The sequence below is a fragment of the Eucalyptus grandis genome, chromosome 2 (assembly GCF_016545825.1).
Source record: "Eucalyptus grandis isolate ANBG69807.140 chromosome 2, ASM1654582v1, whole genome shotgun sequence".
NCBI classification, from domain to species: domain Eukaryota; kingdom Viridiplantae; phylum Streptophyta; class Magnoliopsida; order Myrtales; family Myrtaceae; genus Eucalyptus; species Eucalyptus grandis.
In genome coordinates this window covers 9,520,256-9,592,344 of record NC_052613.1, presented here as the reverse complement: position 1 = coordinate 9,592,344, position 72,089 = coordinate 9,520,256, and the positions used below count along the sequence as shown (strand labels likewise).

Below are 72,089 nucleotides of genomic sequence, written 5' to 3'. Positions count from 1 at the left end.
ATGACTGACTTTCATTTGAAAGCTCCTTGAGATTGGTTGCCAAACACCCTTATTTTGGCTAAAGGGACTTTGGGGGCTGAATGGGCTTTATAAATGCCCATCCAAACGCACCCTTTCTTCTACAATAACTACACCTCCTCACCGCCGCCAGATTTTACATATCTAGTAGACTGTGCTAGCAACTCCACCCACCACTCTTTTGCTTATTTTCCTGATGAAGTATTGCAGGAAATATATTTGTATTCTGCCGTCAGCACCTACGACTCTGCAGTTTGTGTACCTATTTATGTTAATGCAAATATCGATAGTTTGGCAACTATGAATTACAATGAGATTATGGAGATGGGGTTGCTTTTGAAATAGACTGCATTTAATTGCAATGACTGCGATGGAAGTGAGGGATGGTGTGGATTCGAGAACGATGATTTGTTTGCTTTTACCAAGATGGTCCTCATCCTCAAAGCTGTAATGATGGTAAGTGGATGCTGGAGTTTTTTCTGTTTTTGCTTCTCGACTAAGTCTTCATATCTATTGTTTTGCTTTATCTTCATTTCGACATGCAAAGGTTGGTATGTGCGTCTCACAAGATCCAATGGTTAAAAAGTATTGAGTGAAGCTGGAGCTACACCAAATTCACAGTAAAAATTTCAACCTCAACCTCCTCTGCCTTGATTGTTTGATCTTGAGGTTGCCATTTGCGTCTCACAAGATCCAATTGTTTTAATGTATTGAGTGAAGATGCAGCAAATTCACGATAAAATTTGGATATGTTAGATTAAAGAGACTTGACTTTCTTTGCGGAATTTTGTTGTGCTCGCAACCAAACAGGAAAAAGCTTCTACCTCCATTAGTGATGCCAAAATCTAACCATGCATGCAGTTGAAAAAAATAACATTGATAGATTTGAACTCTGCATATAAAACAATTTTTTCAGGGTGGATCCAAGCATGAGCACATGCTTCCATTCAAGATATACACATGATCTATCGCACTCTAGGAAGCACTCTTTTACTAGTTTCATCGCAACTTCATTCAGGGTTTATTTGATAAGCATTTGTGTCCTAGCATGGAAACGTGGCATTTAAGAGACAAAAGCCTTAATAGTTAATTTGTTAAATTGTGTCTGTCGTTGTCTATTTTCTATAAAGATTCGCAACTTAGAAGCCTCAATAAAGTGATGAAGTGAGATTGCTATTCTGAAAGGTTCCATGTTTTTTCAAGAATAGCGGCATCGGGAGTTGGAATTGGGATCACCCTTATTTTAATGCTTTTCTTAAAGAAGAAACCATTGATCAGAAGAATTATGACTTTGATCAAGCAAAGGAGTGAACATTTTGATGGCGAAATGAAAATCGAGGGACTTTTCTCTTCGAGACGATATACCTACAACGACATTAAGAGGATGACCATCTCTTTTGAAGAAAATTTAGGCCAAGGAGGCTATGGTTATGTGTACAAAGGCAGGCTTGAAAATGGTCAGCTTGTGGCAGTCAAGCTTCTAAAGAAGCTTAAAGGCAACGCTGAAGAATTTTTCAATGAAGTTGCGAGCATAAGTAGGATTTCTCATGTCAATGTCGTCAACCTCCTGGGATTCCATTTCGAAGGAAGCAAAAGAGCTTTGGTTTATGAGTTCATGCCCAATGGCTCCCTCAAAAAGTCTATATTTAACAAGAGTAATACACTAGAGTTAGATCAACTATTCAGCTAGGACACATTGTACCTGATTTCCCTATGCGTAGCTCACGGGCTAGAGTACTTGCATAGAGGTTGCAACACAAGGATCTTGCACTTTGACATAAAGCCTCACAATATTCTTCTTGATGCAAACTATTGTCCTAGGATTTCCAACTTTGGTCTTCCTAAGATATGCCCAAGACAAGAGAGCATTGTGTCAATGTTAGGTGCTTGAGGTACCCCCGGACACATTGCTCCGGAGCTGTTCATGAGGAATATTGGAAGGGTTTCTCACAAATTGGATGTCTGTAGCTACAAGAGGAAAAAAAATTGAAGTCACAGTAGATCATACAAGTAAAACGTACTTCCCTCATTGGGTCCACCAATGCCTGGAGCTTCGAAAAGAGCTTGGGCTACACAAGATCACAAATGAAGAGGATGAAGTAATCGCCAAGAGGATGATTGTAATTGGCTTATGGTGTATTCAGATTGATCCAAAAGCTCAACCATGTATGACCCAAGTTGTGGAGATGCTAAAAGGAAGTGATGATGCCTTGCAAATTCCTCCCAAACCATCATTGTCAGTACTCTCAAGATCACTCGCAATTTATCCATGTGAAAGTTCGTCTCTACAAGAGAGTAATGACTCAAGTTGGGGTTATTCAATATCAATTATATGAGACCTACATAGTTTGTAACAGACTATTTGAAAAGAAACAAGAACTACAGAACTAATGATTATTAAGCTACTCAAATGTCTAGGTTAAATTTCTACAAGTATGAAGCAAAAAAAAAGAAAAGGAAAAGAAGTGAAAAGTGCATTGTTGAAACATAAATTTTCAAATATGGGTCTCCATTGCATTTGATCAAAATTAGGGATCTAATTTATCACATAAGTTGACCCCCTAACTCAAGAAATTTTGACCCCGTAAAATTTAGTATTCACATTGCTTGGTACATCTCATCATGATTAAGCACATAATGATTTCAGAATTTTTACTATGGTGTGGATAATCCAATTCACAGATAACAACTAAAAAAAAAAATAGAAAGATAAATATAATAAGTTAAAATAAATATAACAAATAATAAAAATTTAATAATAAAAAAGGGAAACAAGGCTCGGGATCATTTTATACTTCTTTTTTCTTCTTTGGTCAGTGATCATTTTATACTTTACAAACACATTAAATGTGCCATACCAATTAACCACGAAGAACGGCCCTCATTTTGAAGCCCATCTAGCGCCCAGCCCATGAGAGAGGCCCTTAATTTTGGCCCACGAGAGAGTTTTGGTGGCCGCCCACACGCTCTCAAATGGAGGAGCATGCATTGGCCCCTCTCCCTCCAACGTATATGAGGTGTTCCATGGTCACATGTAGCTGTCCATGAGGTCTTGTTTGGTCCCGTTTACCTCAAAAAATGATCTGACTTTTATTTATTAGTGACATGTGATAGACTTAGTAGCTGACAACAGGTTTTAGTCATTTATAAGCAAAATTATTGACAACTTAAAAAATCAATAACTTGAAGAATGAACAACTTGAAGAATTGACAAATTGAAGGAATTGACAAAAACTTGAGTCAACAATCTTGAATGCAACCGTCAATGTAGTAGAATAAAACAACTGTCAAGATAGCATAGTAAAAAAATCATTAGATCGTTCAGATTGTGTTGTCAATGTAACCGTTCGATAACTATTTATAATCTCTGCTTGTAACCTCCGTTGGTAATGGTTGATAGTAAGTTTAAATAGCCGCACCCTACTCTTCGAAGACCCTCACCCTGCACCCAAACAAATAAAGAAGACCCTCACCCTGCACCCAAACAAATAAACATGTTATCTTTCCATTGCTATATGGTAGTTATAGTTTTTAGATTCATGTCTTTAATTATATTCCAGCGTGTTTCTTAGCCGTAGATTCCAAATTCACATTGTCGATTAAATTTCGATGTTTATCTTTGTTGTTGTCTTTGGGTGCCTCGTCATCAATTAAATCTTGGCATTGAATCTTTATGTTCTTAGACTTTGTCATCTATTAAATTCTGGCAAAATTTGCATACTCTTGGTTTAGTTTGAAGCAAAGTTATTAGTTTTATTGTGTACCTATAAATATTTCCTATTTGGAATCGCCACAAAACCTATCTTCTTAATAAAAAAAAACCAAAGAACAACTTACGGTGAAATGTATCTTGTCACAGAGTCGAATTTCAATATAACATTTGTTTGGCATGTCCTATGAGACAACTTGTGGTTCGCTTTAGGGAAATTCAATGCCAAGAACAATGAATCATCGAGAGCTTGACAATGCCGTAGGTAACAATCCCATTGGTAGTGACAGGCTGTGCATCTCAAATCTTCAGCCGTTAGTTGAGAGGCAAAAGAAGGCCAACGCGAGGTGGCAGACCTTTCTCGACGTCTCACTAAAGAACAATTAAAAAAAGTTGCGCCAAATCATCATATGTTGGCCACCATGAAGAGATTGTTCGAAGAGTAGGGAAACAATATAGCCAATTATATTGTGAGTCACATATAAGATGGGATCAAGCCAATCATCATCAATGCCATGAATGATATTTTCTTGACACTAGGATCGTTCAATCAACTACCATTATCTAATCCAATGGTAACAAGGTACTTTCACAGTCTGTCATTATTTATTGATGCCAACAAAGTTAGTTAGACTAGTCAATCCCTATAAGTATAATGTAAAGGCCTAAATCTTCTAAGCAAGGTTACAATGATGAGAATAATTAGGTTGATGTTGGTCGAAATAATCGAATTAATGACAATAATTTGGCAAACAAACTGGTCAACAGACTAGTCATTTGCCAAATGTTGAAGATGTAAGGTTAGTTCCACCCAATATAAATATTCCTATTAGATATTAACGTTTACAATCCGACAAGACCAACGTTACCACCTAGGAGGCAAAACAGCCATCTATATCCAAAGTTGAACATAACACTGTTTGTCAGAGAAGTTTGACGACAATTGGGATTAGACAGGGGTGTTATCATACTTATTTTCAAGAAACCACATTTCTGAATGAGTCAAAAACCAGCATTCTCCTAGAGGTTTGAAATCTCTGAATTTTCCATGTTTAATAACTAAGATGACCAACCAACCATTGAACGCATTAGTTGATTTATAGGCTAGTGCATAGAAGGAGGGACAAACGAGTTCTTAAGACTTAGAGATTATTTCCTTTATCTTTGTCAAAAAATGCTTTTATCTAGTATACTGATTTACCACCTAATTAATGTGTAATTGGATAGAGATGAACGGACAATTCCATTATCAATTTTATAAAACGATATTTGATATGTTGATTGCTGACTTGGCCACCCTTTATCAATACAATAACGAGTCAATTGATCAATTTGTCGCTTGATCTAATAAAATTTGAATAGACGTCTTATTTAACTCTTAGAGAAATGATTCGCAAAAGAACGCCAATTTAGTCATTTACTAATCCAAAACAGCGTGGTTCTGCCTTGCCCCAAATCGTTTGTTTGCCCTAATCATTTTTGAACCCTCAACTGTTGGTCCAATCATTTCTTTGTGGCGAATCAAAGGTTTATGCCCTAAATCATAGACTTGGAGTTCTCTTTTTCGTTGATTGCAAGTTTGTGCCCTTCCTCTTCTCTTCACATGTCGGTCTTCTTGTGTTGGGGGAGGAGACGATCCAAAACAGCATTAGATCCCTTCTCAATTCATGCAACTCGTCTTGTGGGAGCCTTTGCGGCATTGAGTAATATCGATGGTGTTAGGATTTGGCACACAAACACAAAAACATAGAGAGTACAAATGAGAAAGAGCAATTCGAAATACAAGGTTTTTACCCTGATTCGTCCTTAAACTAAGGTTACATCCAACAAAGGATTTAACAAGCGGGACTCCTGTGCCTTCCTGTAGAGAGTATAAATTACACTCCAATAGATGGTGGAGAGGACGGTATGGACAATCTCGAAGCCACTCACCTCCTCACAGGTATCGCATCTCTGCACTTGTGCCGATGTTTGCGCCTTTCAATTTTTATTCAACCTAGGGCGTTGATTCAGTAGAACGTTCAAGTCCTTTTCTGCAAATTGCTATAATTTGTATTCTTCCTTCCAGTCCTTTTCTTCATTTGAAGGAAAAAGACTTTCCAATCTAGATTGCCATCGATGGAGCCTGTAGGCATCGTGGGGTATATACAATTTTCATTTTATTTATGTCAAGTTAATCGTTAGTCATTTTCGTGTAATTTTCGGGGAGTTTCGTGATGATCTTTTGTGGCCCGAATGGAACCCTTTAGAGGCATTACGTGTCTGGTCATATTTCCGTCACTTTTCTATAAGTTGGTGGCCAATTTAGTTCAATTTCCAACATTGTGTTTAGTTTTAGGGGCATCACATGTAGTCTCGATTTATATGTAACTCATTGTTATTATGTGGGAAAAATCAACAATAAAAAAAAAATAGAGTTGCATTTATTTTATTTTTTTGGTTGAAGAGTTGCATTTAGTTAAGAATCACATTTTTAGGACTTGGTTAATTCATGCTTACCCTAGTTTTTATTTGGTTCAAAAAGTTATTTTTTTTGGGTTCATCTAGTCTAGGAAATCGAATTCGATAGCTAGGTCAATGGCATGTTTAATCTTATGCATTACTCACGGGGTCCTTCCCTGGGCTTAATAATAAGGCCATAAATTCCTAACATGGCTCGTGTTTATCCTTTATCATACTTTATCTTACATTGACGTTATTATGTTTTGTTTGACTTTGTTTTGTTTAAATTTGATTGTATAAACACCCTTTGCTTGATTATATAGAGTGGCACATTTCAATTCTTTAGGAAAATATAAAAGTAAAAGATAAAAAAGATTGCATGATACATTATTTTAGCAAAAATTGAAGAGAGAGAGAGAGAGAGAGAGAGAGAGAGAGAGAGAGAGAGGAAAAGATACTAATTTAGGGCGTTCAATGAGTATTTGGCGTAACTAAGTCTACAAACTGAATCTTTAGTTGTAAAACAAACTCCCTCATATTACTAGATCTTTAGGGCCTGTTTGGCAACGTGCCAAACAGTGCCGCATTCTGAATTTTTGTTCCCGGAATCGTTTGGGACGAGAATCGCGTTTGGTAAATTTTTTGTTCCCGGAACGATTTTGGACAAGATTTGAGAATAAAAAAAAAAAAAATTGATTCTACGTCCGAGAATCAGAAAAAGAATCAAAACGTAAAACCCTTGGTTGCCATCCGCCATCGCCCGCCGCCGTCCGCCACCGCCCGCCGCCGCCCGCCGGTCGCCAATTCGCCGCCGGTCGCCGGAGGCTCGCCGGGCCGGGCGAGGTCCGACAAGCTCGCCGGAGGCAAGCCCGACCACCGGCGAGGCCGGGCTCGGCCGGATCTGGGCGAGGCCAAGCCTCGCCGGTGGCTAGGCCGAGCCTCGCCCGGTGGCCAAGCCGGCCTCGCCCACCCCCGAGGCGGGCCCGGCCACCGATGGGGCTGAGCGAGCCTCGCCGGCAGCTAGGCGAGGCTCGGCCTCACCGAATCGGGCGAGGTCGAGCCTTGCCCGGCCACCGGCGAGGCTCGGCCTCGCCGGATCCGCGAGGCCGAGCCTCGGCGGGCCGGGCGAGCCTCACTCGGCCCGCCGGCAAGGCTCGGCCGACCTCACCGAGGGTCGGCGACGCTCCGGTGAGCGTCGTCGGCCCTCGTCTGGCCGGTGCCGGTCCTACGGCGACCGCCAAATGAAGAAGAAGAAGAAGAATAGAAAAAAAGGGAAAAAAAAAGTAAAAAGTAAAGAAATTATTTAAAATTTATTTAAAAATCAAAAGAAATTAATTTGGAACATAATCAATTAATACGGTACCAAACGCAATTCTATTCCGAAATCAAAAATTTTAAATAGTTACCAAACGCGCTTTTTTTACTCGGAATCGGTTTAGGAATGAATCAAAAATAATCATTTCTAGTCGAATCGGCTCCGAACAGAATCGTTGCCAAACGCGCCCTTAATCTACATATAATAGATTACTAGAAACTTTGAAGAAAAACAATTTTCATAGTAAGCACCACCTCGAGAGGAACTATTTGTGCGCACTTGGTTACTTGACAAACCCCTCGAAAATTAAGCCCCTTTGGAATGTCACAACATGCATTATTTCATATTATCTATGAGTTTGTCATTTATCCATATAGGATTTAGATTGTGCAATGTTAATCATATGTTAAAACACAATTTACTTAATAATTTTCATTCATGTGAGTCCAATTCACATGATCCCTTGAATCGGATTAGTCTGTGAGCAAGAAAATTGGTAAGAAAGATGCAAAAATAATTCATACAAAGAAAAAGGAACCAAGGAAGTTAAAAACTAAGGGAAAACTATTGTTGTACACACTATGTCGATTTGTAGGTGACACAAACATATGTTGAATGAATACAGCAAAACCCGGTCATAGCATTGACACTACAACTCGACAGCAATGTAATCTTTCCCTAGAAACTAGAGACGCGGAGTCTGCCCTCTTTTACATGATGCAACTTGATATTCATGCATCTAGATTTTAACCATCATAAACTCAAGCCTTAGTTGAACATGTTGAAACACAACACACAAGTTTCCTTCTCGATGATGACATCAACTTATTTAATGATGCTAATTTCCAAAAGTACATGATCATCATAATAGACATTAGATAGACACTTATGGTCTATGGTCTTACGGTTTATAAAGTGATCAAGTCAAAGAATGAGACCTGAGTAAAAGTCTTAAGTTTCATCACACGCAGTTTCTAGATCGTCAAACCAAGCTACATCTCAACAACCATTCTCTCAAGTTGGACTTTCTTTTATTCTTTTTTTTTATCCTTTTTTTAACTTCTTTTTGCGTGTTATTTTCCTTCATAAAGCACCTGATTGTATCATCATCTCTCTCTTTTTTTTCTTGATTTTTTTATGAGAAGGATGTCGCAACTTTTACCAAATTCAATGAATCGTGAAATTCTCTTTTGATATACATACATTTGCTTGTATGTTGATTTACGCGTACATGGTAGTTAGTTTATATCCATAAAATCTTGTTTAGTCCCACTCACGCCAAAAAAATGATCAACTTGTTTTATTAATTAATACCATGAAAAATATCAAACTGGTGTAGTTAACAAAATTACACAAAATTAATTTTTTGACTATCAAAAATCTCAAACCGGTACACATGTAATAAATTTACCACAAAAAATCCACAACTGGTACATTTGTGATCAATTTACTTTTCATTAATTTTTGTTAAATTTAATAATATCACCAAAAATACAAATTTGGTACACCCTTAACAAATATAGGGTAAAACCCAAAATCAGTACACTCGTTAATTGTCACCTATCATTAAATTCAACAATTTGACGGTAAAATATAATGAGAACTAACAGAAGATAAATTTACCACAAATTTACCAGTTTGAGATTTTTTATGGTACTAACTAATTATTTATTATTGACATCTGATATAATTAGTCAATAATAATAAATTTTGGTCATTTATTAAAAAAAAATTATTGACAACTTGAAAATTCAATAACATGAAGAATGAACGGCTTGATGAGTCAACGGCTTGGAGAAATTAACAAAAAAGTGGAGTTGATAATCTCATATGCAACCATCAAAGAAGTATCCATCCACATAGTGGAATAAAGTAGATGTCAAGATAGTATAGTTAAATAAATCATCAAGATAATGTAGTGAATGTAATCGTTCGATAACCATTTATAACCTCTATATGTGATCTCCATTGGTAATTGTTTATAGTAAGCTTTAAATAGCTACATTGTACTCGTCGGAACCCTCCCCCACAAACAAACAGACAAACAAACAAACATGTTATCTTTCAATTGCTACATTCTAGTTGTAGTTTCCAAATTTGCGTTGTTGATTACATTCTAACTTGTTTCTTAGTTGTAGATTATAGATTCACATTGTCAATTAAATTTTGACGCGCATCTTTGCTGTTGTCTCTAGATGCCTTATCATCGAATAAATTTTGGCATTGCATCTTTACGTTCTTGGACTTTGTTGTCCATTAAATTCCAGTAAAGTTTGTGTACCTTTGGTTTAGTTTGAAGGAAGGTTATCAGTTTTATCATGTACTTGTGATATTTCCTATCTAGGAACTAGACCAGTCCCTATGAGAACCACCGATTTTGGGTGGGTTCAGTTCAGTATTGGGCAATTCAGGCAGTTGCTGGTTCTTTGCACACCCCTAACTCATGGGTTCCTTCTCGGGGCTTAATAATGAGGCCATAAATTCCTAATACGGCTCATATTTATCCATTATCATACGTTATTTTACATTAACATTATCATGTTTTGGTTGACTATTGTTTTCTTTAAATTTGATTGTAGGAACACCCTTTTTTTTTGTATTATATAGAGCTGCACATTTCATTTTCTAGGAAAACATAAAAGTAAAAGCTAAAAAAGATTGCATGATACGTTATTTTTACAAAAAAATAAATAATAATAATAATAAAAGGAAAAAAGGAAAAGATACTAATTTAGGGCATGCGATAAGTATTTAGCGTGACTTAGCCTTTAGCCTGAATCTTTGATTGTAAAACAAACTCTCTCATATTGCTAGATCTTTAATCCACACATAATAGATGCTAACGACTTTGCAGAAAAACCAATTTGCATAGTAAAAATGAATAAATCGATGATTCTATCGGTAAGCCTGGAAGAGCCCTTACCAAGCATAAGCGCTACCTGGAGGGGAACCATTTGTGCCCACTTAGTTACTTGATAAACCCCTTGAAAATTAAGCCCCTTTGGAACGTCACAACATGCATTATTTCATATCATCAGTAGCATCTATCCTTTATCCATAGAGGCTTTAAATTGTGCAATATTAATGGCATGTTAAACACAATTTACTAAATAAATTTCATTCATGTGAGTCCAACTCACAAGATCTCGACTTGGATTAGTATGTGAGAGAAATAAAATCCCTAAGAGAAGAAGCAAAAATAATTCATACAAAGAAAAAGAACTCAAGGAAGTCAAATAATGAAGAACGAACTATTGTCGTGCAAGCAACGTCAATTTGTAGGTGGCCTAAATATATGATGGGTGCATATTGCAACACCCGGTCGTAGATTAACACTGCAACCCAGGCGTAATCTTTCACTAGAAAATAGAGGCATGGAGTCTACCCTCTTTGACATGATTCAACTTGATAGACATACATTTAGATTTTTACTGGCATGAACTTGGGCCTTAAGTTGAACATGGTCCCCTTTAGAATGTCATGACTTGTATTATTTCATATTATCAGTAGAGTCCGTAATTTATCCATATAGGCTTTGAATTGTGCAATATTAATGACGTGTTAAACACAATATACTGAATGAACTTCATTCATGTGAGTCCAATCCACATGATCTCTTGACTCGGATTGGTACGTGCAAGAAAGAAAATTGGTAAGAGAAGAAGCAAAAATAATTCATACAAAGAAAAAGGAACTAGGGAAGTTAAACAATTAAGAGCGAACTATCATTGTGCAGGCAATGGGTGACATAAACATATAAACATATGATGAATGCTTACTACAACACCCGATCATACCATTAATACTGCAACTCGGCAACAACATAGTCTTTCTCTAGAAAATAGAGACATGGAGTCTTCCCTCTTTGACATGATGCAGCTCGATGTACGTACATATAAACTCGGGCCTTAAGTTGAACATGATGAAGCATAACACACAAATTTCCTTTTGGATGATGACAGCAACTTATTCAATGATACTAATTATCAAAAGTAAATAACATCATAATAGACATTAGATAGACACATAGTTTTAGAGTTTTATAAACTTGTGGGTGATCAAGTCAAAGAGTGAGACCTGAGTAAAGCAAACCTTGACACCAAAACCATTTGTGAAGAGACCCAGTTGATCTATTTCTATGGGCCAAAGAGAAAAAAACAAAAACCTTAGATGGAACTAAAAGTCCTAAGATTCTTCACACACGGTTTCTAAATCGTCAAACCAAGCTACATCTCAACAACCATTCTCTCAAGTTGGAATTTGTTTTATTATTTTATTTTTTTTCTTTTGACTTCTTTTGTGTGTGATTTTCTTTCATATCCATAAAACGTGATTGTGTGGTCGTCTCTCTCTTTTTCCTTAAATTTTTTTTTTATGAAAACGATGTGACGATTTTTACTAAATCTAACGAATCAAGAAACTTTCTCTTGAGGAGTCATGGAAAGAAATTTGTCTTGTTCATCAGAGTGGGAAAGAAGGAAGTGTTCAATGCGTTCATATGTCCATAATATCCTCGTTGAAAAACACATATCTTATTTAAGACCAAAGGACCTAGTGAGACCTAGTAAATCACTAGCCTCTTCTTCAAAAAAAAAAAAAAAAAAGATTTAAAAAAAAAAGAAAAAGGAAAATTACGTCAGGTTGCTAATTGGAAAGTGCTTGTGCGCCAATCAATAAGTTCTCCGAGTACACCCTATTTTAAATAAGATTTCGAAATGATCAATTTAGTTTCCAATAAGTCTCGACCTCATTGGCTAGTGACACTCTCATGAGAAAATAGGCTCTTTTCAGATTATTTAAACGTTTTTTCCCTTCCAATTATGGTAATCTTATAATTTATGGCAAGCAAAACTTTACATGTCACACAAAAATCTTAATAACCACCTGAAAGTCCACCTGACCCACCAATGAAATTCATCTCTAAACATAAAGTTTATCGTCCATTGCCATTTTAAGGCGTGATCAAATTGTCTTGTCGTCTGATCAATTATATAAAGATGGACTTTAACACTCTCTCCGAATGTCGTGTTTCGTGGAAATTATTTCAACATAAAGACAAATGTGGAGGAATCTATGCTAAGTTCACACCTAACTTTGTTTTTTTTTTTTTTTTTTTTTTTGTAATTTTAATATCCAAAATGAACGTGGAGGCCATGAGCCCTTCCATTTATTTTAATGCAACTCGAGCAGGGAAAGTGTCAAAAATGCCCTAAACTTTTTACATTAATATCAATTTAGTCATAAACTTTTTATTGATGCCAATTTAGCTCTAAACAATTTGACTTGATGCCAATTCAGTCCTTCCGGCTAATTTTAGTCGAATTTTGCTAACGTGGATGCCAGTCGACTTACATGACATGGTTAGCGCTAACGTAGACAACTTTTAATAAAATTATAATATTTTTTTTTTTTTTTTTTGTTTTTCTTTTTTTCTTCTCCTCCTTCTTCCTCTAGTCGATCACCAATGGCAACTAGCTAGGGAATGGCTAACGAGGTCAAGGTTGATGTTGCTGGCCACTAGCAAACTCGAGCCCTTGCTAGAGGCTGCAAGGCTCGCTAGCATATGGCAAGTTTGCCTTGAGGCCACAAAGGCTGGACCTCGACGGTCATGGGCGAGGCCCAACCTTGCTAGATCCAATGAGGTGGAGCCTTGCCAGCCTCTGGTGAGTTTGGCTCAAAGCTGCCCAAGTCGCCAGGGTGGTCACATGCTAGGCAGGCGAGGGCTTGGGCCCTTGCAAGCACAACCTCGGCCTCTAGCGGGGCTCGAGCCTTGCTAGCCAACAAGGTCGGACCTTGCTCCTTAGCAGTTGGAGGAAGGTGGAGGAGAAAAGAAAAAAGAAAAAGAAAAGGAAAAGGAAAAATAAAATAAAATAATAAAAACCAAAAATTCAAATATATATATATATATATATATATTATTAAAAGTTATCCACATTAGAATCAATTGTGTCACGTTAGCCAACCGGCGTCCACATCAGCAAAATCCAGTCAAAATTAGCCGGAAATACTAAATTGACACCAAGTCAAACGTTTTATTACTAAATTAGTACCAATAAAAGATTTAGCACTAATTTGATACCAATGTAAAAACGGAAGCCCAAAAAAGAAACTAAATAACATAAAAAAGAAAAAAAATACTTCAAAAGCTAAGCATTTACGCTGATTTGAACGAGCCAAAATGAAAACACTGCAACCATTATAGAGTAAGATATAAGCCATCATATCACTCTCCATCGAGTTATGATCTTTATAAGATCATAAACTATAAAAGAGAGAATCAAATAGTTGGTTTGAATAGTAGATTTCATTGAATTTTCTGGTAATTTCTCGCATTAGATTTGAATCACAACCACCATTAATTTCCTCATTATTTTTCGACATACCAAAATGCCAATCACCATTACTTTATTTGTTAAAGACTGTATTTCATCATGCGAAATCACACTAGATTAAAGTCCCCTAAATGTTTCATTGAATGTGCAATTGAATTCTGAATGTTTCAAAGACGTGTATCGAACTCTAAATCTTACCCTTCTTTCAAATAAAAGACAAAAACGGCTGTGGTCCAAAGACGTGTCTCACTTCTTTATGGAAGTCCATAGTCATTTTCAAAGTTTCAATCCATTGAAAGCATCCGCACAAGAAAATTACCAATTCTACAACAACCTTAATCGAATTCTCAATCGCTCTCAGTGGCTGTTGTCTGATACTTCATGCATCGAATTATTACTGCAATTTACTTTTACGACTGATCAATTTCTAACCACGAAATACCTTACTGTGTGCACCATCTAGAAGTAATCCCTGGAGCTATTTTGTGTGCTTGCTTCGTAAGCCTCCACATGCAAAACCAAAAAGGAAGCCCAAACAAAAAGGCAAAAAAAAGATTCTTCAAGAGCTAAGCGAACACGCTGATTTGAACGAGTCAAAATGAAAATACTTACAACGATTATAGTACTTGTTGCATATGAAATTTTACTCACAATGTTTTAAGATCATTTATCGCTTAATCTCGTTGTGGTCGCATAAATAATACGAACTATCAAATCAAACTTCGTCGAATTATAAACTTAGTGAAGACTAAAACTATTAAGAGAATGTGGCATGTTGAGTTTGAATTTTGAGATCCGTTGATTTGTCCGGTAATTTCTTCCTTTTTGTGTTAGCTTTGAATTGCAAGATCAATCAACTTCTTCAATATTTCTCAACATAGAAAATGCCGATAACCACTACTTTAATTGTTAGAGATTGTAATTTCATAAAATTTACTCATGAAAAATTGCACTAAATTAAAGTCCCCTAAATATTTTATAAAAAGTGTAGCCAAGCCCTTAACTATTTAAAAAAAAAAAGGGCGTAAAATTATCAAAACAATCCTAAATTTATTGTTATTTTGCCAATTCAGTCCTAAATTTTTTGCCAATTCAATCCTAAATCTTTTGCATTTGTACAAATTCAGTCCTCCCGACAATTTGGCCGGCCAATGCTAACATGGACACTAGCCAATTCCAACTATCTGGTTAACGCCAATATGTCAATTTTTTAATATTTTATTTACTTTTCAATTTTCTTTTTTTTTTTTTTTTCTTTCCTTCTTCCTTTGGTCGATCATTGGATCGACTAGAGGCAAGGGTTGGGAAGGTCAACGTCGCCATCGACTAGGGAGGCTTGCCCTTGTTGGCACCGGTGACAACCAGCCTCAACCACCCCAAGTGAGGCCTCACTCTTGCCATCACTAGGTGAAGCTCAACCTCCCTAGCCACTGGCGAGAGTGAGCCTCAACCACTACTGGCAAGGCCGAGCTCAACCTTGCTTGCAAAATTAACAAGGCATGACCTCACCAAATTTGGGCGAAACCTCACCGACTAGGAGAAATAAGGAAAGGAAGAAAAAAATAGAGAGAAAAAATGAAAAAAAAAAAAAAAAAAAAAACCTGTGTGTGTGTGTGTGTGTGTGTGTGTGTGTGTGTGAAAAAAAATGAAAAAACTATATGTGTCGGAGAAATAAGGAAAGGAAAAAAAAATAGAGAGAAAAAGTGAAAAAAAAAAAAAAAAAGAAAAAGTACAAAAAAAAAATGAAAAAAGTAAGTGTGTGTGTATGGCTAGACAATCGGTGTCCACATTAGCGCCAACTAGTCAAAATTGATTGGATAAAAATTTGTGTGTGTGTGTGTGTGTGTGTGTGTGTGTGTGTTTGTGTAGCTAGACGATTGATGTCCACATTAGCGCCGACTAGTCAAAATTGACTTGATAAATTGAATTGACACAAATACAAAATGTTTATAATTGAATTGACAAAAAAAAAATGACTGAATTAGAAAAATTATAATAATTTTAAGAAAATGTGTATTAAGCTCTAAATCATTCCTTTCTTTTAAAAGAAAAATGGATATTAGAATGATAGATGAAATAGAAAAAGTTATGGTCTAGTGAAGTTTCCAACTTCTTACTTAATTAAGCCAACCATGAGACTACATACAATGTACTTGTAAAGACTGACACTTAAAATTTGACACGCTAGAGTACTTTTACATTATTTTTTGGCACTAACTTATGACCATAGCAAATCATTATTAACGTATTAGAAAATTTCCACGTAGGATTACTCGAACGTTGCCCGCAAAAAATATATCAAAGTCAAATTTGTGTAGCCTTTGACCAGAAACACAATAAAATAAAATAAAATTGTGCAGCCTTCAGTCCCAATGTAAGACTTTGAACGCATTACTATATAGTTATGGGCGGTCCATTCAAAATTGCCAGACGATTATCTTCTTCCTCACCAAGAAAAGAACAAAGCAAATGCCAAGCCGCCACCACCTTCTCTGCATTCTGTCCCCTTCTCTCTCCCTCGTCTTCTTCTTCTTCTTCTTCTTGCTGAGTTTCCATGGCGTCCACTCCGCTTTCCCAACCATTTGCGAATCGCAGTCTCAATGCGGCAACATCTCCATCAAGTATCCATTCTCGACTGTCAGCGACGCCCCCGTATACTGCGGCTACCCACACCTCAGAATCAGTTGTCCGGATGTCGATAATCCCCCGACCATCTCTCTTCCGGGCGACACCTACCTCGTCACTGAAATCAACTACGTCGAAGAAACCCTGACTCTGGTCGACATCGACGTCGCCGACCTGATATGCCCCAGGGCTAGCCATAACCTCACGATCAACTCGCTCCCGCTCGGTTACAACTCGGCCGACGTCAATCTCACCTTCTTCTTTAACTGCAGCACCCCTCCGTTGGCGCCCATTCCTGCCAGGGCCATCGATTGCTTGCGATCTGGTGATAAGCAGTCGTATGTGTTCGTGGACATGAGCCCCGAAAAGGCGGCGGCGATTCGTGAGGCGTGGGGCTGCGAGGAGGCAGTAATGGTGGCGGTGAAACGGACGGAGGTGACGGCGGCGAACGGGGGGGACGAGCTCGCTGGGGCGATGAGCGAGGGGTTCGCGCTTGACTGGGCGGCGGTGAGGGAGTGCGGCGCGTGCGAGCACTCCGGCGGGCGGTGCGCGTTCAACAAGAATGAGCAGTTGCTGTGCTTCTGCGAGGACGGGTCAAATCACACGGACGGCTCGTTTTGCAAAGGTAAGATTGAAGTTTGTGTCTGTCCGTTTCCTCTCTTTCTTCATAATTGGTTTTGCATCTTGTTTGCCAATCGCCATGATTGCCTTTTTCGATGCTTGTCGCTTCTTAGTTGCGCTTCGTTGCGCGTGATCTGATTTCTGGCATACTTCATGTTTCAGCAGCTTTTAGAATTAGAAAATTATATACTTAGGTTAGTCAATTTCTTAATCAATACTTTTCAAAATTTGAATGGTAATTACACCTACTAGTGTATCCCGGGACCCGTGCAACAGGTCCTATATGAAAGCTTAAATTAATGAATATATATTTAATATGGATTCATAGACAAACAAAACTATTACTTTAGTACCATTCTCACAACTTGGATTATGGTCTATCATTACAAGGTGGTGGTTTCTTTTTTAAAAAATGCCTTTTTCGTTTTTCTTGGCTATTATTGCTTTGATTATAATCATTTTCCTCCCGAGGAATTGATGCCTAGAAAGAGTTTTTATTTTCATTGCTTGAGACTTGAGCGATTGATGGGCCTTAGCAATCTTTGTCAAGAAAAAGATGGCAACCTTGGCTTATCGCTTCCTATAGCTAAAGATCCCAATGTGGATCATCATTGTAGATCACAAGAGATGGCCCTAGTTCGGCTCAATTGAGGAGTCGAGGCCCTTTTCAATCTACTGAGTATACTCATTTTGCAGTTTAAGCTGATAATATGTCAATATTATGAGTCAAATCAGTTCAGAAAAGATGACTATATAATTAAAGATGATTGGTTCCAATCCCATATGTGAAACTAGAAACTGGATAAAGAGGACCGGTCCCCAAAATTAGGGACTGGGGACTAAATTGATTGATCCTAAAATCGGAACCGGACCATACCAGTCCGGTCCGGTCCATGGAAGCGGTCAAATTTTAAAGAAGAGAGTGGCGTCTGATAAAAAAGGAAAAAGAGCGCAGCGTGGTCGTCACTTCCAATCCCAGCTGTCTGATGTCTCTCTATGACATTTATATTACTTACTAACAAGTCTCTATCACATCAAAGACATTTACTTTTGTTCACTCCATCTCCATCTTTCTCTCTTCTCCGCGCAAAACCCACTTCCCCTTAGGGGTGTGCAACCGGACCGGGTAAACCCGGTTCCTGGACCGGCCCACCCGGAAAACAGGGTCGGGAACCGGTTCCCATTGAAACCGGTCCGGAAACCGGTTCCCAAAAGTCAGAACCGGTTTGAACCGGTCCGGGAACCGGTTCCGAGGGATTACCCACCCGGGAACCGGATCGACCGGACCGGTTTGGGAACCGGTTTGAGAACCGGATTGTACGCCTTCTTGTCGACCTTGCGGCTTCACTGGTTGCTGGTGTCGCGAGGAGCCAAGCGGCGGTGCTGGTGCAGTGGCGGCTTCACAGGGGCAAGGGCGACGGCGACGGAGCTTCGAGCGGTCAGAGGTGTCGGGTCGTCGCGGCCACAGCAGGGGCGACGAGTGGTGGTGCGAGCTCGCGGGTGAGGGGGCTTCGGCGGTGGCGCGGTGGTGCGGCCGCGGCGACGAAGGCGCAGCGGTCGGCGGCTATGGTGTGCGGAGGGAGCTCGTGAAGAAGATGAACAGTACACTGTTCTATTTCTTCTTTTTTATTTTCTCCCTGCTGGCTTGTCACGTCTCCCTCATGTCCCTCTCTACGCTGCCCACGTCTCCTCTGCCTCCTGACATAGACCTTTGACTCTCAAGCTTTTCCTCCCTTTTTTTTTATGTGTTTCTTTTTTCCAAAGACCGAAGAAGGCCCCCTGCCGAGTGATCCACGAAGAAAAACCCCAATAGAGTTGCTAAATTATCGCGACCTAATCTCGAGTGAACCACCTAGGGTTTAGGATTTGATTAATATATACGAAATGAGGTAGAAATTTATTTATTAATAACGCTAATATTTCAATATAAATTAAAAGAATTATGTTGTTTTTTCACGTATTAAAATAAAATTCGAAGTCGTATAGGTATGCGGTTGCAAAATAGATTCCAATATAAACAGGGGTCAACCCCTGTTCCCAGACCGGAAAAAAACGGGGTGGGCCGGCGGTCCAATGAAACGGGGTAGGGAATAGGGGTCCAAAAAGGAGAAGGTTATAACGGGGGTAGGGGAACGGGGTCAGGTCTAGACCCTACCCACCCCGAACCCGCTCACCCCTACTTCCCCTCCTCCTTCCCCAAAAACCACCATGACGAGTCCTCCATTTTGGAGAGACGATAAGGACACCTCCAATTCGCTCCGAGCTCGCTCTCGAGCCCTCCTGGATCCTCGCGTCTATGGTGTCTCCCCCCTCCTATCTCCTCCGTATTGCCCCACCGGCCTCCCGCAACTCCATGGGGATCAGATAAGGTCCAACTCCATCCTCGTCGCTCTCCTCGACTCGACTCCCACCACACCGAGCTCGTTGAGAAGGCCCTCCTCCTCCAGACGTTGGACGACGCTGTCCTCCGCCATATAGAGAGGGAAAGAGGCGTGAGAGCCGAGAGAAGAACGAGCATGAGGGGTTGTTGTTCTCTAAATATTTTTAAGAAAAAAACTATTAAAAAAAAAAAGAGTCAGTCCGGTCCAATCCGGACAATTTCGGGCAGTTTCATTTTTGAAACCGGGAACGGACCGAAAATCACCGGTTCCATTTTTATGGAACCAGGAACCGGATTGGCTCCTCCGAAAACTGCCTTAGGCAGTTCCGATCTGGGCGGTCTTTATGGCTCACCCCTTGGCAAAATTGAGAGAAACTCGTCCAGATGATAATTTAGTCGTCTTAGTTCTGAGGCTGCAATCCCTTCTTTTTTGTAGTCTAGGCGATGGCCCTGCACGCCGCTAACTTTGTTCTCGAGGTCCTTATTGAAGTGTACTCGATTGAATTGTCAAGGAGATTGGCCAAGCTCGTTCACTAGTTGAGGGCCGCGTGTAAGAATTGTAAAATGGGTAATAACAGTCCAAGCCGTCCTTAAGTCAAGTCCACAACTAGCCAGCAGCTCAAGCTACGGACTTTGTTTCCACGTGCCTTGTTCTTCTTATTTTCTTCTCAGCTTTTGTCTCAATGCGCCAAAGTCTCGGTCTTTGGGGAGGCCAAATCAAGTGGCTCTCATAGGTGCATTGGGTTCAAATAATTCTCAAAGCAGCATTGTTCTTATCCTCTGCATCCTCTTAATTTACATTTACCCTTCTCCTTGTTTTGTTCCAACACCATCTCCCTTCGAATGGATCTTACCATGTCATATACCTCTCTCTCCTTGCTCTTCATCTTCTCCCTCCATATTCACTTCTTGGTGCCAGCTTCCAGCTACTTCAAGCCGTTCCGAGAGTGTGTTCCCTATCGTTGTGGAGATCAAGAAATCAGCTATCCTTTCAGGCATAATGAGCGACCGAGTTATTGTGGGCATCCAGGCTACGAGCTTGACTGTGATGGAGGTAACCTGACCCTTCTGTCCATGGCGTCCCTGGAGTATCAGGTGATCCACGTGGATAGGAGCGAGCATATCCTTAAGGTGGCGAGGACGGATTTATTGAAAGATATATGTCTTGCAGCACATGTCAACACCACTTTAAACTTCAGTCTCTTCAACTACACTTCCGATTACCTCAATTCTGTCTTATTCTACAATTGCAACTCATTGTCAACCCATTTACCCTATTGGTTCTCTTGTCCCACGTCTGGGGATGGCTGCTTTGCTTTTGATGCGGACCGTAAAATCCACCTATACGAGGTATGCAACTTCAGTGTCTTCGTCCCAATTTTACCAACTGAACGTCTGGGTCTACCAATATCGAAGGTCCACAATAATGCTACCATTAATCGTTCTATTATTAGAAAGATCCTGAAAAAAGGCTTTGAGATCACTTGGCTTGCCAATACATCTCTGTGCGAAAATTGCACTAAATCAGAGGGAAGATGCGGGTATGACTGGACAAGGCAAGAATTCAATTGTTTTTGCCCTGATGCAGCCTATCCGGCGACCTGCCACATAACACCAATACCGGCTAGTGTCCCTTCAATACCGCCAGTACCAGCAATCGTCCCTTCAAGTATGTATGCTTACTCTCATCTAACATGTGGTTTCCACTTAGCCATAAGTTGTTCAAAGAGAAGAATTGCTGGGCATGTCCTTCCCTCAAACGAAGTGCAGTCATCCTCATTGTGACATGCATGATTGTGTTACAATTTAGACTTTTTAAGTCCTAAAACTTTATCACTCCATTCTCAAAAACCTTCCCCACGTTGAATCATTAGGTCAGTATCTACAAACCCACGAGATCTGACGGTTTAAATGCGACAAGCAGATATGCTTTAAGTTTACTGTAAAATCTCACATCATAGACAAGTAATTTAAATCAGAAACGTGTTAGCTGATAAATCAATCAACCTAAAATTTAGGTTTGACTTGTTCTTTACTTTCCCCAACATGAACTCTTGACCCCTCAAATGGGGTAGACTTTTTCCACAGTGAGAACCTTGAAAAAAGGTTTCACTTCTCAATTTCGACTACATAGGAAGAACTCCGGGGGAAATTGCTTTGCATCTTTCTTGGCCACTGTCTTCCTTGTCACTTCCACCCCCACACCTAGAATCAACGTTCGATAGCTGTTCTTTCTTTTTATTTCCCTCCTTCACGAAATATTATCAGACTGAAACCAATGCCGGTCAAAGTCCACGCTCAGAGTAGCTTCCTCTATTTTACTGAGGAAGTAACCGCATCCATCTCTTTCACACTTCAGTCCGAAGAAAGTAAGTAAATAAAAAAATAATTTCTCCATCCTCAGCTTGCCCCTCTGAATTCCAAACCCTCATTCCACATGATATTCTCCATCCATGAGAGCATGAACTTACTCAAATGGGTGATGCAGTCACTCTCCTTCTCTCCTTCCCTTCACACTCCATCCTCGTCTTCGTCCTCGTCGTCCTCATCTTTCGCAAGTTCTTTTATGTGAGGGAGACGACGATGTCCACTATACTGACTGCCGCAGCTCAAGTCTTATTTTCAACTTAAGGCCTGAGCAATTTCTGTCATGAAAAAGATGGCAAGCTATTGCTTCCAAACTAAAGATCCACTGTAGGTCATAATCATCGTAAATCACAAGAGATGGACCTGATTCGGCTTGGCCGAGTAGTCACAGTCCTTTTGACCTACTGATTTTACCCAAGTTGCAGTTTGAGCTGACGATATCACCAGTCAAATCAGTTCAGAAAACATAACTAAGCAAAGTTCAGAGAAATCGTCCAGATGAAGTTTAGCTGCCTCAGTTCTGAGGCTCCGATCCCTTCTGTTCTCCAGTCTAGGCGATGGCCCTGCTTCTGTCTAGAACACTGCAAACGACGTTCTTGAGGTCCTTATTGGAGTTTCCTCAAAGTGAATCGTGAAGGAGATTGGCAAAGCTCGTTGATTAGTCAGGGGTTGTAGATAGGAATGGTAAAATGGGGAATACTAGTCCAAGTCGTCCCACAAGTCAAGTTTACAATTAACCAGCAGCTCAAGCTACTCGGCTTTGTTTCCACAGGCCTTGTTCTCCTTCTTTTCTTCTCAGCCTTTGTCTCACTGCGCCAAAGTCTTGGTCTTTCGGGACATCAAGACGGAAGGTTCTCGTTAGTGCATTCGGTCAAGTCATTCGTTCAAAAAGCAGCATTATTCTGATCCCCTGCATCCTCTTTCCTTTATATGTAGTACCCTCCTTTTGCTCCAACACCATCTCCCTTCGGAAGGATCTTACCATGTCATGCTCCTCTCTCTCCTTGCTCTTCCTCATCTCCCTCCATATTCACTTCTCGGTGTCAGCTTCTGGTGAATTCCCGCTGTTCCAAGAGTGCACTCCTTTTGATTGTGGAGAGCAACAAATCAGCTATCCTTTCAGGTGTGAAGAGCAACCAAGTTACTGTGGATATCCAGGCTACGAGCTCCACTGTGATGGAGATGGCCTAACCCTGTCCATGGCATCCCTGAAATATCAGGTGATAAACGTGAACAGGAGTGCGAAGATCCTTGAGGTGCAGAGGACTGATATATCAGAAGATATATGTCTTCCAACCCATGTTGACACCACTTTGGACTTGCATCTCTTCAACTACACTTCTAGTGACCTCAACTCCACCTTATTCTCCGGTTGTGTCCCATTGCCGATCCCTTGTCCTTATCCATTCTTTTGCCCCCCGTTTAGTTTTCACTACTTTGCTCCCAATGTGGACCTTGCAGAACCGCTACACAAGCAATGCAAATTCAGTGTCCTTGTCCCAATTTCAAGAGAAGCTCTAGGTCTACTGCCACCACATTCGGAGGGTGGTGACCTTAGGGCTGTTCTTAGTAAGGTCCTGAACGAAGGTTTCGAGATCACCTGGATTGCTGACACATCGCAGTGTGAAAATTGCAACAAATCAGGGGGAAGATGCGGGTATGGCTGGACAGGGCAAGAATTCAATTGTTTTTGCCCTGATGGAGTCTATTCAACGACTTGTGGCCAACAGGGTATGCATGCTTACTCTCCCCTAACTTGTGGATTTCAATTAGTTAATGTTCTTCCATGGGAGGGATTGCTGGGTTTGACTGTTATTTGGAAAAACGACCTGCTCATGCCCTTTAAAGCGTGACAATCTCATTTGGCTGGGCATGCCCTTCTCTCTGATATGATGAAGTGCAGTAATCTCATTCTCGCTGTGACATAATCATGTCAAAATTTAGAATCCCAAGTCCTAAAACTTTATCACCCCATTCTCAACAACCTTCCTTGCCTTAACTGTTGGATCATTAGGTCTGTATCTGCAAACCCACAAGATCCAACGGTTTAAATACGACGAGCGAAGATGCTCTGATTTTAGTGTAATATTTCACATCATGGACCAGTAATTTAAATCGGAATGCATTTAGCTGATAGTCAATTCACCTAAAATTTAGGTTTGACTTGTTCTTTACTTTACACGACATGAACTCTTGACCCCTCAAATGGGCTAGACTTTTTCCACAGTCAGAACCTTAAAAAAGATATCACTTTACAATTTCAACAACACAGGAAGAACTCTGGAGGAAATTGCTTTGCATGTTTCCTCCGTCTTCCTCATCACTTCCAACCCCAGACCCAGTTTCAACGTTCGATAGCCATCACTTTCTTTGATTTCCCTCCTCCACGAAATATCAGAAGACTGAAACTTGTCTCGGTCAAAGTCGAGGGTCAGAATAGTTTTCTATATTATACTGAGGAATTAACGACGTCCGTCTCTCACACTTGAGTCTGAAGAAAGTGAATGCAAAAAAAAATTTCTCCATACTCAACTTGCCCCTCTGAACTCTAAACTCTCGTTCCACAATTTATTCTCCCATAAGAGCATGAACTTACTCAAATGGGTGACGCAGCCAACCACTCCCCTTCTCTCCTTCCCTTCACGCTCCATCCTTGTCTTCATCCTCATCGGCCTCATCATCCCACAAGTTCTTTTATGTGAGGGAGACGATGATGTCCACTACACCGAATGCCGCCACTCTTTTAATTGCGGAACCATCGCAAATATTACTTATCCTTTCTGGGGAGGTGGCCGACCCCAATTCTGTGGGCTTCCAGAATTCAGGGTCGAGTGCCACGAGAACAAATACCCCATCTTTGAGTACCAAGAGCAGACGTATCGAGTCCTCAAGATAGATCAACATCTTCGTATGATGACAATCGCAAGGATGGATTTGATGGACGTTTCGTGCTTGGGCGAGTTTAGGAATACTAGCATGATGGATTCCACTCTCTTCCATATGACCCCAGCCGTTAGGAACCTCAGCATCTTCTACGGATGTTTGGCCACGTCAAAGAACATAAGCAATGAGTTCGAGTGCTTCCATGATGACTTCAGGAAGTCGGCTTTCTTCATGGATAACATCTTCTTGGACAGACCGCTCCCGGTTAACCTCATCAGCTGCCTCACGAGCATCAAGGTTCCTGTTCTTCAGAGTGCGCTCGATGAGCTTGGAAGAGGCAATATCAGCTTGCAAGAAGCTCTGAAACGAGGGTTCGAGTTTCAGTACAGTGACCAACCTGAGTGCTCAGCGTGCGCCTGCCTCTTCTGGCGGCTTTTGCGGGAGCAACTTTTTTTTATTCACCATCTAGTTTCACTTGTTATTGCCGCGACAAACCCTGCACTCGTACCTGCAATGACCCTGGTATGTTCTTCTGGTAGCATTCCCAGGTGATTATTCTCAACTCCATTTGGTGGGTTCTAGTTTATATCGGCACATGAGATTCTATTATAGACCACGTAGATTATGCACGAAATCATTAAACCTTGAGCTGCTGTGGATTTAGTTTAGATTAGTTCCACAGAGATCATATGGCCAATGGACCTGAGATTTGTCCAGAGAAAAATCCAATTCAACCGAATGTGATCCGCTTGTTTCTTTTGTTGGAACTTCAACGGCGCTACTCTTTGTTTCATCTTCCTCCATCTAAGAATAGCATACAATAAGAATTAAGACTTTTCTTTCGTTTTTCTCTCTTTGGTGGCGCAAAGCAAGAGGAAATTTCAACTTAGCTACTGCTTGACCAGCAATTCTTCGCGAGAGAGAGAGAGAGTCGTTTTCGCTGACTAGTCACGAAGGTCCGTTGCGAGCCAAACACGTCCCAATCTTGAATTGTCAATGGTCAACGGAGGAGGAGCTCCTGAGGAAGGCAATTTAGATTGGACTTCCTTTTAGCCCCGATTTGACTCTTGATTCAGGCCCATTAAAGGGAGCCCAAAAATGGGCCCATTGATGTGGATTTGGGCCTACAATTTAGACTATAGGATCATCGAAGTCAACATCCATTGACTAATTCCAAGGCTTAGTTGGGTCTTAAGCTATGCGTAGGGTTGTGGGAACTTCGACGTGAGATAAGAAAAAATGTGATTAATTTTTCAACGCGCTAAAGTTTGGTATCAGAAAATTTAAAAAAAAAAAATAAAAATAAAAAAGATCAACAACCAATAATTAAGTTGCATTGCTTAGTTAGGATATGTTCTTAATGATTAGGTAAGATCATCAAAGTCAACATTTCGGAAAAAACGTTGGTGGTCCTCCAACCTAAGTCCCTTTGACTAGGAAATTTCCTGGTTCGCTCCTCTTAAGGATTTTTTTTTTTTTTTTTTTTCAGGGGTGCAAAAATTTGCCCCGCGTAATCCATGGGGCGTTTGACTAATGCGCGCCCCGGAGTTACTTTCCGTCTCCGTTCGGTATTCCTCTCTTCAAAGTCGATGAACCAGCCTGGAGTTCTAGGACTAGTTCAGACCAACCCCATTTTGACTTTTCTGCAAATTGCTTTCCACACCCTCTCCTGCCTGTTTCTGCAATCCTCTCTGCCTCCTTCCAGTCCCAAATGAATCTCCAAAGCTTCATCTGCGGAGCTTGTTGTCGTTGCTTGGTCCTTGTCGTCGTCCTTGCCAGCATAGTCTATCAGGCTGTAGCGAATGATGCGAAGTATGAGGCCTGCGCACCTCAGAACTGCGGAGACGGCCTGAATATCAGCTACCCTTTTTGGATTTCGGGGGAGCAAGAGTCCTATTGTGGCTATCCGAATTTTGAGATTACCTGTGTAGAGAAATACCCTGTCCTGAATTTCCCAGAGGGTGAGTTCTTCATTAACGAAATCTTCCATGTGAACCATTCTATCCTCGTGGTTGATGCCCTCGTGCACAATGACACCTGTGGTGCTCCGCCTTCATTATATCAGCTTCGAAGGACGCCTTTCAATCTGAGTTCCACTAATGCCGATTTCTTCTTCTATTATAATTGCACCTTGCCGCTGCCACAAAATTTTGCATATCCAGTGAGCTGTGCTAGCAACTACGCCAACTATTCTTTTGCTCTTTTCCCCAAGGAAGCATTGCAAGACCCGGATGTGCATTATGCCGTCCACTCCTGCAGTTCTCCAGTTAGTGTACCTGTTCATGTTAATGCAAATACCACTAGCTTGGCGACTATGGATTACCGTAAGATTATGGAGATGGGGTTCCTTTTGAACTGGACCGCAATTGATTGCAGTGACTGTGAGGAAAGTGAGGGACGGTGTGGATTCGAGAACAATAATTTCGTTTGTTTTTGCCAAGATGGCCCTCATTCTCAAACCTGCAATGATGGTAAATTTATGGGTGATTTGGTTTTTTTTTTTTTTTCTTGACTGAGTTTTCGGGTCCAATGTTCTGCTTGATCTTTCGTTTCTACGTGCTGTGGATAATGTCCTTGAACTTATTCAATTTCTTCGCCTTAGCTTAGATTCTAGACTTGTTTACTGCTGCAAATGAAACTCTCTGATCTCCTGGGTTCCAAGATAACTTATTGGAACCTCGTAGATTTTGATGTTCGCGAACCTGGAGGAATTGAAAGAAAGAGTAATGGAAATGTTTGTGTTTCTTTCTGCAACAAATTACAAGTTATCAATTGGGTGTTCATGATTCAAGAAGCTTGAAAGTTCTTGCCTGAACATGAGCTGCCCACTTCTTTTTATCAGCAGAACGATAGTTCTGCTTAGAAGCCGAAAGTTTTGAGACATGTCTAGAAGCATACTGCCGATTCAATTAGTGGCACAGAAAGTTTTATCTATCTCCGCATCTGATACCACATTGTTGATCATATTGCAGGGTGATTGCTACTTTTATACCAGCAAGAAATTTCATTTTCCTGTCTTCCTGTTCATCCCCTGATAACTCTAGAAATTCAGGACTTTAGCTAATGTCCATACTCGTTAGTCAATCAGCCATATATCCATTTTCATGTGTTTCCAATTTCTTCTGGTAACATGCCACTAATTGATCCGTGAAAAGTTCAATAGGAGGATTGAGCCAAACTGGTGAATTTGTAATCTTTTCACTCGATCATGGCATTTTTTCTTTCTTGAAACTGAATGAGCTATAACCTCATGATGTGCTCTGATCTTTATTTCTCCTAGACACTTTTAAATGACCTGTTTGCACTTCGTTGACAAATTTTTCACTTTTGATGACTACTGTCTCAGGAGAACCAAATAAAGGACGGAAACTAGTAGTAGGTAAATATTTCGAGACTCTCCTCCACTTCTCTACATTCTCCTCTGCAATTTGTTCCGAATTTTTTACAGTAAGCTTGCATCATTGCTCAATGGAATCAATATTTCTAATGATGTGCTCTCTCTCCCCTAAAATCAGGTTTTGCTTCAGCAGGTGGAACAGCAGGCGGAATTGTGATCATAGCAATTATTATCTTCATCTATCGATCTCGCCAAAGAAAAAAATATAAGCAGTCATCCTTTGCCTCAGGAAGCACCTCCTCAATTTACTCCTCCAGGACAGATTTTGAGAAGGGCAGTGTCTACCATGGATTGCCCATCTTTGACTACAACGAACTTAAGAATGCTACAAACAATTTCGATCCAGCAGCGGAACTTGGTGATGGAGGCTTTGGCACTGTTTTCAAAGGTAATAGCAACACTAAAGCTGTCCATAGTTAGTGAACCCGTCATCAATGATTTTGCCTAACCTTAACAAGTTTTGCAGGCAAACTTCAAGATGGGCGTGTAGTTGCAGTCAAGAGATTGTATGAAAGCAACTACAAAAGAGTTGAGCAGTTCATGAATGAAGTCGAAATACTTGCTCGCTTACACCACCCAAATCTAGTCTCACTGTATGGCTACACCTCCCGGCACAGCCGTAGACTCCTGCTTGTGTATGAATATGTGCCAAACGGCACAGTGGCTGATCATATTCATGGCGATTTAGCTAAACCCAGCTCGCCCCCATGGTCCACCCGTTTGAAAATAGCCATAGAAACTGCAAACGCATTGGTGTATCTCCACGCATCTGATGTTATCCATCGAGATGTGAAGACCAACAATATCCTGCTGGACGAGAATTTCACTGTCAAGGTTGCGGATTTCGGTTTGTCGCGCCTCTTCCCATTGAATGCCACTCATGTTTCAACTGCTCCTCAAGGGACACCAGGTTATGTCGATCCAGAGTACCACCAATGCTACCAGTTGACTGAGAAGAGCGATGTATATAGCTTTGGAGTAGTCTTAATGGAGCTCATATCTTCCTTGCCAGCCGTTGATATCATGAGGCATCACCACGAGATAAATCTATCCGCCCTGGCCATTAACAAGATCCAAAGCCATGCGTTGCACGAGCTTGTAGATCAAAATCTTGGGTTTGATACAGTCAATAGGACTAGAGAAATGATTACTGCGGTGGCAGAGTTGGGGTTCCGGTGCTTGGAAGAAGTCCACGACATGAGGCCATCCATGGAAGAGGTATTGGATACACTAAAGGAAATACAAAACCGTGGAGACAACATGGAGAAGTCAGACCAAACGGATAATATATCAGATGATGCTGTTCTGTTGAAGAACAATCCATTAACATTTTCGCCGGTTTCGGTCGCGGCGAAATGGGTTAGCAATGATTCGACACCCAATGCCAGTGGTTAGGTTGCTGTTAAAAAATGATCCATTTTTGGAAAGATCTAGACTACACCAGACTTAATGGAGAAAGAAAAAATGGCGGCAACAATTTGTCCAAAGTTGAAGATTCTCGTAAACTTCTAGTAACATGCATGCAAGAAAATGCAAGAAGACTCTCAAATATTGAAGAACTTTCTGGTACGTGGGCAGCAAATGGACAAAAGAAAAAGTAAAACAAGTCAACAAAAGCTGTAAAGCTGATAATAGAAATATACAGAAAAATGGAGAAGCAACTAGAAGTCCTCAAAGTCGGTTGTGTATGGCGGTGACACGCCTATAAATAGGGGTTGGGGTGTCTGTTTTAAGTTGTAAAAAAAACTACACACACTCCTTCCTTTGTAATAAAAACTTTCATAATAAAAGCTCTGTTTTTTTTTTTTACCCATTCTCCATTTGCCATTGTAGTCCATTTATATCCATCCATATTTCACACATAACACTTGCCCACAAACACACTTCCGCAAAAACATCCAACAGTTGCCATTGCAGGAGACGAGATCTTTTGAAGATTGCTGATTTGTACAGTAGTGAGGTAATGTGCATGAGCGAGGTAAAGAGGACAGCCACATGGTATTTTTCCTTTGTTTGTTATCATATTCTTCCATACCGGGCATCTTTACTGAGATGGGAATATTATGTGGATGAGATATAGCAGTTGGCACACTTTCATCTTTGTTTTCTCTTCTAAATTGAGCATGAGAGCTTAGCCTCTCTTTTTGGGTAGGTACGTGACCACGAAACAGTTCAACATTGACTTCTATAGTGTGTTGAATGTCTCGTTCATACCATCCACGGCATTGCCCGAAAAGCTTTGTTTGGATTTCTGCCTAAAATGATACATGAACCGAGAGCGATCTGATAGAATAGCCATGGCTTCTGTTCTTCCTAGTTTTTCCATGGAAGCAATTGCAGGAAATGGATTACTATTCTACCACCAGCTCCTGCTACTATGCAGCTAGCATACCTATTTACGTAAATGCCAATTTCCCTAGCCCTAATGGCTATGGATTTTCTTTCATGAAATGGAATGTGCTATAACCTCATCATGTACCCTGATCTTTATATATCTTAGACACTTTGAAATCATCTGTTTGCAATTCGTTGACACATTTTTCACTTTTGATGACAACAGTCCTAGGAAACAAAAAGATTGGTCTTAAAGTTGGAATAGGTAATTAATTCAAGACTCTCTCTTCCACTTCTCTACGCTATCCTCTGCAATTTGTTCTGATTTTTGATAGTATGCTTCCCTTATTGTTATATCAAGTGAGACTGCTATTCAAAAACACACTTCATTTTCTTAGGAATGGCTGCATTAGGAGCTGGAATTGTGGTCACCCTTATCTTAATACAAGCTTTGAAGAAGCAGAGGAGGAGCAAATATCTCGATGGTGAAATGAAAATTAAGGGACTCATCTCTTCCCCGCCGTCTGCATCTCCACGTACTTAAGATACACCTATAAGGACATCAAGACCATGATGACTAACTCTTTTAAAGAAAAGTTAGGCCAGGAGGCTAAAGAAAAGTGGCTCCATGTACAAAGGCAAGCTTCAAGATGGTCAACTTGTGGTAGTGAAGTTGCTAAAGAAGCTGAAAGGTGATGCATAAGAATTTTTCAATGAAGTTGCAAGCATAAGCAAGACTTCTCTTGTCAATGTTGTCACCCTCCTGGGGTTCTATTTTGAAGGAAGCAAAAAAGCTTTGATTTATGAGTTCATGCCCAATGGATCACTTGAGAAGTTCATATTCAACAAGAGTAACACTTTGGAGCTAGATCGACAATTGAGTTGGGACACATTGTACCAGATTTCGCTTGGCATAGCTCACGGGCTAGAGTACTTGCATAGAGGATGCAAAACGAGGATCTTGCACTTCGACATAAAGCCTCATAACATTCTCCTTGACACAAACTATTGTCCCAAGATTTCTGACTTTGGTCTTGCCAAAATATGCCCAAGAGAAGAGAGCATTGTGTCATTGCTTTGTGCTAGGGGCACTGTAGGATACATTGCTCCAGAGTTGATCATAAGGAACATCAGAGGGGTTGCAATACCAAACCAAATACAATGAGTAGTGGGGTCCTAAGCTAAGCCTTGGCTAAACCTTGGAAATCTTAATGCCATAATGCCTTTCAAATCCTCCTAGCCATTATCCTACTGCAATAATTCTTGCTAAGAAGAACACCCATGTTGTGGCAATTCCACCCAGAAGGTAATGGGTTACTTCTACAGCACGTCCTTGTATAATGCTCAAGGCTCTAGGCTAAGTAGTAGCAGCAACTTTTAATTTATTATGAGCCCAAATGATAGATTCAATTTTCTCACAAATCGGATGTCTATAGCTATGGTATGATGGTTCTAGAGATGGTCAGCAAGAGAAAAAATATTGAAGTCACAATAGATTCAACTAGTGAAGCATACTTCCCTCACTAGGTCTACCGATGCCTAGAGCTTCAACAAGAGCTTGGACTGCTTGGGATCACAAATGAGGAGGATGAAACAATCATGAAGAAGATGATTATAATAGGCCTATGGTGCATTCAAATCAATCCAAGAGCTTGACCATGTATGACCCAAGTTGTGGAGATGCTAAAAGGAAGTGTTGAGGCCTTGCAAATTCCTCCCAAACCCATTTTTTCATCACCCTGAGGATCGCTTACGGCTTGTCCGTGTGAAAGTTCGTATCTACAAGAGAGTAATGACTCAAGTTGGAATTGTTCATTATCAATTATACAAGACCAACACAGTTTGTAATAGACTAAGCAACTACAAAATTAATGATTATTGAGCTGTTCATAAATTTGTGATTAGATGTTTAGGTTGAATTTCTACAAGTATGACTCAAAAATAAGTGAAAAGTGTATTGTTGACACCGAAATTTTCATATATGGGTCTCTATTTCATTTTTATCAATATTAGGGATCTAATTTATGACATAAATTGGCCCCCCAACCCAAAAATCGATCCTGTATTATTTAGTATGCACATTGCTCGCTACATCCCATCACGATTAGGGACATTGTGATGTTAAAATTTTCACTACGGCATGGCATAGGCATAACTGAAATAAAAATAATAACAAATAAGAATAATAACTTAGAACAAATAAAAAAATTTAAAAAAAAAATATACAATGAAAAAAGGGAAAGGTCGCTGATCATTTTATATTTCACAGACACATTAAGTTTGTCACACCAATTCACCATGAAGAACGGGCCTCATTTTGAAGCCCATCCGTTGGATTCGTGCATCAGCCTAGGAGAGAGCTTTGGTGGCCACCCACACGGCAAGGCACGTATTGGCCGCTGCTCTCTCTCTCTCTCTCTCTCTCTCTCTCTTCAGCCACATCCGTGTAGGTTAGACGATATTTTTTCCTTGATTTTCCATCTCTTATAATAATACATATATCTAAGAGCTTCTACGTATCTTTATTTGATTATGTAAATCTGATATATTATCTTAGATAGTTATCTCATAAAACCTATCAACAAACTCCATACTTCATTATGATTCATCAAATAATAGAAATTCCACAATTTTCTACTCTGCATATTTCTAATCTGCTATTGTGATTCAAAGGAGCTCGTCTTGGCGGAAGTATTAATGGTAAGATCAATGTACTTATTTTGTATCAATCTTTATTTCCTCAATTCATCCTCATTAGAGATTAAACTTCGGAGTTCAAATTCGAATATGAGCAAAATGTCACGGTCTTACATAGTAATAAGCTCATTTTTGATAAGATGTATGTGTTTTAACGTCAAGCAGCAATATCTTTGGTAGAATCAGTCTTTTATAATTTTATGTTGGTTAAAAAAAAAAAAAAAAAAAAAAAAAAAAAAACTACGTTTCGGTTTGTATCAAGGTTAATGGCTGTCGGTATTTTAAATCCTAATATATCCCATTGCAAAGCCATGAGTTCCTCATCATCTTTGTTGAATCTTCATGTTCCCTCATGTCATTTCAGCTCATTTAGCGATTATTTATCTTTAAGGATAGCATACGACAGCTCCATTTTTTATTTCGTGCTATTTATGTCCAATTTTGTGTTTAAATCCATCTCATTTGCTCGTATTTAAATTCTGTCAAGCATCATTTTTTTCTTACTTATTATGGTTTTGGATCTCATTTTGATAGCATTTATATCACATTTGCCTGTATGTTGGTGTATGCATGCACAGTAGCTAGTTTACTTCGATTTCTAGACGTTCGGGCGTGATTTTTTGCTTGTTTATGAGGTGTTACATGGTCACATTTCGCTGTCCATGAGGTCTTGTTTGGTCCATAAGGCAAGCTCCAAAGCCAACCCTCGCAAATCTCCATGGTCTGGGGTCGTGTCAGGTTAATCGTTAGTCCCTTTCGTGTAATTTTCGGACTACAAGCAAACCTTAATTCTTGCTGTCCATCTTCGGGGATTTCGTGCTAATCATTGCCGGTACTCGATTGTTCCCTAATTTACCTCGTGCCCGTCCTTAACCCAAGACAATCTTTTAAGTTGGCTTCCAAACTTGTCTCGAGAAAATAACCGACAATCTGAAACCAAATTATCTAATTCTTTTTCTCTTTTTTTTTGTGTAAATAAATATGATAGAAATTATAATAACGTAGTGTGTATTTTAGAAAAATAATTATTTTTTTGGAAATAAGCTAGTCGAGATCAAGAAGGTACATGTCAATTGCATCCTCAACAATTTGGGAGAAAAGGGTACATTTCAAACGCATCTTAATTCCTATAGGGCTTTCTAAACGGGATCATAATCTTGTTCTAGCTCAAAACTCAATTACACACCTTCACAAGATTTTTCAACAAATTAAGAGTCCAAGTTAATCCCATTCAACGCTTCCCTTGGAAATCAAAGACTCTAAAGACAAAACTTTTTGTGTATATGCTTCAAGGTTTCGATTGCCATATAATGCTACCCAAACACCGGGCGTGCATTTATGTATGTTTTTGTCACCTATGAGGTAGGCCTTATCTATGGTCTAAGAGTGCAATTTAGTTTACCTAGAAAACACCACAAGATACGACTTTTTGATGGATGTGCATCAAGATTTCAATTGTCATATACTCGAAAGTTTCAATTTAACAAGCTGAAACGTTACAGAGATGTCCAGTTTTGAGCGGTAACGTTTTCCTGAATCCAGTTGCTGCACCCCACCGCTCCTCTTCTCCCCAACTTCCGATTTGTCGCAACAGGATATGGCCCTTCCATAGGCACAATGATTGTGTTGTACTTGACATTCTTCTTTCACATGGATCACTCTAAATAATACCGACATTGATGCACAATGCGTGACACGACACGCCACGACACGCCAACATGCCGTTTCTTAAAAATAGAGAAGTCTGATACATTGAGACACATTGTATACTAAATATATATTTTTATTTTTATTATTATTCCAATCAAATTAATTTGATTCAAATTCATAAACAAACAAATAAATAAAAGCCTGGAATGAATTTACAATAAAAACATTAATCCATAATTTATTAATATCATTAATTGTTTCAATTTGACAAATTCAACTCCATTCCAATAATTTATAAAACTTGGAGAAAAAAACAAGCAATGCACATTCTAGATTCGTGTGTTGGACATGTTAAAAGAGTAGGCATGTCGGAAGAGGAGAAAAAAAACTTGGGGATAAATTATATATCACAAGAAGTAAAAGTCAAAAGATGAGAGGATTAGGTTTTCTTTTTTTTTTTTTTTTTATTTTTATATATATATATATATATTATTTTAACCTCTCATTTATTGAAATTTTTTTAAATTGATCCGCGTATTGAAATCACGTGTTAGAAACTTACATATCAAGATTCCTACTTTAGTGTCGGAAAAATTGATTAGTTATCGAATTTTCCAACACATGTTGATCGAGTGTCAGAGAGTGTCCAAGAGTGTTGGATACGTATCAGAATGTCCGACACAACACGGAGGCTTTTGAAAAGTGTCGATGCTTCTTAGGGGTCATTTTTTTTCCCTTTTTTGGGTGACTATACCCTGCCTTTCTCCACTTTCAACTACCTTAATATAATCTGTGCGCCAGAAGGGAAACGCGGTTGTTTTATTAAATAATTATGTACAAGACTGAGATATTCCTTCCCAGGCAAACATGTTTCCCGCGTAGCGCAGTAAGTCATATGAATGAAGTCGAAAGTGGACGAGAGTCCCCACCTCTTGCAGATAAATATGAATTCTTCGTGCTTGACGTCACCGCGGACCAACGCCACGGTATGACTCGTTCTCATCAGATCGGTGATTAATTCCGTCCATGATAGACAAAATTATCAGGGGCTCGATTCTATTTACAAGACGAACAGCATTTGATAACTCAAATACTCGATCTTTTATGAATTAATTTTGGACGAAAATCTCCCCATTATATATGTATTAATATTATTCTTAGCAGAATATATCATTAGAAAAAACCCCCAAGAAATACGCTACATAAAAAGATAATTATTCAATCAGTCATAAACTTATTATATGAATATGAATTTAGTCATAAGTTTTTCAATTTTGCTAATATAATCGTAAATATTTACACGAAATTTCAATATAATCCTTCCGAGCAATTGATACCTGAAATTGTTGATGTGACGTACAATTATCGCCGATCATCTTAAGTGGCAAGTTGACATTGACAACTTAAGGATCGCCATATCAGCAATTTTCAACCACAATTGGTCGGAAAAAGTGTATTGGAATTTCTAGCAAAGATTAAAGAGTATATTAATGAATTTGAAAAATTTAGGACTGAATTGACACTCATACATTAAATTTAAAACTCAATTGGTAATTTTCCCAGGATTTGTAAAACGTGAGATTTTGCTCGGAAGTTTCATGGTTTGTTCCTAATGGTTAGGCAGATCATCATCAATGTCAACATTTCAACACCTTGGCAGGCCCTCCGGCCTAACTGTAATTAAGAGGTCCTTTTGACTGAAGTTTCATGGTTTGTTCCTCAAGATTTTCTGGGGCAGATTTTCCGATGCGGACAATGATGCATTTACATTGGGTGCTTGAATAATGCACGCATAGGACCACTTTCTGCCTCGCTTCGCTTGCCATTTGAGCTAGGGCCAATTCAAACCAACTCCATTTGAATTCTCACCCATCCTGCTCTGCCTCCTTCTTCCAGTCCCAAATGAATCTCCAAAGCTTCATCTGCGGAGCTAGTTGTCACCGCTTAGTCCTCGTTGTTGTCTTTGCCAGATTAGTCTATCAGGCTGTAGCAGAGGATGCACAGTACAAGGCCTGCGTGCCTCTGAACTACGGATATGACGCAAACATCAGCTACCCTTTTTGGATTTCTGGCAAGCAGGAGTCCTATTGTGGCTATCCAAATTTCCAGATTACCTCAAAGATACATACCCTAGCCTACTTTCTCGGATAGTGAGTTCATGATTGAGGATATCTTCTATGCGAACCATTCGTTCCTTCTGGTTAATGCCCTCGTGTACCTGGACTCCTGTGGTGCTCTGCTGCGTAATATCAGCATTGAAAGGACGTCTTTCAATCTTAGTTCCGCAAATGCCGATTTATTCTTCAACTACAATTGCACCTAGCAGCCCATAGGTTTTACATATCCCGTGGACTGTGCTAGCAACTCCACCCACCACTCTTTTGCTTTTTTTCTCAAGGAAGGATCGCAGGAAATAGATTTGTATTCTGCGGTCAGCTCCTGCTACTACCTATTGACGTCAATCCAAATATCGCTAGCTTAAGGACTATGAATTACAGTGAGATTACGGAGATGGGGTTCCTTTTGAACTGGACTGCAATTAATTGCAGCAACTGCGAGGGAAGTGAGGGACAGTGCGGGTTCAAGAACAATAATTTTGTTTGCTTTTGCCCAGATGGTCCTCATTCTCAAACCTTCTATCATGTTGAGTGCATGGGGAGTTTTTTCGGTTTTTTCTTCTCGACTAAGTTTTCAAATCTACTATTTTGCTTGATCTTTCATTTCTATGTGCGGAGGTTGGTATCTGCATCCCACAAGATCCAATGGTTAAAATGTATTGAGTGAGGCTGAAGCTACACCATATTCACAGTAAAAATTTTCAAATGCTGGACCAAAACAACTTGCTTTTCTTTGTGGGATTTTCTTGTGCACAGGATCAAACAAAAAAAGAAAGAAAGATAGCTTCCGTGAATAGTGGTGCTAAAATCTGATGAAGTGTTGAGTTGAAATATGTAACATTCATATATTTGAATTGTAAATATAATTAACTCCATCATGCTATAGGTTTTCATCGTGACGTGTCCTTATTTATTATTAGTATAAGCACTATAACGAGTGTGGATCCAAGCATGGCCATATATGCTTCGATCCGATACATATGCACGCTTCAGACCACTTTTTGCCTTGCTTGGTATTGGCTTTGAAGTTGAAGAACTAGCACACAACAATGATAGGAGTTAGGACCAACTCAGACCGACTCCATTTGATTTTTTTGCAAATGCTTTCCACGCTCTCTCCTACCTATTTCTTCTGTCCTCTGCAATACTCTGCCTCCTTCCGGTCCAGATGAATCACAAAACTTCATGTGAGTAGCTAATTGTCACCAATCGGTCATCATCATCATCTTCACCAACTTAGTCTATCTGGCTCTATCGGATGATGCACAATACGAGGCCTGCATGCCTCGGAATTGTAGATATGGGCTGAACATCAGCTACCCTTTTAGGATTTATGATGAACAAGAGTCCTATTGGGGCTATCTGAATTTCAAAATTACCTGCAAGGAGATATATCATGTCCTGACTTTCTCGGACAGGGAATTCACTATCAAGGATATCTTTTATGCGAACAATTGGTTCCTCCTGGCTAATGCCCCTGTGTAGCAGGAATCCTGTGATGCTCCGGCCCCATAATATCAACCTCGAGAGGACGACTTTCAATCTCAGTTCCACTAATGCTGATCTGTTCTTTTACTATAGTTGCACCTCGTAGCCAACATGTTTTTACAAGTCCAGTGGACTGAGCTGGCAACTCCATGCGCCATTCTTTTGCTTTTCTTTTTCTTTTTTTTCCCGAGGAAGCATTGCAGGAAATGGATTACTATTCTGTCATCCGCTCCTGCTATTCCACAGTTAGCACTCCTGTTTCTGTTAATGCCGATTTCACTAGCTTGAAGAAGGGGCTCCTATTGAACTGGACTGCAATTAACAGTTAGATCTTTAGGTCGGCATCTGCTACCCATAACATCAAAAGGTATAAATAAATTGAGTGAAGATGCTCCAACTTCACTGTAAAATTCTGCAAGGGTTGGGCTAAAACTACTGGTTTCTTCTTGGGCTTTTATTATGAATACAACCAAATGAAAAGGAAAACTACGTCTCCACAAATGGTGCTAAAATCTGATCGCTTGGATAGTTGAAATATATTATTGATAGAGGTGAACTGCGCACTTAATTCTATCTTTGCACAATCAATGAAAATTTTGTTCATGATGATAGTGGAGAAATAAATACTGAAAATGTTTTCACTGTTATTTAATTACTCTTTATACGTGCCGTGGATAATGTCCTCAAGCTTTTGCAATTTCTTCGCCCTATCTTAGACTGTGGACTCGCTTACCGCTGCAAACAAAACTCTCCGATCTGTTGGGTCCCAAGACATCTTATGGGAACCTCATATTTTGATGTTTCTATCTTTCTATGTTTGTATCTTTCTGCAATAGTTAGCTAGTCATCAATTGGGTGTACACGATTCAAGAAGCTTCAAAATTCTTGCCTGAACATGAGCTGCCCACTTGTTTTATTCACGGGACGACTTCTAATCAATCCTATAGGTCCGCTTAGAGGCTAAAAGAGTTGAGACATGTCCATAATATACCGCCCATTCAATACACAGAAATTTTTATCTGTCTCCGCCTCTGACACCACATTGTCGATCATATTGCAGCGTGTTTGCTACTTCTAGACCAGCTAATATTTTTTGATGTCTTCCTGTTCATTCCCTGATAGCTCTAGAATTAAGGATTTTAGCTAATGTCTATACTTGTTAGTCAATCAGGCACAGATCCATTTGCATGTGTTTCCAATTACTCTGGTAAAAATGTCACTAATCGATCCAAACTGGTGAATTGGGGGGGGCGTTCGGTGCGGGGTAGGGCCGGGCGCTTTTACTTCCTTGAAACAGAATGATCTATTACCTCATGATGTGCCTGATCTTTATATCTCTTAGACACTTTGAAGTTATCAGTTTGCAATTCGTTGACACATTTTTCACTCTTGATGACTATTGTCTCAGGAAAACAAAGGGTTGGACTGAAAATTGGAATAGGTAATTATTTCAAGACTTTCTCTTCCGCTTCTCTACATTCTCCTCTGCAATTTGTTGCGACTTTTTGGCAATAATCTTGCATCGTTGCTCAATGGAATCAATATTTCCAAAATATCCTAGAAGCCTTGAAGAAGTGAGATTGCTGTTCAAAAGTATTCTCCATTTTTTTCAGGAATGGCTGCATCGGGAGCCGGAGTTGGGATCACCCTTATTTTGATGCTTCCCTTCAGGAAGAAACCAGTGATCAGAATTATTATGGCTTTGATAAAGCATAGGAGCGAACATTTCAATGGCGAAATGAAGATTGAGGGACTCATCCGAGAAGATACACCTACAAAGACATCAAGAGGATGACCAACTCTTTCAAAGAAAAGTTAGGTGAGGGAGGCTATGGCTGCATGTATAAAGGCAAGCTTTGAGATGATCAATTTGTGGTAGTAAAGCTTCTAAAGAAGCCGAAAGGCAATGCTGAAGATTTTTTCAATGAAGTTGTGAGCATAAGTAGGACTTCTCATATCAATGTTCTTAACCTTTTGGGGTTTTGTTTTGAAGGAAGCAAAAGAGCTTTGGTTTATGAGTTCATGCCCAATGGATCACTCGAAAAATTCATATTCAACAAGAGTAACACTTTGGAGGTAGATCGGCAATTGAGTTGGGACATATTGTACTAGATTTCGCTTGGCATAGCTCACAGGCTAGAGTACTTGCATAGAGGATGTAATACAAGGATCTTGCACTTCCACATAAAACCTCACAACATTCTTCTTGATGCAAACTATCGTCCCAAGATTTCCGACTTTGGTCTTTCCAAAATATGCCCAAGAGAAGAGAGCATCATGTCATTGCTTGGTGCCCGAGGCACCACTGGATACATTGCTCCGGAGCTAATCATAAGGAACATCGGAGGGGTTTCTCACAAATTGGATGTCTATAGTTATGGCATGATAGTTCTAGAGATGGTCAGCAAGAGGAAAAACATTGAAGTCACGGTAGATCATACAAGTGAAATATACTTTCCTCATTGGGTCCACCCACGCTTGGAGCTCCAAGAAGAGCTTGGCCTACATGGGATCACAAATGAGGAGGACGAAGGAATTGCGAAGAAGTTGATTGTAATAGGCTTATGGTGCATTCAGATCGATCCGAGAGCTTGACCATCGATGACCGGAGTTGTGGAGATGCTAAAAGGTAGTGTTGAGACCTTACAAATTCCTCCCAAACCATCCTTGTCATCACTCTCAAGATCACCCGAGGCTTGTCAATGTGAAAGTTCGTCTATGCCAGAGAGAAATGACTCGACTTGGGACAATTCAATATCAATTACATCAGACTAACATAGTTTGTAATAGAGTATTTACAGGGGTCAACATATCTACTGCTTCTGACCTGGACCCGCATATACTTCAAGTGTCATTTAGCAAAGACGTCCACGACTTCTTTTAGAGAATATATTTGAGCCCTTCCTTTTGCATATATTCAAAAGAAGCGCCTTCTCATCGTGTACGTAATATAATGAAAGTACAAGAAGTCAAACCGGTCAAAGATGTCCTTCTCCGACAGAAAAGAAAATCAACATCCACCACCCCAAGAACCAGATATGATTCGGATTTCAAAAAATGCGCATTTAGATTTTGAAAAAAAAAATCAATAAATCCTCCAAATGGATCAGATTTCATACATGACTTAAATTGTAGACATAATTTATTGCGTCAATGCACGGTCCCGGCGGTCCAAATTTCGAAATTCAATGCTTTCATGTATATCATATGTATATATGTATTTGGTATGATGTTTAGACTAGGGGTGTGCAAAATACCCGGGAACCGCCCGGACCGCCCGGAACCGGACCGAACCGCCCGAACCGGCGGTTCTTGAGGGAACCGGTCCGGTTCCCGATTCCAATTTTGGGAACCGGTGGGAACCGGTCCGGTTCCCGGTTCCATGGGCGGATCCGCCCACCCGGACCGGACCGGTTCCCTTTTAATATTAAAAAAAAATACTAAAATTGAATACAAAGCAATTGTTTTGTGGCAATTGTTTTTGCTGCAGGATGAATACAAAGCTAAATATTGGGGAATTCTTATGCTTTTTCGTTGTTTAGTTTATTTATTAATATAATGATGAATGTGATGTATTCAATAAAGTCTTGTTTAGTTGCACTTCCTTTGTTTTCCTGTGTTTGGATGGTGCCTCATTTCACTTCCTTTGATTTGTTTGTGCAACTTGTGATATTTTGCTGAACCTAATGAGGGATATGTCCAGTTCATAACTTTAAGAGAGACCCATTTTTCCTAAACACTTACTACTCTCTCTACCTCTATATCAACTTACGTACATCCATTCCTTCATTGGTTGCATTTATAGTTGCAACAAATGAATTTTTGTTCCACGTACTTAAATTTGGTTTTTCTTTCTTTGATTTGCTTTGATGTCACGTAGTCGTTCTATGTTGAAAACCAAAATTGTTTCGTGTCAAGATCGGTTCCATGGATCCACCTAGGAACCGGACCGGACCGGTGGTCCGATTCCCGGGTGGATCCATGCAACAAACGGGTGGATCCCAGTTCCAATTTTTCGGAACCGGTCCTTAGCGGGCGGTTCCCGGTTCTAGGTCGGGAACCGCCCGCCCGGACTATGCACACCCCTAGTTTAGACCTTTTTCTCTATCAGTTTCCAAGATTATTGTTCTGTAAAGTATTGTAATCGAGAATTTAGAAAATGAAAATACTACAACCTTATAGCTCTTGATTACGTATTAAATTTTGTTCGCAATGATTTGAGATCATTAATCTCTTAATCGTAGCCACATATATAATACGAGCCACCGAGTTATATAATTACTGGTTACTAAAAGTGTAAGAGAGAACATAAAAAATGCCAATTCCTGCAACTTTCCATAGACACTGTATTCTATAAAATTTAACCACGAAAATTTCGCTACCTCAAAACTTACTAATAATAACTGAGATTTAAGACACTCAAACGTAGGTGTTTACTAACACCATGACAGCATTGGGTCATAGGCTACATTAAAGGGAGTCGCAACTCCAATGTGGGACAAAACTCCCAAGGAAATATGCAACATAAATTATTTAATTTTTTTTTTGCAAGCACTAAAATTTTTATGATGGATGAAATGATAAAAAAATGAACAATTTTTTGCGTTGCTTAGTAAGAATTGTGGGATAATTATCTAGTTAGTCTCAAATTTATTGTGTAAATGCTAATTTTGTCATACATTTATCAATTTTATCAATGTAGTCCTAAACATTTACTCAAAATTTCAAAGTAGTTCTTCCGAAAAACTAACGCTGGAAATTGCTAATATGGTGTCCAATCATCGCCGATCGTACTATATGTGGATTCTCACGTCAAGGATTTCCAACAGCAATCGGTCGAAAAAACTACGTAAGAATATCTTGTCAAACTTAAAATTATCTTAATAAATTTGAAAAAACTATGACTGAATTGACATTCATATAATAGGTATAGAACTAAATTGATACTTTTTTCCTAATATTTTTGTAACGGGAACTTTGTTCCGAGTGTAATTTAGAGGTCCCTTTGGCTCAGATGGTTCAAGGTTTGTTCCTAATGATTTGGTAGATCGTCATCAATTCTGACACTTCAACACGTAGGTGGGCCCTCCAATGTAATCGTTAATAAGAGGTCCCTTTGACTAGGAAGTATCATGGTCGGTTCCTCTAGACTTTCTAGTGCAAATTTTCCATGTAGGACAACAATGTATTTACATTGGGTGCTTGAATAATGCACGCATGGGACTAATTTCTGCCTCGCTTGACATTTGCTTCGAAGTCAATGAACTAGCGCACGGTAGTTATCAGAGCTAGGACCAATTCAAACTAACTCCATTTGATTTCTCTTCTATCCTACTCTACCTCCTTCCAATCCAAATGAATCTCCAGAGCTTCAACTGCGGAGCTAATTGTTGCCGGTTTGCCCTTGTCATTGTCTTCGCCAGCTTAGTCTATTAGGTTGTATCTAGAAGATGCGCAGTATGAGGCCTGCACACCTCGGGACTGTGGATATGGCCCGAACATCAGCTACCCTTTCTGGATTTCGGGCGAGCAGGACTCCTATTGTGGCTATCCAAATTTTAAGATCACCTGCATAGGGATATTCCCAGTCCTGAATTTCTCGATCAGTGAGTTCATCATCAAGGAAATCTCCTACATGAACCATTCTATCCTCCTGGTTGATGCCCTCGTGTACCATGACACTTGTGGTGCTCCACTGCATAATATCAACCTCGAAAGCGCGCCTCTCATTCTCAGTTCCACTAATGCCAATTTCTTCTTCTACTATAATTGCACCTTGCCGCCAGATTTTACATATCTAGTGGACTGTGCTAGCAACTCCACCCACCACTCTTTTGCTTATTTTCCTGAGGAAGTATCGCAGGAAATATATTTGTATTATGCCGTCAGTACCTGCGACTCTACAGTTAGTGTACCTGTTTATGTTAATACAAATATCAATAGCTTGGCGACTATGAATTACGGTGAGATTATGGAGATGGGATTCCTTTTGAACTAGACCGCATTTAATTGTAGCAACTGCGAGGGAAGTGAGGGATGGTGTGGATTCGAGAACGATGATTTTGTTTGCTTTTGCCAAGATGGTCCTCATCCTCAAAGCTGCAATGATGGTAAGTGGATGGGGGAGTTTTTTTTTTTTTTTTCTGTTTTTGCTTCTTGACTGAGTTTTCATATCTACTGTTTTGCTTGATCTTCCTTTCGACATGCGGAGGTTGGTATCTGCGTCCCACAAGATCCAATAGTTAAAAAGTATTAAGTGAAGCTGGAGCTACACCAAATTCACAGTAAAAATTTCAAATGTTGGACCAAAATAACTTGCTTTTTTTTGTGGGATTTTCTTGTGCATACGACCAAACAAGAAAGAAAGAAAGAAAGAAAGCAGGAAGGAAGGAAGGAAGGAAGGAAAGAGAGAAAGCTCCCGTCTATTCTAGTGGTGCTAAAATCTGATGAGGTGTTCAATCGAAATAGGTAACATTGATCGATTTGAACTGTACATATAATTAACTCTATCATGCTATAGGTTTTGATTGTGACATGACCTTATTTATAATTAGCATAAGCACTATAATGAGTGTGGATCCAAGCATGGGCCATACATGCTTTGATTTGATACATATGCATGCTTCAAACCACTTTCTGCCTCGCTTGATGTTGGCTTCAAAGTTGAAGAACTAACACACAACAGTGATAGGGGTTAGAACCAATTCAAACCAACTCCATTTGATTTTTTTACAAATGCTTTTCGCACTCTCTCCTACCTCTTTCTCTTATCCTCTGCAATTGTTGTTTTCAAAAGAATAGAGGAGTTGACAGCAAAAGCTATATATATTATTCAGAAAACTAAAAAATGCTCAATACATACTAAAACTTAACTATAAACCCATGTTGCCCACTTACAGCTTGTCTTGTCCACAAAACCAGCAACAAACTAACAGAAGATCAAACCATTGAAGCATACTTCCCTCATTGGGTACGTCTAGAGCTCCAAGAAGAGCTTGGACTACTCAGGATCACAAATGAGGAGGACAAGTAACCGTGAAGAAGATTATTATAATTGGCTCATAGTGCATTCAAATCAATCTGATAGCTTGACCATGTATGACCCAAGTTGTGCAAATGCTAAAAGGCAGTGTTGATGCCTTGTAAATTCCTCCCAAACCCATTTTGCCATCACCCTCAAAATTGCTTGTAGCTTGTCCATGTGTAAGTTCGTCTCTACAAGAGAGTAATAACTCAAGTCAGGGTTATTCAATATTAATTATATGAGACCAACATAGTTTTTTTTTTTTTTTTGTGACCCAGGGAACCCCCGCACGGCCGACAGCCGGAGAGTAAAACCCTACACGTGGGAGGACCCACCACCCCCGGCGTCACACTTAAGTCCCCAAGCAACCGTGAGGGGATTCGAACTCCTCCCCTTGCGTTAGGGGGAGAGAGCCCAAACCATCGCAGCCACCAAGGCGGTGGTGAGACCAACATAGTTTGTAACATACTATTTGGAAAAAAAAAAGCGATTGCAAAATTAATGATAATTGGGTTGTTTATAAATTTGTGATGAGATGTCTAGGTTGAATTCTACAAGTGTGACTAAAAAAAGAGTGCAAAGGGTATTGTTGATATATAAATTTTCACATTTGGATCTCCATAGCATTTCTATCAATATTACGGATCTAATTTATGACATAAATTGGCCCCTTAACCCAAAAAATTGCATGTATCATTTAGTAATCACATTGCTTGCTACTTCTCATCACCATTAGGGACATTTTGATTTTAAAATTTTCGCATAGGCATAACTATAATAAAAATAATAAGTTAAAATAAATACAAAAAAAAATTTATACCATAATAAAAGGGAACGAGGCTTACGGATCATTTTATATTTCACAAACACGTTAAGCTTGTCATACCAATTAAGGCCCCCCGAGTGGGCCCGGGTGCGAACCCAGCAGATGGGCTTCAAAATGAGGCCCGTTTTTAGCCCACGAGAGAGCTTTGATAGCTGCCCACACGCTCTCAAACGGAGGTGAATGCATTGGCCATCCGTCTGAACTTTTGTCGACTCAAACAAGGAGTTCATTTCCTGTTTGTTTCTTTTTTTTTTCTCTGACCCAATCAACAAGTCCGCACTATTCCTTTTCTTTATTGCTTTCTTTTCACGGTCAAAGTCCTATTCCACTTTGACTCCAACGTGAAAAATGTTGAAGTGGACTTTAGCGCTGAAGCAATTTCCGAACATGTAAGATTCGGCTTTCAACTTTAAAGCTTGTAGACGACTTGAGAAACACGGTTGTCTGCGACGACCAAGACCAAGACATTCCTTCACCACCAAACATTTTTTCCCATGCGGTGCATATTACATATACAAAGTTGAAAGGGAAAGAAATAGGTTGAAGAATAATGCTAAGCATGTTAGATGACTGAAAAAATTACTTATGTAGTTTGGGACATCACTTAGTAATTAATTTAATGGACCGAATTTAATTTACCTAATGTCACATCATCATCTGAATATTCATATAGGCTAGCTACCATATACAAGAATACTAGCATCCTCTATTATACTACGGCTGTTAATTGCATTGATGCATGGTGCTGACGATGATGGATTTCGAGCTTCCATACTTTCATGTGCTGTGGTATTAATGCTCTTCATCTATAGTGTTCTATGTGTTTGGCATGACGATTGGACCTTTGCTCTGTAATAGTTTTTCAATATTATTGTATTATACTCGAGAAGTCTAGAAAATGAAGAATCCTCCACTGCCGCTCTTTTCCTCAGCTTTTTCCACTTTCAAATCCATTCGTATAATTCATGCACAACTTGGGAAACACGGTTGTTTGCGACGACCAAGACCAAGACATTCCTTCACAGCCAAACATTTTTCCCAATGCGGTGCATAGTACATACACAAAGTTGAAAGTGAAAGACATAGGTTGAAGAATAACGCTAAGTATACCAGATAAATAAAAATATTACTTATGTAGTTTGAGACATCACTTAGTAATTAATTTAATGGACTGAATTTAATTTACCTAACATCAAGGAAAAGTGTTGAAAAAGTATAAACATTTTGCATTTGTGTCAATTTAATCATAAACCTTGTTTTTTGTGCCAATTAATTCCTAAACTTTTTTACATTGTGTCAATTGAGTCTTTTCCAACCAATTTTGGCCGGATTTTGCTGACTAGACGTAGGCCGGCCGACGTGGCCTAATCGGCACCGACGTGGACAACTTTTAATAATATTTTTTCTTTTTTCTTTTTTCTTTTTCTTTTTCTTTTTCTTTTTTCCTTCTTCTCCTTCTTCCTCCAACCAGTCACTAGACCTCGGCAACCAGCCAGAGGCGATGGCTAGTGAGGTCGAGGTTGACCTCACCAGCCACCTCGCCAATGGCTGCGAGGGCGGCAAGTCTCGGGCCTCAAGTTGGCCTCGTGCCAGCTGGCGGGCTCGCCCTCCCGGCCATGGGCGAGACTCAACCCTCGCCAAATCCGGCGAGGCAAGCCTCGCCCGCTTGACGCGAGGCCGCCCTCGCAGCCACTAGCGAGGTGGCCGGCGAGGTCAACCTCAACCTCACCGACTGTCGCCTTTGGCCAATCACCGAGGTCCAACGACCGGCTGGAGAAAAAGGAGAAGAAGGAAAAATAAAAATAAATAAATAAATAATTCAAAAAATTAAAATATTATTAAATGTTGTCAACGTCAGCACCAATTATGTCATGTCAGCCAGTCGGTATCTAGTTAGCAAAATCCAGCCAAAATTGGCCGGAAATGACTCAATTGGCACAACGTAAAAATGTTTAGGACTTAATTGGCACCAAAAAATGTTTAGAACTAAATTGGCACAAATGCAAAAGATTTAAGACTTTTTTAACACTTTTCCCCCTAACGTCACATCCTCATCTGAATATTCACGTAGGTTAGCTACCATATACAAGAATACTAACATCCTCTATTATATTATGGCTGTTAATTGCATCAATGCTTGGTGACGATCATTGATTTCGAGCTTCAATACTTTCACATATATGCTATGGTAATAATGCTCTTCATATACATTTTTTATGTGTTTGGCACTACGATTGGACCTTTGCTCTGTAATAGTTTTTCAATATTATTGTATTATACTCAAGAATTGTAGAAAATGAAAAATCCTTAATATTGTAGTACTCAATTGCACATGAAGTTTTATTTGTCCAAGATTTAAGATGATTAATCCCTTAATCCCACTATAGCCACATATATGATACAAGATATCAATCTCACTCCATCGAGTTATTATCTTTTTTGGTGTAAATATGTGAATATCATTAATTAGATGAGGTACATAAACTTAGGGGAATCCCCTAGCATTCCACAAAAACTAATTATGTAAGAAGATACAGGAAGGAAGCCTCCATATAGTAGCCAATAAAATGTTTGCCGGGAAGTCCTACACTTTTGGTAAAGTGACGCCCTATCTCTTACAATCTTTTGAATCCTTGCTAACAAAAGATGAGGTTCAATCAACATGTTTTGAAATCATTTGCAATCATTTGCGGTTACATTCCATCCAAATGCAATAGATTGTCACTAAGAAAGACAACTTGAGGAATCTCACCTCCAAGTTTTTGCCCTTGTGGCCCCAATCATCTATTGAAGTTCTAAGTTCCAACCTCCTACATAATGCCAAAATACTATGACATACACTATTTGTCTAGGTGCACTCAAAGAATAAGTGGTTTCTATCTTCATTACCAGTCATGCAAAAGTTACACTTAGTATCTACTGAAGACAACCAACCATGATATGGCTATTGTTGTCAGTAGTCTATCTTTGCAAAGAAGCTAACTAATAAAAGTATGCTTGCTAATACCATTGGTCCAAATTAATTGATACCATTCCACGGTCGATCCCTCTTGTCTAAATTCCTCCTATACCTCTTTGCAATAGTATGTTTTGCTAGAGATAATAGGCATTAGAGCATGTCTTAGCTTGAGAATGCATTGTCAATTTCAAGCCATATTGCCCTTTGTTGACACCTAATTTTGGAAAAATAAAATTACATTTTGAACAAATAAAAGAAAAAAAGATAAAAAAAAAAAGGGAAAATCGATTTGATTGATTATGCATGGAAATTTGAAATTCTGATGGATATTCAGTTTTTGATAAATGCAGAAACAATTAAAAATCAAGTGAACAAATGGCAAGGATTTTAATAAAATGGAAGCCAAACCCAAAATCAGTGAGGATAATGATCAGATTGATAAATCAAAAGGAAAGTATCAAAAATTATACTCATCAAGTGAGCTGTTTGCAAAAATCAAAACGAACTTGGATATGTTTTTGGTAACGTGAGTGAAAAACCGAAATATAAATATGCGATGGCAAATCGAGGCTGAAATTCTGTAATTCTCACAATCAAGGAAGCACAAAGGGGTGCATGATAAAAATTATTTTTGTTCCGAAATGATTTTTATGTTCCGACCAATTTCTGAACAAAACTTGTTTGATAATGCTTATCAAATTTTATATTTCTAGAATAGATTTCTATTCCAGTAAATAGAAATTGAGGAGAAATCAGAAATAGAAAATTTCTATTTCTGATTTCTTCAAAATCAATTTCGATTTCTCCTAACCTAATTTCACTCTTCTCCCTCATACGCCTCTTCTCTCCGCCTCCTCCTCCGCCTCTTCTCTACCTCCTCCGCCTCTCCGCCTCCGCGCCTCTCCTCCGCCTCCGCACCGACGCCCTCCACCTCTTCTCGCACCCCGCCGCTCGTTCCCCTGCGGCCGTAAGCCCTCAACGGATCCGAGCACCGACGCCCTCCGCCTCTTCTCTACACCCCCGCCGCCCGTTCCCTGCGGGGCGGCCCTCAACAGATCCGAGCACCGACGCCCTCCGCCTCTTCTCTGCACACCCGCCGCTCGTTCCTTGCGGCCGGCCCTCTCGCAACAGATCCGAGCACCGACGCCCCGCCTCTTCTCGCACCCCCGCCGCTCGTTCCCCGCGGCCGAAGCCCTCTGCAACAGATCCGAGCACCGACGCCCTCCGCCTCTTCTCGCACCCCCGCCGCTCGTTCCCCGCAAAGCCGGAAGCCCTCAATAGATCCGAGCACCGACGCCCTCCGCCTCTTCTCTCGCACCCCCGCCGCTCGTTCCCCCGCAGCCCGGAAGCCCTCAATAGATCCGAGCACCGACGCCCTCCGCCTCTTCTCGCACCCCCGCCGCTCGTTCCCTGCGAAGCCGAAGCCCTGCTCGGAAATGCAGATCCGACGAGCACCGACACCCCAAGCCGCTCCCGCTCTGCTCCGTCTCACCAAAAGCCGCCATCGCCCGCGACCTCGCTACGCGCCCTCTCCTCATCCATCGACGAGTTATCAAACAAATTTTTTTCTCGAAACTCGTCTAGAAATAGAAATAGAAATGTTGTCATGCAACCCCAACTTTCTAAAGATCAATAGAGGTTTTCACTATAAAAGGGCTACAGTTCGTGAGAAATTTTTTGGTGCGAAAAATGGGGAGAGAATGAAAAAAACGTGAAAAGAATTCGTGCAAAAAAAAAGTACAGAGAGAAGTGGGGGAGGTCAGAAAGCAAAAAAATTTCGAGAGAAAATACATGTGAAAAATCTTCGTCCATCTTTAGTCAACAAAGAAAGCCACTTCCCATTTTCTTGTCCTGACAAGCTCCAGAGAAAAAGCAGCAAGAAGTGCAGAGAAAGGACGTGAGAAGAGACGTGTGAGAAAGAAAAAAAGTAAAGTAAAGCTTGTCTTCTTCGAGCGTCTCCTCGCCGCTACTGGTTGACTGCCGCCCCTGCCCTTTGAGCACGACCAGCAGCACCCACCTCAGACGTTGCCAGCGCCGGTGGTTTGAGCCTCCTTTTGCCGGTGACCCCTGAAGCCTGCTCGCCGCTGCGCCACCGCGAGACACACCACGGCCGAGCCCCGCATCGCAACCGACGCTGCCGCCCAGCGACCCGCGACCCAGCTCCGTGACCCGCGACCCAGCCCCGACTCCGCCGCGGCCCTGAGTTGGATCCCGCCGCCGTTCACTTGCAGCCGCTCCCCACCAGAGCTCCGACGACCGGTCAAACGACTGCCCGTCGCCATTCCCCCGTCGATTCCCTTTGGTAGTTTTTTATTTTTAACTTTTTACTTTACTTTTCACTTTATTTATAGTTTAGTTTATTTTACTCTTTTTTATTTGTTATGTTATCTTTTTGTGTATTTCATTTGATAGCATTTTTAGTTTAGTTATTTGATTTTGTAATATTGGATGTTAATATCTGTAATTTTTGTAGGCATTATCCGCAAAATTTTGTCCGGAATTATTATAATTATTAATTTGATCCGAGAGATATGTGATTATTTTTTAAATTATTTTAATTGTTGGGCTTTTTAGTGGAATTTCAATTGTTAAATCACAATGATTATTTAATTTGGTCCGTAAGACTTCGGATCAGATTTGTAATTATTTTGATCTCTTTGTCGTGATAATTAGAATTAGAATAATCGTTAATTTGACCCGTGAGACAACAGATTATTTTTATCGATTATTTTAATCATTTATTTTGTCGATAGTTTAGGTTTAATAATTACTTATCTTTTGAAAAAACTAAAAATCAGAAAATCAAACAAAAATCAAAATTCTGCATGAGCATATAGGTTTAATAAATCGGACATGTAGGTTTAGTAGATTAGAAATTTTTTAAGATTACATTTTTAGGATTGCATTTTTAGAAGTAAATTAGGTTGGACTTAAATTAGTTTTTAGATAATATTCGTACATTTTACTTATCCCATTTTTCTTTTAAAAAATAGTTTTCTAAGATAGAATAGGGTTAAGTCAAATTAATCCCTAGAATAAATTAGAAAATTATCCCTTTTTAGATAGTTTAATTAGGGTTTTCATAAATTCTGAATTTCAATAAAAAAAAATACAAAATACTAAGTGCATGTTAACTAGTTTGCATAATAGGATCATTTAATCATAATTTATTTACTAGTAAAATTAGGTCATGAGGTGCATGTTAACTAGTTTGCATAATAGGCCCATTTAATTAGAATTTGCATATTAATAAGATTAAGTCATTTAGTTAAAAAAATGCTTTTTTATAAAAGAATTCTAATTTTTAAGAAAATCCAAAAAAAAAATGATTGCTTGCTTTGTGTGATGCAATTTATTTATTTATTATTCTTATTTGAATGCTTGAGATCTGTGTGATCACATTTTTGCATAATAGTGATCTAGGTTAAAATAAATCAATGCTTTTGCCTGAAAAAACATTCTTGAAAATTAAAAAGAAATGGTACCGAAAGAGCATTAGAGCAATCTAGTATAACCAAGTCCCCGTACCCTTAGTCTCTAGTTCGTAGGAGTAAAATAATCCCCCCAGTATTTTACTTAGGTGTCTAATCGACCTACCATAAACCGATTAGTGGCGACTCCTAGTTAAAAATCTTTTGCATGTTAAATATTTGAATTTTAAGTCGCGAATTGGTATGGGAGTACCAAAAGTGTAGGACTTAGTAGTCCATTAACCTAGTTTTAGGTGGTGCACCCGAAAATTAGGTCGCGACACCCTTTATGTCGAGTTGCATAATGGGAGTACCTCTGCATTTGATATGTGAACCTAAGTACTCCACATGGATGAGGATTGAAGATTGATGAGGCTTCAAAGCATGTCATCGATACTTTATTCCAAAGTTTCAAATCGAGCAGGCCTAGACCTCCCTCCTTTTTCCAATGAGCATACTACATTCCATGCAACTTTGTGGGATTTGTGAGTTTTTGCATTGACATCAAGTTATTATCTTATTGAAGACTAAAAGTATAAAAGAGCTGGCTCAGACTCTCTCCTCCTCACGAATGGAAGAAGTTCGAATCCCAGAAACGCCGTTAGGGATTCTTACTTGGAGTACTGTGGTGGTGGGTCCTGCAATCGCTCTCCTAGGGTTTGCTCGCCGGCTGTTGGCTTACAAGGTTCCCTGGGTTACAAAAAAAAAAAAGTATAAAAGAGAATGTATTAAAATTACACAATGAAAATTTTTGTTACCGCATAAAAAAACTAATAAACACTGTGATTCAAGAAACTTGCCGCTAGTGTTTACTAAACCCATAACTACATTTGCTTATAACTTACATTAAAGGGAGCGGCAACTCCAAAACGGGACAAGAATTTCAATTTTAATGTGTAATATAATATAAACAATTAATTTTTGTTAGCAATAAATTTTTGTCTATTGGAAGAAAAGAAAAAGAAAAATTCTACAATTGATTTGCGCTGCTTAGTCAGAATTGTATAACAGGAGGTTTGTTCCTAAGAGTAAACATCGTTGTCTCCTTTCAATATTGATGTCAAATTGAACCTTTTGAGGTCAAAGCTAGGGCAAGCCTCGTCATTTACTTTCCATTCCGATGTTAGAACGAACTCAGTTTGGGAAAATTGTCCAAAAAGTCTTAAACATATTGTACTTTTACCAATTCAGCTCTAAACATTTTCACTTCTTGCCAATTAAGTCTATTCGTACAATATTGGCCAGAAAATGTTGACGTGGATGCCAACGGTGCCACATAGGACCGCCAGCAATGACGTTGACAATTTTAATAATATTTTAATATTTTTTGAATTTTTTTCTTTCTTTTCTTTTTGGCTTTCTTCTTGGCCTTTTCCAATGGCCGGCTGGCCATAGAGGATGGCCGGCCAACTAGCCTTGCTCACCATAGGCGAGGCCCGACTAGGCCAAGGTGAGCCCCGGTGAGGGAAGCCCTCGCCCAGGCGCGGCCCAGCAAGGGTCGCCTGAGCGAGGTCGACCCTTCCCTAGGCCAGGTAAGGTTGACCTGCGCCCAAGCTAGGGCAACCTCGCTAGGTGTCAGCCGAGCGACGACGACGTTGGGTGAGGCCACCCTTGCTTGGATGAGGGCCAGCCTCACCAAATTTGGCTAGAGGAGTCCTCGCCGACAGTCACCCTCGCCTAGGCGACTATTGGCCTCAAGGCGACCTCGCCGGGCATCGGCCAAGCAAGGCCACCTTGGCTAGGCGAGGGCCGGCCTCACCAAATCTGGTCTGGGCAACAGCTCCCCTCACTAGATCTGGCGAGGCCGGCCTCGCTCAGCATCGCCATCATCCCACCAACATCTAGTGAGGCCACCCTGGCCTAGGAGCAGGTCAGCCTTGCCCATGCGACCCTTCCCGGGCCGTGCTTGGGTTAGGGCTACCCTCACCAGGGCTTGGCCTAGCCCGATCAAGCCTCGCCTGTTGCGGGCAAGGCTAACTAGCTAGGCATGTGGCCGATGACCGGCCGATCATCGGAAAAGGCAAAAAAAAAAAAAAAAAAAAAAAAAAACCAAAAAGAAAATAAAGAAAAGGAAAAAAAAAGGAAAATAATAAAATTCAAAAAATATTAAAATATTATTAAAAACTATCCACGTCGTGTTGGTGTCCATGTCACCATTTTCCGATCAAAATTAACAAGAAGTGAAAACGTTTAGAATTAAATTGGTAAAGTTAAAAGGTTTATGACGGAATTGACAAAAGTGCAATAAATTTAGGACTTTTTGGATAATTTTCCCTGTCATGGTCAAAGCCTAGTCAAGCCTTAGATCGAATACTAGATACATTAGCACTGTGCATTTATATAATGATTGGTCCATTATTTTTATTTATAAAGTAATTGTCCGGAACAATATTAGTGACCTTCAATTGCCTAGTATACTATTTCTTCCCCTTTATTTACCTTGCGGGAAAGAAGAGAAAACAATCCAGCATCTAATTTTTCCTAGAAAAGAAGATACAAGTAAAGTTAACAATTCATGTTTCAATGATTTATAAATTAGTAAATATGCTACAAAGATATATAGTGTACTATGTTTCGTTTAAGTCCGATATCACCAATCTCACGTATAGAGACATCTCGGGAGTAACTCAACCTGGCTGGAAAAAAAAAAAAACTTCGATTTTTAACTCCTTCAAATCAGCGTAAACGCTGAACAATTAAAGTGTATTTTTCTGGTCTTCCTTTGTTTCTTCTTTCTGGCTGCCTTTCCGGTTTTGCATGTGGACGCCAGCGAAGCAAGCACGAAAGGAGCATTGACTCTCTCTCTCTTTTGTCTTTCCATCGATATATTTTCCACGAAATATGACATTTGCAGATAGTGATATAGTCGAACTTTAAAGCATTGATTAGACTTTTACGACCAAAAAAAACCATTGATTAGACTTTAAAAGCAGGGTCAAAAATTAGGATATCATATTTAGCACTATGCATTTATATAATGATTGGTCCATTATTTTGATTTATAAAGTAACATCCCGCACAATATTAGTCACCTTCAATTGCCTATTATACTGTTTCTTCCCCTTTATTTACCTTGGGAAAAGAAGGGAAAACAATCCATCATCTAATTTTTCCTAGAAAAGAAGATACAAGTAAAGTTAGCAATTCATGTTTCAATGATTTATAAATTAGTAAATATGCTACAAATATATATAGTGTACTATGTTTCGTTTAAGTCCGATATCACCAATCTCATGTATAGAGACATCTCGGGAGTAACTCAACCTGGCTGGAAAAAAAAAAAAAAAACCTCGATTTTTGACTCCTTCAAATCAGCGTAAACGCTGAACAATTAAAGTGTACTTTTCTGGTCTTCCTTTGTTTCTTCTTTCTGGCTGCCTTTCCGATTTTGCATGGTGGACGCCAGCAAAGCAAGCACGAAAGAAGCATTGAATCTCTCACTTTTGTCTTTCCATCGAGATATTTTCCACGAAACATGACATTTGCAGAGAGTGATACAGTCGAACTTTAAACCATTGATTGGCTTTAAAAGCTTTGGTTTATTTCACAAAAAATGAATAAGTTGAAATATATTTTTATACGAATAATTACTTATATTGTTGCAAAAATAAATAAGTGAAAAATATATGCACTGTCTATAAAAGTATTTAGACATAAATTATTATCAATAATAAAATTATTTTTCATTAAATAATTATTTCAAATGATATAAACGATTACTTATCAGTTGTCAATGTATGATGACAAATGAATAGGTGATAGTCAATAAGGGTATTGATTAAAAGGAGCTACGGATTACCAATTGAGGTATCAAAAGAAAGTTGGATACCTAGAGGACGTCAAAAAGCAGTTATGAGTTTGAAATCATTGGTGAGTGAGGCAATAGGGTTCAAGAAGTCGTGGAGTGACCAAAATGCAATTTTAAGGGATTAATCACTTGAAGACTAAATCACGGCATCAAGAGAGAATGAGCCCAAGATTTTCAGAGATGAGGGAACATGGGTAGAACCTTAGGAGAACTAGTTAAAGATGGTTATGACACGACCACTATAAACAATATTGTTCGTCTGTGAAGGCCCCCCGACACACAAATAAATCAATCTACTATTCTTTAGTTATCTTTACTTTTCCACGCTGTAGTTTTATTTTCTAGACTCACATCGTCAATTAAATTTCGGCATATTTCTTAGATGTAGTTTCTAAATCCACATCGTCAATTAAATTTCAGTGTGTATCTTTATCCCAGTTATCACATCATCAGTTAAATTCTATTGTAGCCTCTCTGCATTCTCAAGATTTATCGTTGATTAAATTTCGGCACAATTTTTGTACGTACAATTGAAGTGAACTTCGGGTTTTTCTTGTTGACTAATGATATTTTCTATTTGGAGTTGCCACAATACGTATCTCCTTTAATAAAAATTGAAGAACAACTTTCGATGAAAGATATTTCGTTGCAGGATCCAATTTGTGAGGAACACTAACCCAATAGATGGATCAAACAACATATGAGTCAAATTCTTGTGAATGGCTGATGATAGTTTGTAGAGATCGATGTAGAGACTGACTTAGAATTCTATATGCTCACATATTTATATGCTATTTCTGCATTAGCGACCTATGATTATAGTATGTCATTATTATTGTATTGGAACTTTTTATACACATAGTACTGCCCGAACATGCAAAATAATTCCTCGAAAATCTTTGATTCAAGGTGCATTTACTTAAAGCAAATACCATTTGGTTAAGTGAATTTTGATGTATTTTTGCAAAATAGTTTTTAAGTTAAAAGAAAAGAAAAGAAAAATAGGTGAAACAGAGCACATAGCTACTGCTCATTATCTCCGTCTTGCAAATGAATCAATCATCGGCGAGATCGAACTGTCTAAAGGGCTAGACGAGACGATGCCAAGGTCATGTTTCCTGGAAACTATGACTCGACGACTATCTTCAAATGTCATGTTTCCTGGAAACTATCTCAACGAATGGGACAAAAGTGAAAGAATCTACGCCAAGTTCACACTTATATTTGATTTTCTAGCTTTAATATCCAAAATGAATGTGAAGTTCACGGGCCCTTCGTCTTTTTAATGCAACTAGAGCATTACAACGATTATAGTACCTATTGCATATCAAATTTTACTCGCAACGATTTAAGATCATTTGTGGCTTAATGTCAATGTGGTCACATATATGACACAAGCTATTGAATCAAACTCCATCAAGTCATGAACTTATTGAAGTCTACAACCTTAAAGAGAATATGACACATTGAGTTTGAATTTCAAAATCCATAAATTTCTTTGGTAATTTCTTCCTCTCCGTATTAGATTTGAATTGCAAGATCCATCAACTTCTTCAAGATTTCTCAACATAGACAATGCTGACGACCACTACTTTAATTGTTAAAGACTGTAATTTCATAAAATTTAATCATGACTAATTACACTAAATTAAAGTCCCCTAAATATATTTATAAAAAGTGCAATCAAGCCCTAGCTGTTTTTCAAAAAAAGCTGTATTAAGCTAAAGAAAAATTGATATTAGAAAAAATAATAAACAAGATAAATAAATAAATAAAATTATGGTCCAATGAAGTCTCCAACTTCTTAATTAATTGAATAACCCAACCATGAGATTGCGGACAAAGTGCTTGTAAAGACCAACACGTAAAATTCTACACACTAGTGTAATTATACGCTATTTTTCCGCCAATGACTTACGACCATATTAAATCGTTATTAATGTATTAGAAATTTTTTCCGTGTAGGATTACTCCAACGTTGCACGCAAATATATATCAAAGTCAAATTTGTGTAGCCTTTGTTCCAAAAAAATAAATAAATTGTGTAGCCTTTAGTCCCAATGCAAGACTTTCACCACTTTTATTAAATAGGCGGTCCATTCTAAATTGCCAGACGATCATCCTGTTACTCACCAAGAGAAGGACAAAGGAAATGCCAAGCCACCACATACTCTGCATTCTCTCCGATTCTCTCTCCCTCCTTCTCTTCTTCTTCTTCTCCTCCGCAAGCTTCCATGGAGTCCACTCCACTTTCTCGACCATTTGCGACCCCGTCTCGTCCTCGTTCCCATGCGGCAACGTCTCCATCCGATATCCATTCTGGTACAAAAGCGATGCCCCTGCGCACTGCGGATACCCAGGCCTCGGCCTCATTTGCCCTTATGACTCCCCTCACCCAATCCCCCTCCTTGGGGACGGCGCCTTCTTCGTCACCGATTTCAACTACGACGACGAAACCCTAACTCTCGTCGACATCGACGTCGCCGGCCGGAGATGCCCCAGGGCCCTCCATAACCTCACGATCGGCTCGCTCCCGCTCGATTACAACTCCGCCGACGTCAATCTCACCTTCTTCTTCAACTGCAGCGCTCCTCTGCCTGTGTCCAGCCCCTTCGTGGCCATCGATTGCTCGCAATTTGGTGTCAAGCGGTCGTACGTGTCCGTGAACATGAGCTGGGAGGAGGAGGAGGAGGTGGACTGCGAGGACACGAAGGTGACGGCGGCGAACGTGGTGAAGGTTTTCCCCTGGGCGATGAGCCGGGGGTTCGTGCTTGACTGGGAGGCGGCGAAGGAGTGCCGCGATTGCGAGCACTCCGGCGGGCGGTGCGCGTTCAACCAGACAGAGGAGTTGCTGTGCTTCTGCAAGGACGGGTCAAATCACACGGACGGTTCGGTTTGCAAAGGTAGGATTGAGGTTTGTGTCCGTTTCCTCTCTTTTTTCATAAATGGTTTTGCATCTATGTTCGCCAATCGCCATGATTGCTTTTTTCAATGCTCGTCACTTCTTAGTTGCTTGAGATTTGATTTCTGGCATACTTTGATTTTTCAGCAGCTTTTAGAATTAGAAAATTATATACTTAGGTTCGTCAATTTCTTAATACTTTTTCAAAATTTGAATGGTAACCACACCTACTAATATATCCTGTGCAACGAGTTCTATATAAAAACTTAAATTAATAAATAGAACAAGATTACCTATATATATAATATGAATTAATAGACAAACAAAATTGTTACTTTAGTATCATTCTTGTGTGGAAATTAGAACTGCAAATAAAATTTAACTAGTGAGGAATGGTACATGCGAAATAAATGAGTGCAAAACCTGATTGTGATATCTTATTCAATGTCTAATTCCTCCCAAGGAATTGGCGCCTAGAAATAGTTTTTATTTTCATTGCTTGAGACTTGAGCAATTGATCGGCCTTGACAATCTCTGTCAAGAAAAAGATGGCAACATTTGCTTATTGCTTCCTATAGCTAAAGATCCCAATGTGGATCATCACGTAGATCGCAAGAGATGGCCCTAGTCCGGCTCCACTAAGGAATCAAGATCCTTTTCAATTCACTGATATTTGAATCAATACATTGCATTCACTTTTTATTTTCTATCAGGTTTTCCCACTAATAAAAATTGTATTGATGTCCCCGATTTTCCCTAATGTAAACACGGATACGAGGTAGCGAAGATAATCCTAGGAAATCTCAATTCTAGAAGGAGCAATACACAAAACTAGCCTCAAAATCTCTAGGCCAGAATATATTAGAGATTGGACTAAATCGGAAGAGTAACGATCTGAATAGGATTAAACCTGGTCCATGAATGCCTCTGGCCCAGCTTAGTCCACTAATTAGTGTGGCTCGTTGACGGAGTGGATTTCTGGACTAGTCACTGGCATGACATGGCACTGGCACAATGCAGCTCTGACCATGGTCAAATGAGAGATTGACTAGGGGCATAAAGGGACACAAATCGATATATTATGCCTAAACGTTAGCAAAACGATTCTTATACGCTAATAAATCGCATACTTAAAACAATTATTCAAGTCGTTTGTAATGAGGCACTTGAACGTAAAACTTAGTTACACTATAACTTTTTTTTATCGAATTCCGTTCCAAACATACTTATAATCAATAGAAAGCCCTTCTAACATACTACAATAATCCCAACTTGATTGTCCCAAAATCAAACTGAAAACTAACAAAATAAGGGCCCGAAGTCGCTAGACGCGCACTGTTCATTGCGTGTGGGAAATTTCAAAATTTTGTTTCAGGCAAATTGTAAGTTCAAATCACAATCCGTAAAATCCCATAGCTCCACAACACTTTAAAGTATCATTTCTATAAAAATTCATGGTTTAACGACTCAAAAATCGGATTTCGCCGCTCAATTTTCTCAAAATTCACAATTTGAGCCCTTAACCCATAAATTACTTCGATGCTTAATCTCTTACTGGGTGTTGCATTATAGAGTCGAGTCAGCTTGGTGAGGCATTCACAATGTGCATGCGCTAAAACCCCTTTCTTTCTTCCCCTTTCTTTTCTTCTTTTTCTTCTTCTTCTTCTTTCTTTCCTTTCTTCTTTTCTCCCTCTCTGCCAAAGTGGTTCACACTTTTAAAAGTGACCGACCACTGTTCACCCTTTCTCTCTCTTTTTTTTTTTTTTTTTTTTTTGACTTTTCAAACTTTCTTTTGTTTCCTTTTTAAAAACAAAGTGGATCTCACCACTAAGGAAAAAGAGCCCAACTATGACACTCACTGTTTCCCAAGTTCTTTTATGCGAGGGAGACGGCGATGTCCACTATATCAACTGCGTAACCGTCGCAAATGTAACTTACCCTTTTTGGGGAGGCGACCAACCCCAATTCTAGGGGCTTCCAGGATTTAAGGTCGACTGCTATGAGGACGAATTCCCTATCTTTAAGTACCAAGAGCAGAAGTCTTATTTTCAGTACTTGAGGCCCGCGCGATTGACGAGCCTTAGCAATTCCTGTCATGAAAAAAATGGCAAGCTTCGCTTATTGCTTCCTAGCTAAAGATCCAATATGGATTATCATCACTATAAATCATGAGAAATGGGCCCGATCCGCTCAACCAAGGAGCCACTGCCCCTTTCCATCCACTGATTTTATCTAAATTGCAGCTGGGGTTGATGGTATGTCGATATCATCAGTCAAATCATTTCAAAAAAAAAAAGATGACGGGGCGAAGTTAAAAGAAACTCGTTCGGATGAAAGTTTGGCCACCTCAATTCTGAGGCTCCGATCCCTTATCTTCTCTAGTCTAGGCTATGGCCCTGCGTCTGTCTAGAACGCTGCAAACTACGTTCTTGAGGCCCTTATTGAAGTGTCCTCAAAGTGAATCGTGAAGGAAATTCGCAAAGCTCGTTGATGAGCCGGGGGCTGCGTGTAGGAATTGTAAAATGGGGAATACTATCCCAAGTCGTCCTAAAGTCAAGTTTACAATTAGCCAGCAGCTCAAGCTGCTTGGCTCTGTTTCCACGTGCCTTGTTGTCCTTCTTTTCCTCTCAGCTTTTGTCTCACAGCACCAAAGTCTTGGTCTTTCGGGAGGCCAAGCCGAGAGGTTCTTGTTAGTGCATCGGGTCACGTCATTCATTCCAAAACCAGCATTATTATTTATCCCTCTGCATCATCTTCCTTTATATGTACCCTCCTCCTTGTTTTGCTTCAACTCCAGCTCCCTTCAAATGGATCTTACCATGTCATGTTCCTCTCTCTCCTTGCTCTTCTTCCTCATCTCCCTCCAAATTCACTTCCTGGCGCCAGCTGCCAGCACGTTCCCACTGTTCCAAGAGTGCGCTCCTTCTAATTGCGGAGGTCAAGAAATCAGCTATCCTTTCAGGCATGATAAGCAACCGAGATACTGTGGGCATCCAGACTACGAGCTTGGCTGCCACGGAGATAGCCTGATCCTGTCCATGGAGTCCCTAAAATATCGAGTGATCCACATGAATACCAGCACACAGATCCTTGTGGTGGCGAGGTTGGATTTATCAGAAGATATATGTCTTGAAACATATAATGAAACCACTTTAGATTTGAATCTCTTCAACTACACTTCCAATGACGTCAATTCCACCTTATTCTTCGATTGCTACTCATTGCCGAACCCTCCGTGGCCAACCTCTCCACCTTATCCGTTCTCTTGTCCCGAGTCTCAAGATGGCTACTTTTTTCTCGGGGTCGACCTTCCAGAGCCACTGCCTGACCCATGCAGTTCCATTGTTCATGTCCCGATTTCAAAGAGTGAAACCCTAGGTTTTCCACCACCTCGGATGGATGGCAACGAGAGTGCTACGATTAGTGAGATCCTCAACAAAGCCTTTGAGATCACCTGGATTCTCAACACTTCTTCGCAATGCGAAAGTTGCAATAAATCTGGGGGAAGATGTGGGTATGGCTGGACAGGGGAAAAATTCAATTGTTTTTGCCCAGACGGAGTCTATTCATCGACTTGCAGCCGACCGGGTATGTATGCTTACTCTCCCCTAACTTGTGAAATTCAATTAGTTAATATTATATCATGGGAGGGACTGCTAGGTTTGATTGTTATTTGGAAAAACGATCCGCTCATGCCCCCTAAAAGCCTGATAGTCTCATTTAGCTGGGCATGCCCTTCTCTCTGATATGATAAAGTGCAGTAATCTCATTCTCACTGTGACATAATCATGCCAAGATTTAGACTCCAAGTCCTAAAACTTTATCACCCCATTCTCAACAGCCTTCCTTGCCTTAACTGTTGGATCATTAGGTCTGTATCTGCAAACCCGCAAGATCCAACGGTTCAAATACGACAAGCAATGGTGCTCCGAGTTTACCTTAAAATTTCACATCATGGACCAGTAATTTAAATCAGAACACTTAGCATAAGTCAATCAACCTAAAATTTAAATTTGACTTGTTCTTAAGTTTCCACGGCATCAACTCTTGACCCCTCAAATGGGCTACGCTTTTTCCACAGTGGGAATCTTGAAAAAAGGGTTTCACTTCTCAATTTCAACTTCACAGGAAGAACGCGGGACGAAATTGCTTTGCATGTTTCCTCTGTCTTCCTCATCACTTCCACCTCCAGACCCAGTTTGAACGCTCACTCCTCCACGAAATTTCAGAAAACTAAAACTGGTCTCGGTCAAAGTCGACGATCAAAATAGATTTCTATATCATACTGAGGAAGAATTATCGACATCCATCTCTTTCACACTTGAGTCCGGAGAAAGTGAATACAAAAATAATTTATCCATCCTCAGCTTGCCCCTGTGAACTCTAAACCCTCGTTCCACAATTTATTCTCCACCCATGAGAGCATGAACTTACTCAAATGGGTGACGCAGCCACTCTCCTTCTCTCCTCTCCTTCAAAGCTCCGTCCTCGTCTTCGTCCTCTGCCTCGCTTGGTATATGCTTCGAAGTTGAAGAACTGACACGACTGTAATAGGACTTAGGACCGATTCAAACCAACTCCATTTGATGTTTCTGCAAATGTTTTCCACACCCTCTGCTACTTTATTCGCCTATCCTCTGAAATCCTCTGCCTCCGTCCGGTTCGAATGTATCACCCAAACTTCATGTGTGTGCAGCAAATTGTCACCGATTTTCACAAATGTTTTCCACTCTCTCTCCTACCTCTTTCTCCTATGCCCTGAAATCCTCTGCCTCCTTCTGGTCCAAATGAATCATCCAAACTTCATGTGTGTAGCAAATTGTCACCAATTACTCCTTATCATCATCTTCGCCAACGTCTATCGAGCTCTATCGGATCATGCACAGTACGAGGCCCGCATGCCTCGAAACTGCATATATGGGCCGAAATAGAATGATCTATTACCTCATGATGTGCCTGATGTTTATATCTCTTAGACACTTTGAAGTTATCAGTTTGCAATTCGTTGACACATTTTTCACTCTTGATGATTATTGTCTCAGGAAAACATAGGGTTGGAGTGAAAATTGGAATAGGTAATTATTTCAAGACTTTCTCTTCCGCTTCTCTATATTCTCCTCCGCAATTTGTTGCGACTTTTTGGCAGTAATCTTGCATCGTTGCTCAATGGAATCAATATTTCTAAAATATCCTAGAAGCCTTGAAGAATTGAGATTGCTGTTCAAAAATATTCTCTATTTTTTTAGGAATGGCTGCATCGGGAGTTGGAATTGGGATCACCCTTATTATAATGCTTTCCTTCAGTAAGAAACGAGTGATCAGAATTATTATGGCTTTGATAAAGCATAGGAGCGAGCAATTCGATGGCGAAATGAAGATTGAGGGACTTGTCTCATCGAGAAGATATACCTACAAAGACATCAAGAGGATGACCAACTCTTTCAAAGAAAAGTTAGGCGAGGGAGGCTACGGCTATGTGTATAAAGGCAAGCTTCGAGATGATCAATTTGTGGCAGTAAAGCTTCTAAAGAAGCTGAAAGGCAATGCTGAAGAATTTTTCAATGAAGTTGCGAGCATAAGTAGGACTTCTCATATCAATGTTGTTAACCTCTTGGGGTTTTGTTTCGAAGGAAAAAAAAGAGCTTTGGTTTATGAGTTCATGCCCAATGGATCACTCGAAAAATTCATATTCAACAGGAGTAACACTTTAGAGGTAGATCAACAATTGAGTTGGGACACATTGTACCAGATTTCGCTCGGCATAGCTCACGGGCTAGAGTACTTGCATAGAGGATGTAATACAAGGATCCTACACTTCGACATAAAGCCTCACAACATTCTTCTTGATGCAAACTATTGTCCCAAGATTTCCGACTTTGGTCTTGCCAAAATATGCCCAAGAGAAGAGAGCATCGTGTCATTGCTTGGTGCCCGAGGCACCATCGGATACATTGCTCCCGAGCTAATCATAAGGAACATCGGAGGGGTTTCTCACAAATCGGATGTCTACAGTTATGGCATGATGGTTCTAGAGATGATCGGCAAGAGGAAAAACATTGAAGTCACGGTAGATCATACGAGTGAAATATACTTTCCTTATTGGGTCCACCGACGCTTGGAGCTCCGAGAAGAGCTTGGCCTGCATGGGATCACAAATGAGGAGGATGAAGGAATTGCAAAGAAGATGATTGTAGTAGGCTTATGGTGCATTCAGATCGATCCGAGAGCTCGACCATCAATGACCGGAGTTGTGGAGATGCTAAAAGGCAGTGTTGAGACCTTACAAATTCCTCCCAAACCATCCTTGTCATCACTCTCAAGATCACCCGAGGCTTGTCAATGTATGCCAGAGAGAAATGACTCAACTTGGCACGATTCAATATCAATTACATCAGACTAACATAGTTTGTAATAGAGTATTTACAGGGGTCAACATATCTACTGCTTCTGACCTGGACCCTTCAAGTGCCTTTTAGCAGAGACATCCACGACTTCTTTTAGAGAATATATTTGAGCCATTCCTTTTGCATATATTCAAAAGAAGCACCTTCTCATCGTGTACGTAATATAATGAAAATACAAGAAGTCAAACCGGTCAAAGATGTCCTTCTCCAACAGAAAAGAAAATCAACATCCACCACCCCAAGAACCAGATTTGATTCAGATTAAAAAAATGCGCATTTAGATTTTGAAAACAAAAATCAATAAATCCTCCAATCGGATTAGATTTCATACATGACTTAAATTGTAGACATAATTTATTGCGTCAATGTACGGTGCGGTAGTCCAAATTTCGAAATTCAATGCTTTCATGCATATCATATGTATATATGTATTTGGTGTGATGTTTAGACCTTTTTTCTCTAGCAGTTTCTCAGGATTATTGTTCCGTAAAGTATTATAATCGAAAATTTTAGAAAATGAAAATACTACAACCTTATAGCTCTTGATTAAGTATTAAATTTTGCTCGCAATGATTTGAGATCATTAATCTCTTAATCGTAGCCACGTATATTGTTGACACCTAATTTTTTCTCAAATAGATAATTTAAATAATTAAATAAATAAATAAATAACCCACCTTTCCTTCCTTTCCCCGCATGGGCCTGGGCCTCAACCCCTTCTTTTCCTTCTTCTCTTCCAAGCCCGGCCTAGCCTTTCCCTCCACGCATAAGCTTGGCCCTCTCCTCCTCTTTCCCTCTTTTCCTTACGCATTCTGCTACGGTGAAGAGGAAGGACGCTGGGTACGAGTAGAGGAGACGATAGAGGCAAAGGAGGCAGGGGGAGCGTTCGACTGGAGTTGGTGGTCGGGGATCAGGCCAGCAGAGACGGCTGGCATCGTAGGAAGCCATGCGCATCAGCCAGATAGGTTAAAACGGAGATGGGAGCAGGGGAGACAGAGAGGGGGATAGGAGACCGGGATAGAGAGAGGAGATTCGAGAGAGAGAAAGAGAGTCCGAGGGAAAGGAACTGAGAGAACGATTGAGAGTGAGAAGGAATTCTTCGGTCACTTGGCCACACCGGAGTTCCTTTCGATGACCCTAGCCTCTATCCTTGCCATCTCGACTTTGCTTTCTCGATACCCACATATCCGGTATGTAACGCCCCAGGTCTCCACTGTACACATATTGTCCGCTTTAGACACTAAGTCCTCACGGTTTTGTTCATCTCGGGGTAGCCATACTACCCCAAGAAAATGCATATGTACAGTTTAGAGGGGCCCATGGCCTTATAAGATAGCCCATGACTCTCTTCCTAGGCGATGTGGGACAAGAGAGGGACTCATTCCTTAGGCACGTTCGGGGACCAAGGCGCGGACGCACCGCCATCCCTCCTCCCCGCGCACCGTCGCTCGTGCCGTCACACTCTCCACCGAACAACGTCCTCGCTGTGGCCCCACACGAGGTCGGGAGTCAGCTTTGATACCACTTGTAACATCCCGAGTCTCCACTGTACACATATTATCCGCTTTGGACACTAAATCCTCACAATTTTGTTCATCTCGAGATAGCCCATATTACCCTAAGAAAACACGTATATACAGTTAGAGGAGGCCCAAGCCTTATAAGCTAGCCAAGACCTCCCTCCCTAGGTGATGTGGGACAAGAGAGGGACCCCTTCCTTGCGCACGTCTGAGGACCGTCGCTCAAGCCGTCACACTCTCCACCTCTTAACAGAACAACGTCCTCGTTGTGGCCCCACACAAGGTCGGGAGTCAGAATAGCATTCTTGCTGTGGCCTCACACATGGTCGGGAGTCGACACTGATACCACTTGTAACGCCCGGGTCTCCACTATACACATATTGTCCGCTTTGGACACTAAGTCCTCACGGTTTTGTTCCTCTCGGGACAGCCCATACTACCCCAAGAAAACGCGTATGTACAAAATTAGAGGGACCCATGGCCTTATAAGATAGCCCATGACTCCCTCCTTAAGTGATGTGGGACAAGAGAGGGACTCATTCCTTGTGCACGTCCGGGGACCGAGGCGCGAACGCACCGCCATCCCTCCTTCCCACGCACCGTTGCTCGGGCCGTCACACTCTTCACCGAACAGCGTCCTCACTGTGGCCCCACACGAGGTCGGGAGTCAGAACAGCATTTTTGCTGTGGCCCCACACATGGTCGGGAGTCGGCTCTGATACCACTTGTAACATCCCGAGTCTCTATTGTACACATATTGTTTGCTTTGGACACTAAATCCTCACGGTTTTGTTCCTCTCGAGATAGCCCATACTACCCCAAGAAAACGCGTATATACAGTTAGAGGGGACTCAAGCCTTATAAGCTAGCCAAGACCTCCCTCCCTAAGCGATGTGGGACAAGAGAGGGACCCATTCCTTGCGCACGTCCGAGGACCATTGCTCGGGCCGTCATATTGACGGCCCGAGCGATGGTGCACAAGGAGGAGGGATGGCAGTGCATCCGCACCTTGGTCCCCAGACGTGCATAAGGAATGATTCCCTCTCTTATCCCACATCGCCTAGGGAGAGAATTCTGGGATATCTTATAAGGCCATGGGTCCCTCTAAACTGTACATACGTGTTTTCTTGGGGTAGTATGGGCTACCCTGAGAGGAACAAAACCGTGAGGACTTAGTGTCAAAAGCGGACAATATGTATACATTGGAGACCCGGGATGTTACAGGTGGTATCAGAGCTGACTCCTGACCACGTGTGGGGCCACAGCAAGAATGTTGTTCTGACTCCCGACCTCGTGTTGGGCCACGGCAAGGACACTGTTTTGTTAAGAGGTGGAGAGTGTGATAGCCCGAGCGATGGTGCACAGGGAGAAGGGATGGTGGTGCGTCCACGCCTCAGTCCTCGGACATGCGCAAAGAAGGAGTCCCTCTCTTGTCCCACATCGCCTAGGAAGGGAATCCTGGGCTATCTTATAAGGCTATGGGTCCCTCTAAATTGTACATACACATTTTCTTGGGGGTAGTATGGGTTGCCTCGAGAGAAACAAAACTGTGAGGACTTAGTGTCAAAAGCGGACAATATGTATACAATGGAGACCCGAGATGTTACATGGTAAGAGTCCTTTCGGTCCGAACTTCCCTAGCCCTAAGGATTGTGACTCGGAGACATCAAGGTAACTGGCCATAGCTCAGCTCGTCTCGAGCTCATCCTGTGAGTCTTTCGTTGCCTAAACAAATTTTGGCTAGACCATGAAATTGAGGCTTGCTATATCTAGTATTCATGGATTTGTCTTCAAACAGCTTGTATCTGTTGTTTTCGAGCTTTGTTTGTCGATATTCTCGAGTGTGAATGTGAGTTCGAGTTCTGAAGATAGGTCTAAGTTTTCTTATCCATCCGTGTCCACCATGTATTCGAAGCAATGCCCGAACTAAAACCTTTCGTTTTAGTCTTGGATTCCTACTTTTGCTGATGATTCAAAGATACATCTTTTTTCTTTTTTCTTTTTTTTTGGGTGGTATAAGGCTTCTAAAGTCCGTGGGATATATTTAAAGTCAAGTTTCATTTCTACCAAGTTTGATTCTCCCTAAGTTCTTGGTTGCCTTTTGTTTTGTGTTTTGGTATGTTCTATGAAGGCTCTTTTGCAGTGGTGGCGTGGCCATGAGGGTGAGTTTTAAATGAATGATGATGGGGATTGTTGTTGAAGGGCAGCGGTCCAATAACTTGTGGTATCTTGTGTTGGGGATCTGGGGATATACGCATTTGCGTGATCTTGTCTGATGATGGGCGGACGTCGGTGAGACTTGGCGGAGTCTCGGGCGTGGGCGTGGGAGTGGGAGAGAAGCTGCTGTTGAGGGGATGGGATGAGTCCAACTTGGACTCAAGACGTGGGGGGCCTTGTGTTTGATTCGGGCTGAATTTTGTTGTTGGGCTTAGGTTAGTTTATTGGGTTTAAGGTTATTTTCATGTCTAAGAAGGAGTTTGTGGATAGGTCAAGTAAGTGGGCTTATTTCGGACGTGCTGGAAGTTGTTTTAAAGTGATCGTAGTGTAAGTGGGCTTAAGTGTTTTCCTTTGATAAATTTGGACTTGATCTTGGCCCTTTTCCGAATGGGTTTAAGTCATTTAGCCCACTTCTTCAATTAGGCTTTTAGTATTCATGACCCAAACCCATGAGTCCTTACCCGACCCACATTTGAATCGGGCTGAGGATGCGGCCCGAGTTACAATTTTCGGGATAAAAAATTGCAAATATATATATATTTAAAAAAAATTCGAATGTTTTTATTTTTTATAAAATCTAAAAAAAAATTTAAAAATTAGTTTTTGAATAGTTTTCTCTTAAAGTGTGGGAAAATCATCAACAAAAATGGGGCTCAAAATTGAACAAAATCTTAGGGCCTTGTAATAGGGTTCTAATATTTCCCTTTTTGAGACAAAGTATCAAATGATGGCGCATTTTCAATATATTGATTGTGATTTCCCTTTAACCTAGTTAGGAATGTCATTTTTCTTATTTTTTAATGTTAGATTGTTGCTTTTCCTTGTAATTTATTTAATACTTTCTTGGTTACTAATTGTTATTTTAATGATAACATACCCACATGATCATATTATATGTTAGTGGATAAATTTAAAAATCAATCCAGACTATCTGATTGGTGAAATAAATAAGATCAGGTATCGAAAGGGCACTAATTAGTTAGTTAGCGTAATCAAGTCTTCGACCCTAGTTTTTCTAGTTGTGTAGGAAGCGAGGTACACTCTCATACCTCACTTCGTTCTTAGCCGATCCCAATAAGCTAGTAGCGACTCCTAATTGTGAAATTCTTAAAAACACCCAAATATTGTGCGAGGTATGGGTTTGGGAGAGCTCTTACCTAATCATGGGTCTTAGGTCCATCCTTTAGGCAATGCCCCTTAAACCTATTCCCTTCCCCTGAGGGATAAGTCATGACATATATAATACGAGCCACCGAGTTATTAGCTTACTGGTTACTAAAAGTGTAAAAGAGAACATAAAAAATGCCAACCCCTGCAACTTTCCGTAGACACTGTATTTTGTGAAATTTAATCATGAAAATTTCGCTACCACAAAACTTACTAATAATAACTGAGATTTAAGACACTTAAATGCAGGTGTTTACTAACACCATGATAGCATTGGGTCATAGGCCACATTAAAGGGAGTTGCAACTCCGATGTGAGACAAAAATCCCAAGGAAATATGCAACATAAATTATTTAATTTTTTTTTTTGCTAGCACTAAAATTTGTATAATGGATGAAATGATGAAAAATGAACAATTTTTTGCGTTGCTTAGTAAGAATTGTGGGATAATTACCTAGTCAATCCCAAATTTATTGTCTAAATGCTAATTCTGTCATACATTTATCAATTTTATCAATGTAGTCCTAAACATTTACTCAAAATTTCAAAGTAGTTCTTCTGAAAAACTGATGTTGGAAATTGTTAGTATGGTATCCAATTATCGCCGGATCGTAATATATACGGATCATCACATCAACGATTTTCGATAGCAATTGGTTGAAAAAACTACATAGGAATATCTCATCAAACTTATAATTATATTAATAAATTTGAGAAATTTAGGACTGAATTGACACTCATATAATAGGTATAAATTGATACTTTTTTCTTAAGATTTTTGTAACGGGAACTTTGTTCCCAAGTGTAATTTAGAGTACCCTTTGGCTCAGATGGTTCAAGGTTTGTTCCTAACGATTTGGTAGAGCATCATCAATTTCAACACTTCAACATGTAGACAGGCCCTCCAATGTAATTGTTCTTGAGAGGTCCCTTTGACTATGAAGTATCATGGTCGGTTCCTCAAGACTTTCTAGTGCAGATCTTTCGTGTAGGACAACAATGCATTTACATTGGGTGCTTGAATAATGGACGCATGGGAACAATTTTTGCCTCGCTTGGCATTTGCTTTGAAGTCGATGAACCAGCGCACGACAGTTATTGGAGCTAGTTACAATTCAAACTAACTCCATTTGATTTGTCTTCTATCCTGCTTTGCCTCCTTCCATTCCAAATGAATCTCCAGAGCTTCAACTACGGAGCTAGTTGTTGTCTATTGGGCCTTGTCATTATCGTCACCATCTTAGGACCTGCATGGTAACGTTTCTATTTCTCCTGATTTCTATTCTTTTGTTCCCCGGAACAAAAAAAGAACAGAAATCTATTTGGTAACGCCAACTTATTTTTCTATTCCATAGAATATAAAAGTGGCTGGGAAATAGATTTGGAATAGAAATAACAAAAAAAAAAAAAAAAAAAG

At 40.1% G+C, this 72,089-nt stretch overlaps 3 protein-coding genes and 2 pseudogenes across 8 annotated transcripts; all 5 read left to right on the top strand.

The window, feature by feature from the left end:
- Nucleotides 1–1,345: 1,345 nt before the first annotated feature.
- Nucleotides 1,346–2,414, top strand: LOC120290474 (annotated as a pseudogene).
- Nucleotides 2,415–16,259: 13,845 nt separating this feature from the next.
- On the top strand, nt 16,260–30,906 carry LOC104421803 (LEAF RUST 10 DISEASE-RESISTANCE LOCUS RECEPTOR-LIKE PROTEIN KINASE-like 1.2). Of its 5 annotated transcripts, none has more exons than XR_005548684.1 (7): nt 16,260–17,066; nt 28,039–28,071; nt 28,208–28,477; nt 28,556–29,485; nt 29,995–30,049; nt 30,650–30,688; nt 30,822–30,906. XR_005548684.1 is itself a non-coding variant. In XM_039307737.1 (5 exons), the coding sequence occupies exons 1-4, from the start codon at nt 16,286–16,288 to the stop codon at nt 29,482–29,484; spliced, it is 2,013 nt and encodes a 670-aa protein (XP_039163671.1). In that variant the 5' UTR covers nt 16,260–16,285; the 3' UTR covers nt 29,485; nt 29,995–30,454. The 5 variants fall into 5 exon arrangements, 3 of the variants coding, with proteins under 3 accessions (XP_039163671.1, XP_018723313.2, XP_018723314.2); XR_005548683.1 differs by having other exon boundaries at nt 29,995–30,067; nt 30,822–30,891; XM_039307737.1 differs by lacking the exons at nt 30,650–30,688; nt 30,822–30,906 and having other exon boundaries at nt 29,995–30,454.
- LOC120290902 (LEAF RUST 10 DISEASE-RESISTANCE LOCUS RECEPTOR-LIKE PROTEIN KINASE-like 1.3) lies at nt 19,816–22,759 on the top strand. The gene has a single exon (XM_039307739.1). The coding sequence runs from the start codon at nt 20,286–20,288 to the stop codon at nt 21,225–21,227; it is 942 nt and encodes a 313-aa protein (XP_039163673.1). The 5' UTR covers nt 19,816–20,285; the 3' UTR covers nt 21,228–22,759.
- A 145-nt stretch (nt 30,907–31,051) lies between the features above and the next one.
- On the top strand, nt 31,052–31,798 carry LOC120290473 (annotated as a pseudogene).
- A 7,872-nt stretch (nt 31,799–39,670) lies between these two features.
- On the top strand, nt 39,671–65,882 carry LOC104434421 (PR5-like receptor kinase). 2 transcript variants are annotated; one of them, XM_039306136.1, is made up of 2 exons: nt 39,671–39,816; nt 64,611–65,882. In XM_039306136.1, exons 1-2 carry the CDS (start codon nt 39,768–39,770, stop codon nt 65,762–65,764), a joined length of 1,203 nt encoding a protein of 400 aa, XP_039162070.1. In that variant the 5' UTR covers nt 39,671–39,767; the 3' UTR covers nt 65,765–65,882. The 2 variants fall into 2 exon arrangements, with proteins under 2 accessions (XP_039162070.1, XP_039162069.1); XM_039306135.1 differs by lacking the exon at nt 39,671–39,816 and adding an exon at nt 64,304–64,439.
- Nucleotides 65,883–72,089: the final 6,207 nt, after the last annotated feature.

What these genes read in the sequence shown, in the direction of transcription:
- LOC104421803 (XM_039307737.1), top strand. Translation starts at nt 16,286, where the DNA reads ATGCCAAGCCGCCACCACCTTCTCTGCATTCTGTCCCCTTCTCTCTCC. An exon ending in GGACGGCTCGTTTTGCAAAG is followed by an intron (nt 17,067 to 28,038) that starts GTAAGATTGAAG and finishes CTACTGTCTCAG; the next exon opens with GAGAACCAAATAAAGGACGG. An exon ending in AGGACGGAAACTAGTAGTAG is followed by an intron (nt 28,072 to 28,207) that starts GTAAATATTTCG and finishes CCCTAAAATCAG; the next exon opens with GTTTTGCTTCAGCAGGTGGA.
- LOC120290902 (XM_039307739.1), top strand. Translation starts at nt 20,286, where the DNA reads ATGGATCTTACCATGTCATATACCTCTCTCTCCTTGCTCTTCATCTTC.
- LOC104434421 (XM_039306136.1), top strand. Translation starts at nt 39,768, where the DNA reads ATGACTATTGTCTCAGGAAAACAAAGGGTTGGACTGAAAATTGGAATA. An exon ending in TGGACTGAAAATTGGAATAG is followed by an intron (nt 39,817 to 64,610) that starts GTAATTATTTCA and finishes CTATTTTTTTAG; the next exon opens with GAATGGCTGCATCGGGAGTT.